The sequence below is a fragment of the Aotus nancymaae genome, unplaced genomic scaffold (genome assembly GCF_030222135.1).
Source record: "Aotus nancymaae isolate 86718 unplaced genomic scaffold, 86718_ANA_hifiasm-v0.15.2.pri h1tg000003l, whole genome shotgun sequence".
Lineage (NCBI taxonomy): Eukaryota > Metazoa > Chordata > Mammalia > Primates > Aotidae > Aotus > Aotus nancymaae.
Window position 1 is genome coordinate 77,443,935 of NW_026988414.1, and position 72,089 is coordinate 77,516,023.

At 39.4% G+C, this 72,089-nt stretch overlaps 1 protein-coding gene and 3 pseudogenes across 1 annotated transcript; 2 read left to right on the forward strand and 2 right to left on the reverse strand.

Moving 5' to 3' along the window:
• Positions 1 to 5,814: 5,814 nt before the first annotated feature.
• On the forward strand, positions 5,815 to 6,679 carry LOC135275171 (insulin-like growth factor-binding protein 4; annotated as a pseudogene).
• Positions 6,680 to 19,403: 12,724 nt separating this feature from the next.
• Positions 19,404 to 20,780, reverse strand: LOC105721356 (ribonuclease inhibitor-like). Its single transcript, XM_064376582.1, has one exon. The coding sequence runs from the start codon at positions 20,778 to 20,780 to the stop codon at positions 19,404 to 19,406; it is 1,377 nt and encodes a 458-aa protein (XP_064232652.1).
• A 29,042-nt stretch (positions 20,781 to 49,822) lies between these two features.
• LOC135275172 (ribosomal protein uL30-like) lies at positions 49,823 to 50,560 on the reverse strand (annotated as a pseudogene).
• Positions 50,561 to 59,342: 8,782 nt separating this feature from the next.
• LOC105722132 (UBX domain-containing protein 6-like) lies at positions 59,343 to 62,828 on the forward strand (annotated as a pseudogene).
• Positions 62,829 to 72,089: the final 9,261 nt, after the last annotated feature.

Sequence of the window (72,089 nt, forward strand, 5' to 3'; positions counted from 1 at the left end):
TTGAAATGTCCACTTCATTTTGTTAGGAAGACAAAGATACAGTGATGCCCAAGCTAGATAGGCCTTAACACAATATGGTGTCTTGTACTTGCAGAGCTGTAGCTATTTCAGAGAAAATGCAGCAGAGACCACAGAGTCTCTGTCAGCCTTCCTCAATTTTACTGAAACACATGTACTACCTGCATGCTCTAATGAGACACATAAAGATTTCATAGTCATTTGGAGATCCAAAATGCTCTCTCTGCCTCCATCAAGAGTGACTACTGTAAATAAAGGAGTCAAGGACAATTGCCAGGGAAAGAGTTAGATAAAAAAATAAAAAGGAAGAAAGAAGGGAGGAAGAAAGGACAAAAGGAATGAAGGAAGGGAGGGAAAGAGGGAGAAAGGGAGAAATGAAGGAAGGAGAAGGAAAAGGAAGTGAATGATGTCAAGTAGAAAACTTGGAGAAGAAAGTGGGTGGTTTGAAGTTTAGGATAAAAGGAATAAAAGATCTAGATGAATTTTTTAAAAAGCAAATTAAAGTTATGAAACACTGAATGAAAGAAAACTGAAATCAGCCTAAGGAGCAGAACAGTATTGCTCAACAAGGGATGGTGGTTTTTAAGATATCTGTCTTAGTCAATTCAGGCTGCTATAATGAAACATCATAGATTGGGTGGCTTAAACCACAAACATTTATTTTCTACAATTCTGAAGGCTGAGAAATCCAAGATTAAGCTATCAACACATCTAGTTTCTGCTGAGGGCTGTCTCCCTGATTTGCAGATGTCTGCCTTCTTGCTGTGTCCTCACATGGAAAAAAGAGAGAGAGAATTTGCTGGCATTCCTTCTTGTAAGGCCACTGACTCCATTCACGAGGTTCCCACCCTCATGACCTCATCTAACCTAATAACCTCCAAGGGTTCCATTTCCAAATACTGACAACCACATGTGTGAGCTTAGAAGAGGATCCTTCCCCAGGTGAGCCCTGAGATGAGCCTGGCCTACGACTTGATGGCAGCTTTTGAGAGACTGTGAGTCAGAGGTCTCCAGGTGAGCCCCTCTCAGATTCCTGAACCACAGAAACTGTCAGATAATCAAGTTTATTTGAAGCTACTAAATGCGGGAGTTAATTTGTTATGTGGAGTAGATAACTGCCACACACAGCTCCTGACAATTGGCATCTTGATGCATGCTCTGTGCTCCAGGTCCCAGTAACTGTGCCCACTCATTGTTACCACAGGTCACAGTGGACCTGGCTCTGGGGCATTATACTCTCTCTTGGTGTATTAGTCCGTTCTTGTGCTGCTAATAAAGACATATCTGAGACTGGGTAATTTATAAAGAAAAACAGATTTAATGGACTCACAGTTCCACATGGCTGGGGAGACCTCATAATCATGGAGGAAGGTGAAGGAAGAGCAAAGTCACATCTTATGAGGTGGCAGGCAAGACAGCATGTGCAGGGGAACTGCCATTTATAAAACCATCAGATCTCATGAGACTTATTCACTATCATGAGAACAGCATGAGAAAATTCTGCCCCCACTGAATCCCTCCCATGACACATGGTGATTATGGGACCTACAATTCAAAATGAGATTTGCGGGAGAGGACATAGCCAAACCATATTATTCTGCTCAAGGCCCCTCTCTCAAATCTTATGGACTCACATTTCAAATTACAATCGTGCCTTCACAAGAGTTCCCCAATGTCTTAACTCATTTCAACAAGCCCAAAAGTTCAAGTCCAAGGTCTCATCTGAGACAAGGCAAGTCTCTTCCACCTATGAGCATGTAAAATCAAAAGCAACTTAGTTACTTCCTATATACAATGGGGGTACAGGCGTTGGATAAATTCTTCCATTCCAAATGAGAGAAATTGGTCAAAACCAAGGGGCTGCAGGCTCCATGCAAGTCTAAAATCCAGCAGGGCGATCAAATCTTAAAGCTCCAAAATGATCCCCTTTGACTCCATGTCTCATATCCAGGTCACACAGATGCCAGAGGTGGGTTCCCATGGCCTTGGGCAGCTTTGCCCCTGTGACTTTGCAGGACACAGCTCTCCTCCAAGCTGCTTTCATGGGCTGTCATTGAGTGTCTCCCTTCTGCACTATCCTAGCAGAGGTCCTCCATGAAGGCTCCGCCCCTGCAGCACACCTCTGTCTGGACATCCAGGCATTTCCATACATCCTCTGAAATCTAGGCAGAGGTTTCCAAACATCAATTCTTGACTGCTCTGCACCTGCAGGCTCAACACACCATGAGGAAGGTGCCAAAGCTTGGGGCTTGCACCCTCTGAATCCATGACCTGAGCTGTACCTTGGCCTCATTTAGCCATGGTTGGAGCAGCTGGGATGCAGGGCACCAAGTCTGGAGGCTGCACACAGCAGGGGGACCCTGGACCCAGCCCGGTAAACCATTTCCCCTCCCAGGCCTCTGGGCCTGTGATAGTAACGGCTGCTGCAAATTTCTCTAACTTGCTCCGGAAACATTTTCTCCATCAAGTTGGTGATTAGCATTTGGCTCTTTGTTACTTACACAAATTTCTGCAGCTGACTTCAGTTTCTCCTCAGAAAATGGGTTTTTCTTTTCTACTGCATTGTCAGCTTGCAAAATTTTCAAACTTTTATGTTCTTCATCTTGAACACTTTGCCACTTTGAAATTTCTTCTGCCAGATACTTCAAATCATCTCTTCTAGAGAATCAAAAGACAAGCTACATACAGTCATATAATATTTTCTTTTGTACTTTTTATTCCTCCATTCTAAGTATTTAAAATAACTGTTGTTTTTATTTTCCTGTGATGTGTAGAATTTACATAAGTTGGGACCTTCAAAGTGCAGGGATGAACTTTGTGGTGGTAATGTGGATCACAGACTATAGAGAATGAGCTAGGCCCCTGGACACTGTAGCATCGGAAGTTGTTTTTCAGTCTCCTTCATCATATGGCATGCCACACTGCTGGGCACAGTATCAGCACACAGAAGAGAAGCTATAATATTGAGGCCCTCAGCTTTTTTTTTAACCTACAAATTTACCTCTTTGAGTTGTTTGAATCTGAACTTTTCCTCCCTTGAGATCATCATTTGTAAAAAAAAAAAAAAAAAGTGGTTTAAGATCTCGATTCCAGTTTTCTTGGGTTATATAATCTGAGCGTGATTGTAGAGTAGAATTGCACATGGTAGTTCTATTTTTAATTTTTTTGAGAAAGGGTTTCAGGTTTTTTGTAGCATTATTCACAGTGGCCAAGATATACAAATAAACTCAATGTCCACTGATGGATGAAAGAAGAAAATGTGGTAAATGTATAGCATGGAATATTTTACTGGCTAAATTTCATGTAATCAAATCTCTAAGTTTCTTTCTGATAAGAATCTCTTTTCTATTTTAGTTACCACCAACTTTTGAAGAATTGGAAAACAAGGCCTTGCTATGACAGTCCAATAGATTTGGACTGAAATTCTTTTACACAGAGCAAAACTGAGTGAGAAAGCTGTGTGGCGTGTAGGGGGAAAAGGCTAGAACAGAATTCTATAACTGATCAGTCGATCCTGTATAAGCAGGATTGATTCTTGGTGTTTTGGGTCATGAACAGAGGCAAGGGAGCTTTGATTTCTGTAACAGTGTATTGGCTTCAGAGGGCTAAGATAAGCTGCTCAGATAGGTACATTTAAATGAGATTTTTGGCTGAGTGCAGTCGCTCACACCTGTAATCCCAGTACTTTGGGAGACTGAGGTGAGAGGATTGCTTGAGGCCAGGAGTTCAAGGTTACAGTGAGCCATGATCATGCTACTGCACTGCAGCCTGAGTGACAGAGCAAGAGCCTGTCTCAAAAAGGAGACTTTTTAAAGACGACAGAAATATTTGTGGAGAAAATGTTTTTTATTTTTATTATTTTTATTTATTATTATTATTATTATTATTTTGAGATGGAGTTTCGCTCTTGTTACCCAGGCTGGAGTGCAATGGCACGATCTCGGCTCACCGCAACCTCCGCCTCCTGGGTTCAGGCAATTCTCCTGCCTCAGCCTCCTGAGTAGCTGGGATTACAGGCACGCACCACCATGCCCAGCTAATTTTTTGTATTTTTAGTAGAGATGGGGTTTCACCATGTTGACCAGGATGGTTTCGATCTCTTGACCTCGTCATCCACCTGCCTCGGCCTCCCAAAGTGCTGGGATTACAGGCGTGAGCCACCACGCCCGGTCCTTTTTAATGCATTTTTTTTTATTGCATTTTAGGTTTTGGGGTACATGTGAAGAACATGCAGGATTGTTGCATAGGTACATACATGGCAATGTGGTTTGCTGCCTCCATCCCCATCAACTATATCTGGCATTTCTCCCCATGTTATCCCTCCCCAACTCCCTACACCCCTGCTGTCCATCCCCTAGTCCCCCCCAACAGACCCCAGTGTGTGATGCTCCCCTCCCTGTGTCCATGTGTTCTCATTTCAACACTCGCCTATGAGTGAGAACATGCAGTGTTGATATTCTGTTCTTGTGTCAGTTTGCTGAGAATGATGGTTTCCAGGTTCATCCATGTCCCTACAAAGGACACAAACTCATCGTTTTTTATGGCTGCATAGTATTCCATGGTGTATATATGCCACATTTTCCCTGTCCAGTCTATCATCGATGGGCTTTTTTATTTTTATTTTTATTTTTATTGTATTTGGGCTCTGAGGTACATGTGCACATCCTGCATCCTGCAGGATTGTTGAATAGGTATATACATGCCATGGTGGTTTGCTGTCTCCATCCCCCACCTCTGCTGGAAAATGTGCTTTTTTAAACGAGGTTAATTGGTTTTGATAGAATATATCTCCATATACTTAAATAATCTGTAATGATATCAAGAATAAACTCAAAGTTCATTAAATACCGCAACTTTGATTATTTTCCGGTCAGAGAACGGTGCAGGTGATTTCCTTTCTCTGCTTTGAAGAGTATCAGGCTTAAGACGTTGGCCCTTCCGTTTATACTCAGAGCCTGAGTATAAACCAAGTACCCTGGGCCCACCAATGGAAGGGCCAGTGGAGGCCCACAGATAGCATTACTGACAACAAAACTGTAGTCCTTTCAAGTTTGGTTGTTACTGCTTGCGAAGTGGCTGGTTCTGGATTTCTTTTTCTCGTGTTCCCCTTTTCTCAACGTCGTACTCAGTCTGGGGTCCATGATCTGAAGCCAGGGAGAAGTGTGAAGTAGGGACTTGAACCTTCTCTTCTTTGTCCAAGAACAAAAAGGAATTTGGGATAAACGGCGTCCTGGGAAGGCTGTTTCCCAGGGAGGCGCCCTCTGTTAGAGTGGACGTGTTGCTTGCAGAAGACATCGCTCACTTCTTCCGGATGCTCACCTTTGAGAGTTGTTCATGGTCACAGTGGGGCTGAGGAACCCTGCAGACCAGGCTGCCGGGCAGGAGGTGAACCGCCCTGGGACTTGCTTCCTCCTCTGAGTGGATCTCTGTGGCCAACCCTCTCAGCCTTTCAGCTGGGCAGTCACTCTGTTGAAAGTTGTGTTTTACAAAGACCTCAGAACTCTGATTATTAATTACCAAGGAAAACATGTGCACACGGGCTCCTCGGCAGCCCTTCAGCCATTAGAATATGGGAGCAGCGGCTCAGCCCCCTGCCCCGTCGCCTCGCCGCCCGCCTGCTGACTTCCCCGCTCCGACTGCGTCCGCCCGCCCCGCCGGGCCGACCCATCTCCCCGAGCCCTCCGGGTCGGGTCCTCCAGGCGCTCCGGGCGCTGCCGCCGTGTGTCCTCCGCCGCCCGCTCGCGCGCCTGCGCTCCCCGCCCGCGCCCCGCGCCCGCGCCCAGTCTTCGCGCGATCATGCTGCCCCTCTGCCTCGTGGCCATCCTGCTGCTGGCGGCCGGGCCCGGGCTGAGCCTGGGCGACGAAGCCATTCACTGCCCGACCTGCACCAAGGAGAAGCTGGCGCGCTGCCACCCCTCCGTGGGCTGCACGGAGCTGGTGCGGGAACCTGGCTGCGGCTGTTGTGCTACTTGCGCCCTGGGCTTGGGGATGCCCTGCGGGGTGTATACCCGCCGCTGCGTCTCGGGCCTGCGCTGCTCCCCGCCCCGGGGGGTGGAGAAGCCCCTGCACACGCTGATGCTCGGGCAAGGCGTGTGTATGGAGCTGGCAGAGGTCGAGGCCATCCGGCAAAGCCAGCAGCACTCTGACAAGGATGAAGGTGACCACCCCAACAGCAGCTTCAACCCCTGCAGCGCCCATGACCGAAGGTGCCTGCAGAAGCACATGGCCAAAATTCGAGACCGGAGCACCAATGGGGGCAAGATGAAGGTCAATGGGGCACCCCAGGAGGAACCCCGGCCTCTGCCCTAGGGCACCTGCCAGAGCGAGCTGCACCGGGCCCTGGAGCGGCTGGCCGCTTCCCCCAGCCGCACCCACGAGGACCTCTACATCATCCCCATCCCCAACTGCGACCGCAATGGCAACTTCCACCCCAAGCAGTGTTACCCATCTCTGGATGGGCAGCGTGGCAAGTGCTGGTGTGTGGACCGGAAGACGGGGGTGAAGCTTCCGGAGGGCCCAGAGCCGATGGGGGAGCTGGACTGCCAGCAGCTGGCTGACAGCTTTCAAGAGTGAGGCCTGCCAGCAGGCTGAGGGCTCAGCATCCCCTGCTACTCCCATGCTCTGGAGGCTGCAGAGCTGACCTGGAGTGGAGTCTGAGTCTGAGTCCGGCCCTGCCCAGAAGTTTCCCTCGAATGCACATGTGCACGTGTGCGTGTGTTTGCGCGTGTGTGTGTGTGTGTGTGTGCTTATGAGCCCTTGGAGTAAGCCATAGCCTGGGGTGTTCTCTTTGGTCTTACACAGCCCAAGAGGACTGAAAGTGGCACTTAGCCCAAGAGGTCTGAGCCCTGGTGTGTTTCCAGATCGATCCTGGATTCACTCATTCATTCATTCATTCATTCTTTCTTTCTTTCTTTCTTTCTTTCATCCATCCATCCAGCTACCTAAAAACATTTACGTAACACGTACTAGGTACCAGCTCTAGTTTTCAGCCTTGGGAGCTTTTATTCTGACTTTCTCTGATTTTGGCATGTAGAGATACTTCTATAAGGTGAGCTCAAGCCTGTGGGAGAAGAAAAACCTCATTCCCAGAGTCAGAGGAGAAGAGGCATGTACCCTGACCATCGTCCCTCCTCTCAAGCTAGTCAGAGGGTGGGAGCCTGGGGAAGTGTGGGGCAGCAGATGGCTTAATGGTCACGAGACCCAGACCCACTCCCAAAACTCAGACTTGCCAGGCTCCCCCTCTCTTCTTCCCCAGGTCCTGCCTTTAGGTCTGGTTGTGGTGCCATCTGCTTGGTTGGCTGGCAGAGAGACCCTGCTGTGGGCGAGGGAAGGGGGTCAAAGGAAGACTTGAAGGACAGAGGGCTAGGGGGATGGGGTGCATTTCTTTGAGCAGCCAGGGTGGGAAGAAAGAATGCAAGAGTGGATTGAATGTGCCTAATGGAGAAGACCACGTGCTAGATGAGGGGGCTTCCTGGGTCCTGTTCCCTACCCCGTTGTGGTCACAGTCCTGAAGTCACCTGGATGACAGTATCCTTCCAGTGGCTCACTGCCTGTGGCTCTGCCTCCCTCTCCATATCTCCTTCCCCTGCAGCTCCCTCCCCACACCTCCCTACTCCCCTGGGCATCTTCTGACTTGACTGGATGGAAGGAGTCTTAGGAACCTACCAGTTGGCCATGATGTCTTTTCTTCTATTTCTTTCTTTTTTGTTTTTGTAACAAAACAGAATAAAACCAACAAATGTCCAAAAAAAAAAAAAAAAAGAATATGGGAGCAGCTCTGTGCATACCGGCCCCTCCCCATCGCTAATTCTGCTCCAGCCACACTGGCCTCCAGCTTGCTACTCATTACTCACGCTGTTACTCCAGGACTTCATGTGCACCTCTTTGCTGGGAGAGCTCGTCTGTCACTTCCCACCGTGGTACATGCCTCGCCTTGATCAGATCTCTGTTTAAACATCCCATTGCAGGAATACTTCTTGTGTCCATCTGAATCAAAATCTGTCAACCCTGCTCCAGCATTCTCTGCCCCATTTTCTTGCTTTTTGTTCTCGTTAACACTGATCACCATTTCACATTTTTCTTATTGTATTTATCATGTCTTTTTCTCAGTAAAATATAAATTCCACATACAACTATTACCGTCTGCTTTTCGTACTATAACCCTAGTATCTAGAAGAATGTCTGATACGTGGTAAGTACCCAGTTCATATTGTCATTTAAATGAATTCAAATTCATTTGCAATCACATTATTTTAAAATGCTCTCCTGAACTCTTTAGTTTTTCACTTTCTCATTTATTTTTGAGACAGAGTTTCGCTCAGTTGCCCAAGCTGGAGTGCAGTGGTGCAATCTTGACTCACGGCAATCTCCGCCTCCTGTGCTTCAGCAATTCTCCTGCTTCAGCCTCCCAAGTAGCTGAGACTACAGTTGCCCAACACAATGCCTGGCTGATTTTTGTATTTTAAGTAGAGATGAGAGTTTCACCATGTTGGCCAGGCTGGTCTTGAACTCCTGACTTCAAGCGATCTGCCGACCTCAGCCTCCCAAAGTGTTGGGTGTACAGGCTTGAAACATGGTGCCAGCCTCACTTTCTAGATTCTTGTCATTCTTTATATTTTAAATTGGAAACCATTTAAAATTTAATTTTTAATATGATATTCAGTAAGTGGTCAGCATTTTCTCCAGATAGCCAATTCTGTCAGCACAATGGGATTTATGTAAAGTGTTTTTGTACATTTATATTTCTTTATTTATTCCTTATGCTAAACCAGACCCTACAAATTCATTTTCTGACAGGTTCATATCGTCATCAGGTAATCTGCTATTATCCATTCATAGTTTTAAAAAAAAGATAAAAAGATATATATTACTTATTTCTAAACAATTGTTAATGTTTTGTTTAAGAATACATGTTAGAGTTAGGCAGCTCTGGATCTGATTTCTAACTCTACCCCTTCTTAGCTATGTAATCTCTACAAGTTACTTAGCATCTCTTGACTCAGATCACCATTTGTTAAAAAAAAAAAAAAGTGGTTTAAGTGTTAAGAAAAAAAGGATTCCAGTTTTCTTGGGTTGTGCAATCTGAGTGTGATTGCAGTTGAATTGTACATGGTAGTTCTGTTTTTAATTTTGTTGAGAAAGGGTTTCATGTTCATTGTAGCATTATTCACAGTGGCCAAGTTATGCATAGGAACTAAATGTCCATTGATGGATGAATGAAGAAAATGTGGTAAATGCATAGCATGGAATATTTTTTTCAGACTTAGAAAACAAGAAAATCCTGTTACATGCTACAACATAGATGAACCTGGAGGATATGATGCTAAGTGATAATAGCCAGCAAGATAATGACAAATATTGCATTATTCCACTCATACAAGGTATCTAACATAGTCAAACTCAGAGAAACACAGAGTAGAATGGTAGCTGCCCAGGGCTCCAGGGAACAGGAATTAGGCAGTTGCTGTTAGATGGATATAGAGTTTCAATTATACACAATGAATAACTTTCAGAGATTATCAGCAGTCACAGCATTGCATTTTTTGCAGTAGTAATCAAAATGGTATTTGACTTATTTTAGCATTATTAATTTAATTGAAATATTCGAGTGCCTAAACTGTTTGCCATAGTTCCTGTGCAAATCATCAATAAGAGGATGATATCATAGAATTCTTAACCTGATTTTATTAATAGTTACCTGTGAGAGGCTTGCAGGACAACAGCTTTATGATACCAAGTGTTGACGCAGTAGGTCTGAGTTTTGTAATACCTTGTTAGATAGGTCTTACAGCTGTTACTTCTATTACAATCTTAGAAAATGCACTACTTAATTGATATATACATATATAAGAGCAGGTCTGTTTCTCTGAAATTTGCATTGTATTTTGGTGAGAGATTTGAACTTCGAATGTACAGCCATAAAGTGAACTTTGACAAGATTTGACCATGGACAAGATGAATTATTGACAAGCTCTTACTCTGAGAAAGCCCCCAGTGTACACAGAATCCCATTTTATATCAAAGATATTTTATATTATGAGTCATTAAATTACATATAAATAATTTTGAGGTCTTACTAGTGATATCTGGAGATTATGGAAGCTTTCATGGTGTCAAAGCCAATTAAATAGTTTCTGAAAGAGCAGAATTACTGTCATTTAATCCCCTCCCTACCTGTTTTTGGCTATTTTATCTTTTTTCCCTATTATCCTTTTTATGACTTATCCCTGACCTGTAAAATAATTTTTTCTTCTGCTTCTTCAGACATTAGTATTTCCTACAGTGAAAACTTGGGTTTAATTACTCATCTTTTAGTATGATTTTCGCTGGGAGCCAGCGAATCTAAAAGATTCTAGCAGGGTTTTAATTATTTCCCGTATTGTTTAAATTTGTTTTTCATTGTATCGCATTTTATTTTGTTTTTGGAGATACCATGGAGATAATAATCACTTTCACCTTCATTATTTTAATTACTTTTTAGCTTCTTTTCTTTTCCTGGAAAGTAAAAGAACAGCATGTTATAAAAAAGCTCCCTCTAAACTAGCTTTTTGTATGCAACCTTTAAATAATTAAAACTTCAAAGTCTTTTTACAGAAGTTATCATTTCACAAGAAAGTATGATGTCTACATGTTCTTAAGCAAATGAAACTATACTGTCTGATTATTCTATTCTGGGCAGTATTTATTATTTAAAGTTACCGGAAAGTTGAAATTAAACCTATACTGAACTGATAAGCTGCAAACCCAGACTACATCAGTTTAGCCTTGCATGGAAGTTTCTTTCCCACAAGTACAGTTTACTCTGCTGCCCATGACTTTCAGAGAGGCTCATTTAAGAAACAGCCAACTATAAAACATGTCTTCATTTAAAAATAAAGCTTCTGCAAGGGTGTCACTGTTAGTTGATTAGAACTTGTAACATAAAGAACTTTAAGTAAAGCAAATTCCTCTTAGGACCCACATAATTGATATTAATTCAGCAAATGTTAATTGAATGTTTACTATTTGCCTGCCCATGTTCTAGGCACTTGTTATATGACACTGAAGACTCCATGTGAAGTTATTTTTCTTATGGTGCTTTCATTTATTTGAGTATGATTTCTTCTAGTAAACAATGATTACTATGATTCAGTCTTTGTCTCAGTTTCTATGGAGCTCAGATTGAAGTTTGGGTAGAGTATACCTCACTCAGGAAGATCCCCATAAAAATACACAAATAAAAAATAAATTTTCTCTACTTTAAAAAGTATCACTAAAAAACACAAGTATGAAACTGAAAGGTGAAATGATAAAAGCTTTTTCCCTGAGATCAGAAATTATACCAAGTTATCTGCTGCTACTGCTGTGTTTAACTTTATGTTTTGTCAGTGCAATAAGGCAAGAAGCATGTATAAATGATTAAAAGCAGGATTCTAAATAGATTAGAAAAGAAGAAACAAATTTTCATTATTGGCAGACATAGGCGGCTATGTGGGGAATCCAAAAAAATCTTTGGAAAAGCTGTCAAAAATAATTATAGTTAGCAAGTTTGCTGATTAAGTAATACTAACAAAAAAGAGAAAAAAGATTTACAAAAAATGTTAGAATTTAGAATATCATTTACAATATTAACACAACCATTACAGACTTCAGGATAAATGTAATCAAGATACGCAAAACTTCTATGCTGAAAGACATAAAAGAGAAATTACAGAAATGAGGTATATACCATATTCATGGATTTAAATACTCATTTATAATCTGTAAAATATTTTCAATTTTTGTATAAATTTCCTGTAATCGCAATGAAAATCTCAACAGGGTTTTGTGTGTGTGTGTGTGTGTGTGTGTGTGTGTGTGTGTGTTAGCGGCAAGCTGATTTGTACTACCAGATATCAAAATGTATTATAAAGCTACAAAGTTACGGTGATTAAGATGTTCTGGTGTTGGAATAAAGATAGGAAAAATAGGCCAATTGATTAGAATAGAGTGCTAGAAACAGGTTCAGATATATGTAGTTACCCAAATTAGAAAAAAAGATCCTTTCTTTTTAGCAAATGAGGCTAGATCAATTGGATAACCACATAGGGAAAAAAATGTGTCCTCTTCCTAATGCATACACTAAAGTCAATACCAATGGAGACTTAAGTGTGAAAGGTAAAGAAATAGTTTCTATAAGATTACATATGAGAATAATTTTTTGACCTCGGATTGAACCAATCTTTCTTAAATCAGATATAAAAGACTAATGCATAGCCAGGTATGGTGGTAGGTGCCTGTAATCCCAGCTATTTGGGAGGCTTAGGCAGGAGAATAACTTGAGCCCAGGAGGCAGAGGTTGCAGTGAGCCAAGATGGCACCCCTGCACTCTAGCCTGGCAAACAGAGTGAGACTCCATCTCAAAAAACAAACAGACAACAACAAAAACAAACAAACAAACAAACAAAAGACTAATACAAATTGAATTATATTAAAATTATAAATTTTGTTTATTAATATGTACTATTGAGATAAAACACAATTCACACAATGGGGAAAGAAGAATATATACAAACACATACACACCGTATGTGTATAACAGCTACACAGCAACGAGAAAAATAAAAATAGTCTATGTGAAACAAAACTTCTTTATCCCAAGGACTTGTACAAGCACCACACTTTAGAGGACGCAAAACAGTCTGTGGGAGGTTAAACATATGGTCCCCAATTTGTTCTTTCCATAGAAGTAGGGTCTATGGCCTTAAATATATTGTGGCAGTAACTGTGTTGACCCACTGAGTGTGGTGAAATAATGCTATGAGATTTCTGAGGCCAGGTCATGAGAGGCCATGGAAATCTTCCTCATTTGAAGAGGCTCCCTGTTGGTATGCTCCATACTAGAATCAAGTCTTCGTGCTGTGAGAGGCCAAACTACATGGCAAGCCCAAGCATAGGTGCTCCAATCAACTGCCAGGTGAGCCCAGACTTGGACTGATCTCAGCCCAGGACCTAGACATACAAGTGAGGAAGGAGTCTCCAGATGATTCCAGCCTTCAGCCCCGAATGCTCGGTGGCAGAAACACACTCTCATGGCTGAGCTCTGTCTAGTTCCTTGGACCACAAAACTGGTATAAGAAACTGACTGTTGCTTAACACCCTGGGGTGGCTTGTTATGCATCAGTAGTAACTAGAACATGGCCAAACATCAATAAGATAATCAACATTTGAAATCATGAGATATATAAACATTAAAACCAATTAGATGTAAATTTTTGTCTAAGTTATTTATTACTTGATAGCAAGTCATCCCAAAGTTAACAAATTAATATAACAATAATTCTTTATTATTCATGACTCTGTGACTTGACTGGGCCATGGTTCTTCTGTTTCAGGTGACATTGACTATTGCTAAGACAGCTGGAACTTCCAAAATGACCTCACCCATGTGGCCAGCAAGTGTGCTCATGGTTGGCTGGAAGCATAGCTGGGACTATGACCAGAAGTTCTGGTTCTCCTCCCTATGACCTCTCCATGTGGACTACTGGGCTCCTCTCAGTGTGGAAGCTGATTTCCAACAAAGAGCATTCCAAAATTAAGAGTTCACAGTGTTCACAAGTGGTTGTAAAGTCTTCTCCTGCATCACACTCGCTAAGCACCCACTGGCCAAATCTAATCACGTGGCCAAGACCTGAGTCAGTGGGGGTGGGGATACACATGGCAAAATACCAGGAGGCATGCTTCATTAGGGATCAATAGTATAACAAGTAAATACAACTTCATGCACTCACTATTAGAGCTAAACCAAAAACAGGAGAAACTACCAGATCTGAACAAGGATGTGGAACTCTAGAATTCTTATTTATACTATAAGGAGGGGAAATTTTTGCTATACAGTCACTTTGAATAATCATTTTACAGTATTCAGTAAAGGTAAATGAATGCATATTTTATGATCCTGCAACAAAACCCTACGCATCTGTGTACCAAAATAGATGTATAAAAATGTTCATAGCAGACTAATCAAAATATCAAAATTGGAAACGAACAAAATGCTCACCAAAACAGAACAGAGAAATAAAACTATGGTGTTTTCATAGAAGAAAAATACTATTCACCAGTAAAAATAAATGAACCGTTTCCACATACAAAATATGAATAAATCCCACAAGTAGCATGTTTACAAAAAGAGGCCTTAAAGAAAAAGAGTTTATTTATCTAAATGCATTTACCTAAATGTTTCAAAACAGGCAAAAATAATCTCTGGTGATTAAGGAATAATGGTTACTGTTTAGGAGGGGGATTGTGGATTATGACTCGGTGCAGGCATAAGAGAGAATGTTAAGGTGTTTTCCCGGTGTGTGTTTTTTTTAAAATTCATTGAGATTTACACTTTTGATTTATGCATATTTATGTATGTGTAAATCCTTCAACTAAGTTTACCTTAAAATACTGAGCTACTGGTTTCAAATACATAGATTACCAGATCCTTGCTTAAAAGTCATTTTGAAAGATTCCCATTTTTATTTGTATCAAAATATCAAAAGTTAGTGTTCAAGTGCCTTCTACTTTGTCATCTTCTAATCAGAAATTTTGAAATGCAGGTATGTATCATAAAAATAACTATTTTTAATATAAAAATGAATTGAGACTAGTACCTTAAACATACTTTAGAAGATATTGAAACCGTAGGATGAACACACAGACTGACGAGCAATTTGTGACCAGTTACAACTCGAAAACCATCTTTTCCAGATTGGAAGGAAGTAATTTTCAACTATGTGGAGTCTGATAAAGAATATAAAGCATGAAGTTCTATTTGTATAAATTAGGAGTGTTCAGAAACAGGGAAACCATTGTCTATGTGGCTAGAATAGTAAAATCTTTGAGGCTAATAACAGTATCTTATCTTTTGGGTACCCCATATAGTAATTTTGAGGCTTATCATAGGGTGCAAGAAAAGTGAAAACATGATTTTTTTTTGAGATGGAGTTTTGCTCTTGTTGCCCAGGCTGGAGTGCAATGGCACGATCTTGACTCACCAGAACCTCTGCCTCCCAGGTTCAAGCAATTCTGCTGCCTCAGCCTTCTGAGTAGCTGGGATTACAGGCATGTGCCACCACTCTTGGCTAATTTTGTATTTTTAGTAGAGACTGGATTTCTCCATGGTGATCAGGCTGGTCTCAAACTCCCGACCTCAGGTGATCCACCTGCCTTGGCCTGAAAGACTGATTTTAATGCTGCAGAAGAGCCAGGAAATGGAAATAAAAATAACGTAGCTCAAGAGGCTTAAAAAATACAGATGTAAAAAGAGTTAATTTGAAAGTCTGTATACCCATGTCATCATAATATGAATTATTATGGTTTAGGGAAGAAGAGAAAGATGAGAATCAGAATTTTGTTCTTTCTTGTTGAAAATCTAGACTTCCTCACTGCCAATCTGAATATTTTTCAAGTTGTGGTCCCTTTGTCATTTGATATGGTTTGGATGTTTGTCCCCTCCAAATTTCATGTTGAAATGGGACCTCCAATGTTGGAGATGAGCCTTTGGGAAGTGTTTGGTCATGGGGGCAGATCCCTCATGAATGGATTGGCAACAGTCTCACAGTAATGAGTGAATTCTTGCTCTATGAGTTCACACAAAGCCTGGCACTTCCTATTTCTCTGTCTCTCTCTCTGTCTCTCTGTCTCTTGCCTCCTCTTTTTTTTTTTTTTTTTTTTGAGACGGAGTTTCGCTCATTACCCAGGCTGGAGTGCAATGGCGCGATCTCAGCTCACTGCAACCTCCGCCTCCTGGGTTCAGGCAATTCTCCTGCCTCAGCCCCCTGAGTAGTTGGGATTACAGGCACGCACCACCGTGCCCAGCTAATTTTTTTGTATTTTTAGTAGAGACGGGGTTTCACCATGTTGACTGGGATGGTCTCGATCTCTTGACCTCGTGATCCACCCGCCTCAGCCTCCCAAAGTGCTGGGATTACAGGCGTGAGCCACCGCGCCCGGCTGTCTCCTCTTGCACTATGTGACATGCAGGCTCCCCTTCACCTTCAGCCATGATTGTAATTTCCCCAAGGCCCTCAGCAGATGAGCCAATGCTGGTGCTATGTTTATACAGCCGGCAGAACCATGAGCCAAATAAATTCCGTTTCTTTATAAATTACATAGTTTCATGTATTCCTTTACAGCAACACAAATGAACATGCCATCCGCATTAGTCTTCTCAGGCAGGAGTCTTAAGAACACAGTCATTTCATGCAGTTTTTTTCAGCTGACCACATTCATTTTTCAGATACAACTTGATAAATGCAAACCTGGTTTGGACTTCCTTTCAGCTGAGGCTTTTTATTGCACCCAACTTTGGAAGGCAGCATATCATGGAATAAAGAAGGAAATCCTTACTTTGGCCAGGTCTACAGAATGTGAAGTACAAGGTTGAAGTAGCTATGCCCCTAATTTTATAACATCTGTCCATAAGTACTGTCAAAAACAAATCAGTTTAGAATGCGGAAGGGACAACACTCACTAACAACACATAAAGATCAGAATAAAACTCTAGCTTGTTTTGGGCCTATTTTCTCAGATTTATACCAGAATTAACATTTTGTTCAGAATACCAAATTAGGCCAATTTCACTTGTGATGAACACACAATTGAAGAATCTGACTTGCTTTGCAATTTCACCATATTCCTTATCTTTAATTGTGAGTTATGAGTCTGCAAATAGTGTTTTGCAGCATAAAACATGCCCTTCTTTCAGTATAAGGTGGAGCTATTTGAATCAAAGCAAACACGATGTCAGTGCCATTTGACAATCACAGACAATGGGTCTGGGGATATTTAAGAACGATGTGGTAGTGGGAGAAGTTAAGATAAGGCTGGCGGTCCCAGGCAATAGATAGGCAAGGGAGTGTGTCATCCCAGTGCCAGTGATCATTCATAATTTCATGGAATCCTTATAAATATAATATATGCTTTGGCATACCACTTTATATGAAATGAGCATATTAAAAGATGTCCACAAGAAGAATATAAGCAGACAATAAATATTTGAAAGTCAATCATTTAATATTGAATAAAATGTCAAACAAATTTAACTTATTAAAATAGCTTTTACTGGTGAGTATTTGGAAATTATAGGTTCTGGCATTATGTTTATTAACTGTCTTGAGAACATTGAATTATTTGACTCAATTGTAATTCCAGGAACTTATTTCAAGACTTAATTATAAACATAGAGAATGCATAACAATGCACAGCATCGTTAATCAGAACGTTATTTTTAAAAGTTAAAACTGAAAAAAATAAACCAGTAAGGATTGACTAAATACATAGTAGAATATTATTAGCAATTAAACATGATGTTTTGGAAATATACACAAGGATATGGACAATTATCCATAAATTGTTCAAAAAAAGAGAAAACCGAAGTTTGATAAATAGATGTATATGTATGACTGAAGAGAAAACTGAAAGAAAATACGTAAAGATATTAATAATATTTACCACTTACTGATGGGATTGAAAGTGACTTACTAGATACTCTCTGAGATAACTTCTAGATCTAATACCCTATACCAAAAAGGAAAAAAAGAAACGACAAAAGGAAAAAAGGAAATGAAGAAATAAAGAAAAGCAAAAGACTGGAAAGACAACTTCCTTGTAGTAAATTTGAAAAGGAGTCCGTCTAAGGACAGAAATGTCTTCACAAAGATGATTATCTGCAAAGACTCCTTTTTTCTGTTTTGTAGGGAGTCGATGTCTTTGAAAAGATCAGGAATCTTTACAATCAACTACAGCTGTTGCTTTTCTTTCCCCTTATTTTAAGTAAGACGGGAAAATGAGACACCTAACTACAGAAAGCATTCAAGTGGAAAATAATTACATGATCTTATCTAAATCCAGCAGCCTTTTTAATATGACTACCCTACCACAGCTCCTGTATTTTGAGATTATTTGCCCTTATATATTTGTTCACATTTTATTTAATGCTTTGTCAACTTTTAATACCAAAATGAATGATGAAAGCATTAAACTAACACACTAACAGGAAAGCAGTTTACAAACGTCTTTTTAAATGGTAGGAGAACCATTATGAGGTTTACAGCAGGTTATATATCATCCACATGATTGAAAAAAAATTGCAAACAACATCATTCAGGAAGAAAATAGACTAGAAAGGAAACGTAAATTTAGAAATCATAAGAGAAAATGACAGAAGCAAGATCATATTGAAAGAGAGTAATCCTGAAAAGACTCGGCTAGAATTAAAACACAAACACGCATATGCACACAGAATTCAAGTATATGCTCTTTACAAGGAACGTGAAGCATAATAATACAGAATATAATCAATAACAATGATCAAGCAAATGTTAACTGAAAGAAATCAAGGGTGATGATACTAACAACAGTTAAAGGAAGCCAGGGAATCCAGCACCTACCGGTAAAAAGAATCACATGAGTTCATTTTAAAACACTTAAAGAAAAAAAGTTATTTCCAAGCGGTGTGTGCTGGTTCATGCCTGTAATCCCAGCACTTTGGGAGGCTCAGGCGGGTGGATCACCTGAGGTCAAGAGTTTGAGACCAGCCTGGCCAACATGATGAAACCCCGTCTCTACTAAAAATACAAAACATTTGCTGGGCGTGGCGGTGCACGCCTGTAATCCCAGCTACTCAGGAGGCTGAGGCAGGAGAATCCCTCGAACTCGGGAGGCAGAAGTTTCAGTAAGCCAAGATCACACCTCCAGCCTGGGCAATAAAGTGAGACTCTGTCTAGTCAAAAGAATCTGCTCTCTGAATGTAAAAGTAAGTGGATAATGGGAAAAGAGAGTTGAACAATGAAGATAAAAGTAAAATGAGATAATGCTGGAAGTGAAAGTTGAAACAAAAGAAATGGGGTTATAGAAGAAACAACTAATATGAGACTGTCCTACTGACCCTAGATATGCAGCCAGAGGAACTTAGTGAAGGTCAGCTGATCAACGCAAAGGAGGAAAGTGGTTATGATGAAAAGGACGAAGATATCCCAGAGTAAGTGACAATGACGAAACACCGCTTCACATTACAGGGCTTTCAGAAGTACTGCATGGCCAAAGATGTAAAGGATTAAATGTGAGCATCTGATGCAGACTCAGAAAGGAGCATGACAATGAACCAAGGCATAGAAAAGATGAGCACTCCATAGCAAAACTGATACGAGGAGGAGAGGAAGGCAATCACCATTCAGACTTTTATTTGGAAGTTTTTTTTTTTCTTTTTGCCAAGAAAGTGTTTAAATGATTATAAAGTGTCCAAAATACACTAGCAGAAATAAGCTGATCTGAGCGTTTCTCTTCAAATCTAGGATACGCAGGGTGAGAGTTCAGGGGTGCCTCGAGGCCAGGCTGTCCAGGGAGAGCGGGTCTCAGGAGCCCAGCGGGCAGGAAGCGGCTTAGGAGATGACCCTCAGGGATGACTTCTCCTTCTCTAGGGCCCGCAGCTGGTTCTCCATCTCCAAAGACCAGTAGATGTACAGGACCAGCTGCTCCAGGAGGCAGGCCGGCTGCCGCAGGCTCTCCATCAGCTGCAGGATGCCCGCGTCCCCCACGCAGTTGTTGCTGAGGTCCAGATCTCGCAGGCTGTGGTTGGCCAACAGGGTCGCGGCGAGGCTGCCACAGCTGCTGTCACTCACATCGCAGTCCCCCAGCCAGAGTGACCGCAGCACAGAGCCAGGCTGACCCAGGCCCTGGCAGAGCTCCTGCACGCCTGCATCCCCCAGTCTGTTTTCGCTTATCTGCAGCTCCAGGAGAAACTTATTCTGGGCCAGCACTGAGCTGAAGTGGGAGCAACAGGCAGCTGTGAGGCTGCAGGACTTCAGCCACAGCGACTCCAGCTGGCAGCCAGGCTCCAGCAGGCTCTCACACAGCAGCCGGGCACCCTCGTCCCCAAGCTTGTTGCCAGCCAGGCTGAGCTCCTTCAGGCTGTCCTTGGCCCTGAGGACACGGCACAGGTCCCCGCAGCTCTTGGCGGTGAGGCCACACTCCCAGATCCACAGGGTCCTGAGCCTGGAGCTGGGGTGCAGCAACCCCGGGCACATCTCTGCGATGCCCACATCACCCAGCTTGTTGCCCAGGGCCAGCTCCCGCAGGGAGGTCTTGGAGGCCAAGATGCTGCACAAGTCCCTGCAGCTGTCCGAGGTGGCACCGCAGTTCTCCAGCTTGAGCGTCTCCAGCTGGCAGGGGGAGTCCTTCAGGCCCTGGCACAGCACATGGATGCCAGCCTCATCGATGTCGTTGCTGACCGTGAGCTCCTTGAAGTCCTGCTCGGCCCTGAGCACCGTGGCCAGGGGCTCACAACTGGCAGGTGACAGTCTGCTGTACTCCAGCTGCAGCTTTTCCAGGTGGCACTGGGGGTCCAGGAATCCCTCGCAGAGTAGCTGCAGGCCCGCATCCCCCAAAGGATTGTCGCTGAGGTGCAGCTCTTGCAGGGTGGGCAGGGAGCGCAGTGTGCCAGACAGGACCCCGCAGCCGGCCGCCGTCAGGTAGCAGTTCTGGAAACTCAGCTTCAGGATCTTGCAGGAGGAGCTCTGCAGGGCCTGGAGCACGCGGTGCACGCCAGCATCGCCCAGCTCGTTGCTGCGCAGGTTGAGCTCCGTCAGTGCAGGGTTGGCCTGGAGTGCAGAGCTGATGTCCGTGCACTGGGCCTCTGTGAGGCCGCAGTCATTCAGCCTGACCGCCTGGCACCGCTGGAGCAGGGGGAGCAGCTCGGCCCACCTAGCGTCGCTCAGCTCCTCGCACTGGATGTCCAGGCACTGCATGTCCACACTCATGGTGGAGGTCGGGAGTGGCCTCGGGACGGCTGGCAGACGGTCGCGGGCCTGGAGACCGAGAGCTAGACGGCCAACTTCCTTCTCGAGCGTGCGGAACGGGTTGAATGAGTCGACAGCTCTAGCCGCCAGAGTCAGTGGCGCAGGCGTGCTTTAGCCGGCGGGTCGGAAGTTTTAAATAAAGCAATGGAACACTTTAATCCTGTGTTTCCAATTTTGATATTACAGTGTACTAAATAAACTTAGTTTTACTAACATGTGTTAGTAGCTGACGCTAACAGATTCTTTTCAATATATTGATAAAATTTTAAGGCCCTAGAATAGTCATAATTTTTCCATTGGTTATTAAGATTGGTTTGCATTTCAGCATGGATTATTCTTACAGTTTTGCACTGCTGTGCAGAATGGGAACAGCCTTTCAGGATTTCACACCACTTGTCAAATGAGAAATAGTGCATTATTATGTGACTATCTTCTGAAGTCATTAAATCAATATCATATATTCTTAATAAGTTATAGGTTTAAAATTTAGATATTATTTATAACATTTCAAGTTTAAACCTAATAACACTCTAAAATAAGAAACACTAGCAGACAATTTTAAAGTTAGGAATAATTATTATTTAACATGGACATGAATAAGGAAGAGATAATCATTTTAAATGTTACTGAGTATTGCCTGGGAAACAACTATTAGAATCTACTGAGAATCCACTTGAATCCATCGAAAACTTTAATATACTTATAATTTCTAAATAAGTACAGAAAGGCAGTACTTTTTATATGCTAGTAATAACCAAGAAAATATATTATTGGAGTAAAAGATTATATTTGTTACAGCAAAATTTCTGATCTAGGAAGCTAGGAAATTATTTGCAACGAAGATGACAAATAAGATATTGAATTTGTTTAAATATATAAAAAAGTACTGCTAAGATGAACAAAAATTATACAATTTAAAAAATGTGAACAAAAATGGCAAAAACTATTTGAAAGAACATTTCATCTCACCAGTTTTATTTTATTTTTGGCTAAAATACCAAACATATTTTTAATGATAGTTTATGTGAAGTGGCAATGGTGACATTAGATAGATTCAACCATACCTTGCTGAAAAAGATAAAAATGGCCACTTTCTTTAAGAATGTAGTTTGGGCTATATGTAAATATCACTGTGACATCCACAGCTATGGTGCTGGGTTTCAGAAATGTTGAGGGAATTTAATGAAAGACTCTGTAGGTTTAATGCAGATCCTTTGATTATTTAGGGAAGTTACATGACTACTCACAAATTTGGTGATTCACTGGAGAAATTTTGCAACTCAACATATGAGGGATGCAGGGACCAGCATATGAGAGTTCCAACTGCAAACACAAAAGTCATGTTCAAGATGTCTTCACTTTGGGAAGCTCACTTGAGCCTTGTGATCCACACTGGTCACATGATTACATGAGCAACTGACTAGGCATCAGGATCACATCATGAGCTTTCAGATTTACCTTAGATAAAGTTGACAACCTAATGCATCCTGAACACTGCCTTGGGCATATAGAATAATATCATTAGCCAGTTGCCATGTGCACGTGCCAGGACTTGGTTCTCAACACTTAGCCAGGGGTCATTACATTGGCTACAGAAAGAAGCAGAAATGGTAAAACAGACCTGCTGACTTATTTTATTCCTTGCAGTTTACCTCTGACCCTTAGTCAGGTTCACCTTACAAAGAAACTATCTATTATACTAATAAATCTACATGTAGTGCACCGTTTATTTATAGGGTAAAACAGGAATGATAATGCAAATGCACTCATCATTTGCAGAAGCTAGTGAGGAATGGGGACAGACTTAATGAAACCATCTGTTCAATGTTCTGCAACATATTTCTTTTTACTGGTATATAAACTTAATCATGTATTTTTCCTTATCTATGGCTATCTTACTTTATGAGAAAACTTTGCAGAAACACCTATTATAGTGACTAATTAAATCTCATTCTTCCTTAAGCCAATCAGTCTCCATTGATATTACAATGCAAGGAAGTTTTAACTCAATTTCTCAGTACAGTTGCTCAATATTAGTACTATAATTTGATGCATTTATATAAGGTAGCCAAATTTTACCAATAATACCAATTTTGTACCATATTACAGTATTATTATGCTATGCTTTAGTACTGTTAGAAAATAATTGGGTGAGCATTATAGCGTTATTAAAATCATATTAGTTGAATTGGACTTTACCCATATACTAGATATCATTATGAGCTGGGATCATTACCAGTGTCTATGATTCTGTTACTTCTGGATTTCAGGCTAACTGAACAAAGCCAATCTTGTGGCCTCCAGCAGTGTTTTTAGACAGATTCAGATTCCCATCTGGTGTTACATATGTAAAAAAGCTCTCCTTGATTCCACAAGAAATATATGTGTCATTTATTATATTCTCTATACAATACATCTTGTCTTGGTTTATTCTTGGAATAAGAGTATAAGGTATATTGCTGAGTCAAAATGAGGAAACTGAGGCCAGTGAGAAAAAATGAGAATCCAATTTATTCAGCTCTTGGGTGAGGCTCTGTGGTCCAAGAAGGGGCCAGAGAAGTCGCAATGGGCTTCTCAGGGCATGGGGTTTTATAAGAAGTGGAGGTAGTTGATTGGTTATTGGCGAAACAAAGAGCAGACAATTTCATTGGTAAGGAGATTTGATTGATTGTTAGGGAAACAAAGAGCAAACAGTTTCATTGGTCAGGGGGAGTTGAGATGCCCGATGGGGTGAGTAGCCATTGGTAGTCAGGCGGGGCTAAGGAAACAAAGAGCAGACAGGTTCATTGGTGGGGAAGTTTGATTGATTGTTAGGGAAACAAAGAGCAGACAGTTTCATTGGTAGGCTGACTGGCTGGGGAGGTCAATGTTAAACTGCCGTTGGACAAATCTCCGGCAGGCTTTTTAAATTTTGAAAGGGTTGAGCGAGGAATGCAGGAGTGGGCATGTGGAGCCTGCATGGAGAAGCCAGATAGGAGTGTGTGTGGGGAGCTAGCATAGAGAGGCCTGATAGGAGTGTGGGTGGGGAGCCAGCATGAAGAGAGATAAGTGTGTCCGTTTGGCTCTTCAGCGAGGCAGCCGGCCTTACAAAGAGCATTTAGGAAACATTGATATAAATTACATTTGCCTCAAGATAATTTTGGCAAGTTCAGGAGACCACAAGTATTTCAGAAGTGTACTTCTAGAGCTTCTGCTTAAACTAAAATGGTAGATCACTGCCTATGCCTGATTTGACCTTGATTTCAAGAAACATATTCGAAGGCTTTGTTGGGCTAGCTTGCATTGCTCTTTTCCGATATTGAGTTTTTTGTGTTTTATCATTTACTAACATGATAGGTTGGGTTCGTATGACCTGATTTACCAGGGCATCTGTCTTAGTCTGTTTTGTGTTGCTATAACTGAAATCTGAGGCTGAGTAATTTATAAAGTAAACAAATTTATTTTTTATGGTTCTGGAGTCTGGGAAGTTCAAGGTTGAGTGGCTGCATCTGGTGGCAGCTTTCCTGCTGATGGGAACTCTCTGCAGAGTCCCAAGGCAGGAATCACATAGTGAGGCAGCTGAGTGTGCTCACCTGCTAGCTCAGGTGTCTCTTCCACTTCTTATAAAGCCACCATTCCCTCTCCCATGACAGTCCATTAATCCATTAGTCTATTAACCTATGTTTGTTTGTTTAGAGATGGGGTCTTGCTTGTCACCCAGCTTGGAGTGCAGTGGTGAAATCGTAGCTCACTGCAGCCTTGAACTCCTGGTCTCAAGCAATCCTCCTGTTTCAGCCACCCCAGTAGCTGGGACTACAGGCATATACCACCATGTCTGTTTATTTTTATATATTTTTTGTAGAGATGGGGTCTAACTTTGTTGCCCAGGCTGGTCTCGAACTCCTAGCTTCAAGTGATCCTTCTGCCTTGCCTCTCAGAGTGCTGGAAGCCATTCAGCATGAGTCATCACACCTGGCCTAACCCACTAATCTATAAATGAATTAATTCACTCATGAAGGCAGTCACCTCCTAAAGGCCACTTCTGTCAATACTGCCACACTGGTGATGAAGTTTCACTATGAGTTTCTGAGGGGACAAATATTCACATCATAGCAGCATCAATAGATTCCATTCTTTACTGTTTGAACATAATTTCTTCCAACTTGTCTACTGTTACTATCACATCGTTTTCTTTTGAATGTCCTTTATACTGAAGGAAAACTTAGCTTGTCTTACAATGCCTACATGCATACCTATTTCACGAACACCCCTCTTTCATTTTGTCGGCCAGTGCTGTTTAATCCACCACACACGCTGTTGTTGAGTGCTAATTGCCTGGGAACAAATTGTGAGGTCCTCCATACTAAGGTCAAATGTGTAGTGATCACTCATAAATGTAATTTAGGTTGAGTGTGCTACGAAGCTTCCCATAACCCCCAATGTCTCGCTGTAGAGTTAATTTCAGTTGGGATGTGAGTTTCCCATGTGAGCCCAATGCTTATCTCACTGTGTTTCCCAGGCTGGTCTTGAACTCCCGCCTTGGCCTCCCAAAGTACTGGGGCATGTGCTTTATTTACTGACCAGTGATGAACATCTTTTTATGTGCTTCTTGGCCATTTGTATAGCATTGGAGAAATGCCTATTAAAGTCTTTTGCCTGGCCAGACATGGTGGCTCACACCTATTATCCCAGCACTTTGGGAGGCTGAGGCAGGTGGATCGCCTGAGGTCAGGAGTTCGAGACAAGGCTGACCAACATGATGAAACCCTGTTTCTACTAAAAATGCAAAATACTAGCTGGTCATGGTTGCCATCGTTGGTAACCCTAGCTACTTGGAAGGCTGAGGCAGGGGAATCGCTAGAACTTGGGAGGCGGAGGTTGCCATGAGCTGAGATTGCACCATTATACTCCACCCTGGGCAACAAGAATGAAATTCCATCTAAAAAAAAAAAGACCTTTCCACATCTTTAATTGAGTTGTCTTTTGGTGTTTGAATTGTAAACATCCTTTGTTTCATTTTATTAATTTATTTTTTTTTTGAGACAGATTCTCGCTCTGTCACCCAGGCTGGAGTGAAGTGGTGTGATCTTGGCTCACTGCAACCTCTGCCTCCCATGTTCAAGCAATTGGGTGAATGATTAGGTCAGGAGTTCAAGACCCACTGATCAATATGGTGAAACCAAGTCTCTACTAAAAATACAAAAATTAGCCAAGGGTGGTGGTGTGTGCCTATAGTCCCAGCTACTCAGGAGGCTGAGGCAGGAGAATTGCTTGAAATCAGAAAATGGAAGTTGCAGTAAGCCAGTTTTGTGCCACTGCCTGGCGTTATAGCGAGACTGTCTCAAGAAAAAAAAAAAAAAGATTATTAATAATGAAGAACTTCTGCTTTTTTTGCTATATGTTTTCTGTATGTCTTATAAATTTTTGTTCCTTGGTTTCTCCAATACTCTCTTCTTTGTGTTTGACTGATATTTTATAGTATTCTATTGTATTCCCTCTGCTCCTTTTCTGCATTTTTAAACTTATTTTCTTAGTAGTTACCATAGGATTACAGCTAACATTCTAAATTTATAACAATCTAGTTTGAATTGTTAGCAACTAGCTTCAATACCATACACGAATTATATTCTTTTAGAACTTTATCCCTTTCCTAATTTTGTAATTATCAAAAACTCATCTTTATGTATTGTCTTTCCATTAATATAAACAGGTAATAATTGTTTTCCTCAAGTTTTTAATCAGATGAGAAACAAAAACAGAAAAAAACGCAATAATATTAGCTTTTTTTTTTTTTTTTGAGACGGAGTTTCGCTCTCGGTACCCAGGCTGGAGTGCAATGGTGCGATCTCGGCTCACCGCAACCTCTGCCTCCTGGGTTCAGGCAATTCTCCTGCCTCAGCCTCCTGAGTAGCTGGGATTACAGGCACGCGCCACCATGCCCAGCTAATTTTTTGTATTTTTAGTAGAGACGGGGTTTCACCATGTTGACCAGGATGGTCTCGATCTCTTGACCTCGTGATCCACCTGACTCGGCCTCCTAAAGTGCTGGGATTACAGGCATGAGCCACCGCGCCCGGCCAATAATATTAGCTTTTATATTTACCTATGTATTATAGTTACCTTTACCAATGATCTTTATTTCTTTATGTACTTTGAGTTACTACCTAATTTCTTTTATTTCATTCTGAACGACTCTCTTTAGCATTTCTTATAGAGCAAGTGTGTCTTCTAGCAACAAACTCCTTTGGCTCTTGTTTATCTGGGAATGCCTTACTTTCTCCTTCATTTTTAAAGTTACCAAGCATAGAATTCTTGTTAGGCTGAGTTTTTTTGCTTGTTTATTTGAGCATATCACCCACTGCCTTGTTGCCTGTATAGTTTCTTTTTTTTTTTTTTTGAGATGGAGTCTTGCTCTGTCTCCAGGCTGGAGTGCAATGGCACAATCTTGGCTCACTGCAACCTCCACCTCCTGGGTTCAAGCGATTCTTCCGCCTCAGCCTCCCAAGTAGCTGGGACTACAGGCGCATGCCACCACACCTGGCTAATTTTTTTTGTATTTTTTAGTAGAGATGGGGTTTCATCATGGTGAGGATGGTCTCAATCTCTTGACCTCGTGATCCGCCCACCTCGGCCTCCCAAAGTGCTGGGATTACAGGCGTGAGCCACCGCGCCCGGCCACCTGTATGGTTTCTAATGAGAAATCAGCTGTTAATCTTACTGTAAATCTCTTTTACATAGCAAGTTAATTCTTTCCTTCTGCTTTCAAGATTCTTTTTTTCCTCCTTTTGGCTTGTGACAGTTTAATTATACCATGTCTTGGTGTAAATATCTGAGTTTATCCTGCTTAGATTTCATTTAGCTTCTTTTATGTGTAGATTCATGTCTTTCTTCAAATTTTGGGACTTTTCAGCCATTATTTTTCACACAGTTTGTCTGGATTTTTGTCTTTCTTCTCCTTCTAGAATGTCCATAGTCCATAAGTTGGTGTGCCTGATGGTGTCTTATATGTTTCTTAGACTCTGATTATCTCTCTTTGTTCTTTCATTTACTCAGACTGAATCATTTCAGTTGCCATGTTTTTGACTTCACTGATTCTTTGTTTTATCTGCTGAAATAGACCATTAAACTCAACTTGTGAATTTTAATTTCAGCTATTATATTGCAAAAGCTTTAGGATTTCTATTTGGTCCTTTTCAACTAATGTCCACCCCTTCGTTGGTATTCCCTAGTTGCTCATTCATAGTTCTACTCCCCCCACTTATAGTTCTTTTCTATGTTTTTTTTTTTAAACTCTTTAAGCATATTTAAGGTATTTAACTTAAAGTCTTTTTCCAATTAGCCCAATGCTGGGCATCCTCAGAGATGAATCATGTCCATCAATTTCTTTTTAAATTTTTCTGTGAATGGGTCATGATTTCCTTTTACTTTGTATGCTTTAGAATTATTTGCTGAAAACTAGACACTTTATAATTTATAACATTCAAATTCTGGATGCCATATTTTTTTTTCCTCCAGGTGTTTTTGTTACTCATTCAGAGCTCCTGTCATCTTTATTTGTGACTTGTAAGGCAATTTTTGCAAAGATTGTATTCAATCTTATGTGTGGTTACTGTAGTCTTTGTCCCATCTTCTACAAGTCCAGCCAAAGACTTGACAGAGATTTCTTAGTGCTTGAACCAATAAGAAAATTTTAAAAATATGTCTTGTCTCTTTAAATTTGTTCAGTAGAGGTCAGGGATTCTTATTCAGCCTAAGGCAGTGAAAATGATGGTCAGCCTCCATGCTGGTTATTCACTGAACAGGCAGATCAAAACATGCAACTCCAATTTTTAGAGAATAACGTTCTTACTTTCCATTCTGGCACCTACAAGCTTCAATATGAATATTGTCTGCCATCCTTACAGCTGTCTGAAATTGGGCTAGAGGTGTGGAATAGTAGCTTTTATGCAAAATTCCAAAATCCACTGAAATTTATCAATATATTTCGTCATCATACAGTTTCTTGGTTACTCAAAGTTCAAATAGACTCTAGAATTTTTAGAATCAAAATAGTTGATTCTGATAATTCTTTACCAGCTGAGTGGCTATTTTGGCAAAGTCTGATGCCTGGAGCTTCCAACTTTAATATCTTTCATGATGTCACTCAAATATATGCCAAGTGTTAATGCAAGGATAAACTTGCATCAAACCTCCATGTTCTGCACATGTATCCCAGAACTTAAGGCAAAATTTGAAAAGTAAATAAAATGAAAAAATAAAAAAAGAGAGAAGACTTTACTCTGGTTCTTTAAGTCTTCAAGGGTACAAAACAAGAAACTATGGCAGAGGCTCAGATGATGTCAGAGAGAAGACTAAGACTTTCCTAAATGGGATCCCTTATTAGATTTAGGGATACTTGGAAAAAAAAGAATAGCTAAGAGACAGAATCCCACTGGAAATGTGAACCACACGCTTGACAGTATAAAATCCTATAGCAAAAATTCTTCAAGGTGTGTTCTAATGATTTGGGGAGGGGAAGAGTTGCAAATGTCTCCTAGTAGGTAAGTCTGGTACTAGATAAGGGAACTCTGATATGGATGTAGTCCTATAGAAGACTTTAGTGTGGTTCTTGGCTGAGTGTGGTGGCTCACACCTGTAATTCCAGCACTTTTGGAGGCTGAGGTGGGCAGATCACCTGAGGTCATGACTTCAAGATCAGCCTGGCCAACATGGTGAAACCACGTCTCTGTGAAAAAAAAATTAGCTAGGTGTGGTGGTGGGGACCTGTAATTCCAGCTACTTGGAAGACTGAAGCAGAAGACTCACTTGAACCCTGGAGGTGGAAGATGCAGTGAGCTGAGATCACCCCATTGCACTCCAGCCTGGAAGGCAGTCTAGACTCCATCTCCAAACAACAACAACAACAACGGGACATGGATGAAGCTGGAATCCATCATTCTCAGCAAATTAACACAAAAAAAGAACACCAAACATCACATGTTCTCACTCATAAGTGGGAGTTGAACAATGAGAACACATAGACATAGAGAAGGGAATATCACACATCGGGGCCTGTTGGGGGGTGGGGGATGAGGGGAGGGAGAGCATTAAGACAGATACCTAATGCATGTGGGGCTTAAAACCTAGATGATGGGTTACTAGGGGCAGCAAACCACCATGGCACGTGTATACCTATGTAACAAACCTGCATGTTCTGCACATGTATCCCAGAATTTAAGGCAAAAATTAAAAAAAATAAATAAATAAAGTAAAAAAATAAAAAAAGAAAGAAGTCTTTACTCTGGTTCTTTAAGTCTTCAAGGGCATAAAACAAGGAGTGATGGCAGAAGCTCAGATGATGTAGGAGTAATAATCCACATGCATGGAGTATCAACTACGCTCCCAGACTATTTCAGGCACCAAATATTCAACATCTTAGATGCTCACCCCAGCCAAATGAAATTGGCCTCATTTCCCTTCTCCAGTCAGCAACATTCCAAGGTAGCCCCCCACATTCCTGCCTCCTGGTTTAGGGGTGCTCTGTATAATCCTTTCCTTTTGAGTGTAAATGGGACTAGTCAATATGAAATATGACTCCTGTGATTATACTATGTTATGTGGTACAAAAGATTTTACAGATTTAATTAAGGTTCTAATGAGTTGACTTCAACTTAAAATGTCAAATCAAAGGGAGATAATTCCGGGTGGGCCTGATTTAATCAGGCAAACCCATAAAAGAGACAAGATGAAAGAGACAAGAGTCAGCAGCAAACACTCTCTTGCTGGCTTTGAAGAAGCAAGTGATCACATTGTGAGAGGGGTGGCAAGGCCCTAAGTGTGGCCTCTAGGAGTCAAAGAGTTTTCCAGCCAACAGCTAGCAAGAAGACAGTCATAGTGACACCACACACACACACACACACACACACACACACATACACACACACACACTCCTTTCAGCAACCAATAGTAGCAGTGGCTCATGCCTGTAATCCCAGCACTTGGGAAGCCGAGGTGGGCAGATCACCTGAGCTCAAGAGTTAGAGAGCAGCCTGGCCAATGTGGCAAAACCCCATGTGAACTTAAATAGAAAAAAAAAATATATATAGCCAGATGTGTTGGTGCATGTCTGTAATCCCAGCTACTCAGGAAGCTAAGGAAGAAGACTTGCTTGAATTTGGGAGGCAGAGGTTGCAGTGAGCTGGGATCATGCCACTACACTTCAACCTGGATGACAGAGCAAGACTCCATCTCAAAAAAAAAAAAAAAAAAAAATCCTAGTCTCAGCCATCTCTTTGATTTCTACCTGATGAGATATTGAGCAGAGATTTCAGCTAACCTGTACCCAAACTCCTGAGACATGGAAAAATGTGAGACAGTAAATGTGTTGTTTTAAGCTCCTACATCTGTAGTAATTCATTACGCAAGGATACAATACTGGTCTACTTTTTTTGTTTTGGTCAAAAACCCACTCTATCATGTTAACAGGGCAGGATATTCAGGCTTATTTGTTGAAACTAGAAAGCAAGGAGGTGGCCTGGCTATAGAAACTCAGATACAAGGTTAAAGCAAGCTCAGTAATAAGGAATAACTGGAAGCTGAACTAATCATTTTATTGGAGCTTTTAAAATGTGGCATTTATGTCTTCCGTTGAGAAATGTCTATTAAGGTCTTTTGCCCATTAAAAAAAAAAAAAAACTTTTGTTTTAGGTGCAGATGCACATGTGCAAGTCTGTTATATACATAAACTTGTGTCATGGGGGTTTGTTGTACAGATTGTTTTGTCACTCAGGTATTAAGCCTGATACCTAATAGTTATTTTTCTGATCCTCTCCCTCCTTCCACTCTCCACTTTCCAACAGGCCCCAGTGTCTGTTGGTCCCCTCTTTCTGCCCAGGTGTTCTCATCATTTAGATTCCACTTGTAAGTGCTACATGTGGTATTTAGTTTTCTGTTCTTGTGTTAGTTTGCTAAGAATAATGGCCTCCAGCTCCATCCATGTTCCTGCAAAGAACATGATCTTGTTTTTTTTTTTTTTAATGGCTGCGTAGTTCTGCATGGTGTATGTGTACCACATTTTCTTTATCCAATCTGCCATTGATGTTGCCCATTTTAAAATCAAATTATTATTATCTTTTATGGTGTTGTTTAGTTTCCTTATATATTCTGAATACTAATCACTTGTCAGATGTATAGTTTGTAAATATTTTCTCCCATTCTGTAGGTTATCTTCACTTTGTTAATAGTTTCCTTTGCTCAGCAAAATCTTTTAGTTTGATGTAATCCCATCTGCCTATTTTTGCTTTTGTGGCCAGTGTTTTGAGGTCTTATTTAAACATCAGCAGATATATATCTTAAAAATGCTCAATATCACGAATAATCAGGGAAATATAAATTAGAACCACAATGAGATATCACCTCACTCTAGTTAGAATGCCTAGTATCAGAAATACAAACAGGCTAGGCACAGTGGCTCACACCTGTAATCCCAGCACTTTGGGAGGCCAAGGCAGGTGGATCATGAGGTCAGGAGATCAAGACCATCCTGGCAAACATGGTGAAACCCCATCTCTACTAAAAGTACAAAAATTAGCTGGGTGAGGTGGCACATGCCTGTAATCCCAGCTACTTGGGAGGCTGAGGCAGAAGAATCTCTTGAACTTGGGAGTCGGAGGTTGCAGTGAGCAGAGATCACACCACTGTACTCCAGCCTGGTGGCAGAGCAAGACGCTGACTCAAAAAAAAAAAAAAAAAAAAGACAAACCATAAAAAGTGTTGCTGGCTGAGCACAGTGGCTCATGCTTGTAATCCCAGCACTTTGGGAGTCCAAGGTGGGCAGATCACCTGAGGTCAGAAGTTCAAGATCAGCCTGGTCAACATGGTGAAACCCTGTCTCTTCTAAAAATACAAAATTAGCTGAGTGTGGTGGTGCATGCCTGTAATCCCAGCTACTTAGGAAGCTGAGGCAGGAGAATTGCTTGAACTTGAGAGATGGAGGTTGCAGTGAGCTAAGATCGCACCATTGTACTCCAGCCTGGGCAACAAGAATTGAAACTCCATCTCAAAAAAAAAAAAAGTGTTGCTAAGCACAGGGCGAAAAGGGAACACTTGCACAATATTGGTAGAATGATAAACTAACACAGGCATTATGAACAACAGTATGGCAGCTCCTCAAAAAATTAAAAATAGAGCTACCATATGATTCAGCAATTCCTCTACTGAGTATATATAAAAATGAAATAAAACCAGTATATTAAAGAGATATCTACACTCGCATGTTTATTGCAACACTATTTACAGTAGCTAAGATGGAGAATCAGCTTAAGTGTCCACCCACAGATAAACTGATGAAGAAAATGTGGTGTATATATGCAATGGAATACTATTCAGCCATACAAAAGAATTAAATCTTGCCATCTGTGACAATATGGATGACCTGGAGGGCATAATATTACGTGAAGTTAGGCAGAAACAGAAAGACAAATCCCATATGGTCTCACACATATGTAGAATCCTCCCAAAAGAAAAGGTTGATGTCATGGAAGCAGAGAGTATACAGTGGCTACTAGAGATTGGAGAGGGGAAAAAGATGGGGAGGAGAGATTGGCAAATGGGTCCAAAGTTACAATTTGATAGGATGAATAGTTCTGGTGTACTATTGCACCAGAGGGTAACTATGGTTAACAGTAAAATATTGTATATTAATAAAATAGCTGGAACAGAAACTTTGAATATTCTCATCACAAATAAATGACACATATTTGAGGTGATAGATATACTAAATACCCTGATTTCATCATCATACAACATAGATATGTATCAAAACACCAAGTCGTACTCCATAAATATGTAAACTTATAATGTGTCAAATAAAAAATATGAGAACAAATGTGCCCTTTTCAATCATCTCCAAATTTTAGATGAGGCTACTACAACTCTTTTTTTTCTGAAATAAAATTACCTGTAGTTTTATTTAAGTAAAAGTGGAAACAAAGTCACCAGGAGAAAAATGAAAAAAATTCTGTTATTGATACTGGTATTTTATAGTAAGTGGCAACAGTTTCCTGAAGAGCTGTAGGTACTGTTCTCACATGGATAGAAGCGTCTCTTTCCTAGCAATGGAAAATCTAAGTTAGACAGGAAGGTCAAGCACAGAAAGTAGAAAAAGCTTCGGGAATATACTTTAAGCAAAATGCTTTCCACCATAAGACAATAGTGTATTATCGCCCATACACTGTTGGTTTTAGTTTGCTCTTGTGGTCTGTAAGGGTTATGTTTTATTAAAATGTTTTTTCTTTCTCTGTGATTAAATGGTCTTATTGGACAGTATGACATTAGAGTAGAAAGGGAATGTTGTTTATTTTTGCCATAAGTAAGTTAGTGCTGGCATGCTTGGGCATGGACTGTCATCTTAAAGGAAGGCAAGGCAGGCCAGGTGTGGTGGCTCACACCTGTAATCCCAGCACTTTGGGAGCCGGAGGTGGGTGGATCATGAGGTCAAGAGATTTGAGATCATAATGGCCAACATGGTGAAACCTCATCTCTACTAAAAATACAAAAATTAGATGGGCGTGGTGGTGGGCGCCTGTAGTCTTAGCTACTAAGGAGGCTGAGGCAAGAGAATCACTTGAACTGGGGAGGCAGAGGTTGCAGTGAGTCAAGATTGTGCCACTGCAGTCCAGCCTGGGGACAGAGCAAAGCCTCAAAAAATAAAAAAAATAATAAAAAAAGAAGGCAAGGCATGCACCCAGTCAGGCGATCTTCATCCAAGAACTCTCTTAAAGTGATATTTCCTAAAGCCATTTCTTTTTCAGTTTCTGAGAGTTGATTGGACATCACATGAAAGTATGAAGGTATAAATCAGATACAAATACATTACTAATTTCTAAAAGAGGTTACTCTTTCTCATGACTGGAATACATTTTCACCTGTCTATGGTATAGTATGTCTCTCTGCATCAAAACATGATGGTCCTATTTTATGACGGGAATTCCTACTTTAAACCTTAACAATTCAAAACCTGGATAACGCAAGAGTAATTTTTACACACAAACAAATGCAAGTTGTTTAGTACTTCTTACCAGGCTTAAAAAACTACTGAAAATAAAGCATAAGAGAATATTGCTACGGTGTTTATTGTGCAGCTATGCAATCAGAGTTTTTCATTATCTTTGCCTACTGTACAGTGATCTTGGCCAGCATGCAGGTGCTGAAGGTGTGCTTCTTTAATGCTGCTTATTTATTTATTGTTATTATTATTTTGAGTTGGAGTCTTGCTCTGTCACCCAGGCTGGAGTGCAATGGCCCGAGCTCGGCTCACTGCATCCTCTGCCTCCCAGGTTGAAGTGATTCTCCTGCCTCAGCTTCCTGAGTAGCTGAGATTACAGGTGTGCACCACCATGCCTGGCTAATTTTGGTATTTTTAGTATAGACGGGTTTCACCATGTTGGACAGGCTGGTCTTGAACTCCTGACCTTATGATCGGCCTGCCTCAGCTTCCCAAAGTGCTGGGATTACAGGCATGAGCTACCACACCTGGCTAATGCTGCTTCTTTATTTTCAGAGCATTGTCTCTAACATTAACCAACACGTATATGGTCCTTTTTCTTTTTTTTTGAGACAGAGTCTCACTTTGTCTCCCAGGCTGGAGTGTAGCAGTGCAATCTCAGTTCACTGCAACCTCCATCTCCTGGGTTCAAGGAATTCCACTGCCTCAGCCTCCCAAGTAGCTGAGATTACAGGTGCACACCCCCATGCCCGGCTAATTTTTGTATTTTTAGTAGAGACGGGGTTACACCATATTGGCCAGGCTGGTCTCGAACTCCTGACCTCAGGTGATCCACCTGCCTCTCGTCCCAAAGTTCTGGGATTACAGGTGTGAGCCACCGCACCCAGTCATATGGTCCTTTTTAAAAAATTGTTTTATCTCACTTAGAATCATTGATATGGAAGTCTGGTTTTGTATTCTCACACTGCCACTACCACTTAATGAATATTTGGATAATATTATCATAGTACATAGAATTATTTAAACTTATATTTGTAATGAATATTAAAATAAAAGCACCATAATCCCTAAATTGCTCTCACGAAGTTTCAATGTCTTTAGAAACACCATGGATCCGATAATATTGACAAGGAGTAGAAAGTCTTTCTGTTTCTACCTAAGGTAGTTCCATCTGCATCAATGACACAGGCAAGGTAAAGTTTAAAATCACCTCTTTTTGTTTAAAAATTAAATTTTTGTAAGATATATTTTTCAGCACTTGCACATAAATTTGAATTTTATTTAAAAAATTGCACTACTTGTCCAGGTGTGGTGGCTCATGCCTGTAATCCCAGCACTTTGGGAGGCCGAGGCAGGCAGAACACCTGAGGTCTGGAGTTCAAGATCAGCCTGGCCGACATGGTGAAATCCCGTCTTTACTAAAAGTGCAAAAATTAGCCAGACCTGGTGGCAGGCACCTGTAATTCCAGCTACTCAGGATGCTAAGGTGGGAGAAGAGCATGAACCCGGGAGGTAGAGGTTGCAGTGAGCTGACATCTTGCCAATGCACTCCAGCCTAGGAGACGAGCCAGATTTCATTAAAAAAAAAAAAAAAAAAAAAAGCACTGCTTCTGATTGCATAATTTGTTTTCATAAAATACTATGGTATATACCCTGGACTATTTCTCAGTTATGCAGAGTATTGCTTGGTGATTATGTAATTAGAGAAAAAGAAGAGTCAATACATTTGAGACCTATTTCACCAGGCTACGAAATTATGCCAAATGAACCATTTCTGTTTCACAACAGAAGATTCCTCTTCATGTTCTACAAATTTATAGGCTCAAGGTCAATCTACATCTTCTTTGAACAGTTTTGAGTGAACATTGCAACACTTCACTTTTTAGATGCTCTTTTCTATTCAATAGTGTGATAATTCTTTTTCACATTGTTTTTCCCCATGGGTAAAATAGTGTAGATTATATTTCTACTGTATACATTATAGTCACTTGCCAGGGATGCCACCATGCTTAAGATCTGAGGTTCTCCCAACAATTTGGTAGCACATTTGTAGCCAACATAGCTTAGAGGTGAGAGCAAAGATGGTGGGGTTTGCCAGCCTAAGTTTGAATTTTGGCTGCTTACCAGCTGCGGAATTTGGCCAAGTTAATTAATTTTTTCTAAACCTCATCTTGCTTTGTGAAATTTAATGAATAACATTTACCTCCTAAGAGTACTATGACGGAATGTGATGAGATAATTTGTAAAATGTCGAGTTTTATGACCAGTACCTAACAGGTGCTTAACAAATGGTGGCTAGTTGTTACTGGAAGTATTCAGATGGCTTTTTCTCATTGATTCTGTGCAACTTTTAGTAGCTTAACTGCTACTGAAAAGCTTTATTTTTATACCTCTAAATCTTACTGGGTACTTTTCTATTTCTTACCTTGACTTGAATCCCAAACGAGCTGTTTTTATTTAGAAGAGGGAAGATCTCTTTGCTGGCAGAATTAAAATTGCGCTTTATTTTACCCTCACCGGTGTAGGCTGGACATTGAAACTCACAGCAATTCAGCTGGAATATCCAGGGTAATGGCACTCTGCCCGGTGACCCTGGCCACGCTCCCTGCCACGTGAGCTTTCCTGGCACCTTCAGGGGAGTCGCTTCCCAACTCGAAGTAATGGCAGCTTGCCTAAGACAAGACCTCAGAGGAAAAGAAGTAAGAAAGTTGTGTCAGCTATTTTTCTTTTTCAACATTTTTTTTCCGTAGGGAGAGTTAGGACTATTACTGTGCACGGTGGCTCACACCTGTAATCCCAGCACTTTGGGAGGCCAAGGCTGGTGGATCATGAGGTCAAGAGATCGAGACCATCCTGGTCAACATGGTGAAAGCCCGTCTCTACTAAAAATACAAAAAATTAGCTGGGCATGGTGGCGCGTGCCTGTAATCCCAGCTACTCAGGAGGCTGAGGCAGAAGAACTGCCTGAACCCAGGAGGCAGAGGTTTGCGGTGAGCCGAGATCGCACCATTGCACTCCAGCCTGGGTAACAAGAGCGAAACTCCGTCTCAAAAAAAAAAAAAAAAAAAAAGAAAGTATGTTTATTTCTATTTCCCTGAGTTATTATGAGAAAAAAAAAAAAAGAAATATGCCACAGTGATCGTGTGATGCTAATTTCTCCATTATTTCCCTTTTCGGACTCTAATATGTATTAAACAAAATAAAATAAAAGCACTAGAATGCTTCTTCTTTTTTTTTTTTTTTGAGACGGAGTTTCACTCTTGTTACCCAGGCTGGAGTGCAATGGCGCGATCTTGGCTCACCGCAACCTCTGCCTCCTGGGTTAAGGCAATTCTCCTGCCTCAGCCTCCTGAGTAGCTGGGACTACAGGCACGCGCCACCGTGCCCAGCTAATTATTTTTATTTTTAGTAGAGACGGGGTTTCACCATGGCCAGGATGGTCTCGATCTCTTGACCTCGTGTTCTGCCCGCCTCGGCCTCCCAAAATGCTGGGATTACAGGCGTGAGCCATCGCGCCCGGTGGGGTTTTTTTTTTTTTCTTCGCCAAGGAAGAAATGTAACAATGTGTAGGAAAACAGGAACTAGGTTAGGGCAAGGAAGCAATCTTAATGAATGAGAGGTCAGGCATCTTACTGTCTGGATGTGGTGATCTGGTAAGTTTCAGTTCTTCGATACTTTTTTTGAGAGATCTGAAGGCTGTTTCCTGAGAAGGGAGCTCAGAACGAACATAAAGTTCAAGCATTAAGACCAGAAGGGTCAATTTCTATTTATCTACAAAACTATCTATGGAACTAACTGGTCAGTTTCAGAGAGTTCCTTTCATGGCCAAATTTGTTAGAGGCCTCCCTGCAGCTGAGGCCACACTGCCCTTCCTCTGGGAGCACACAGGAGCCAGCCCCAGGGAGCAGAGCAGAACCACCCCCAGGCTGAACTGTGGTCGCCCGAGGTGGCTGCATGAAGCTGCCTTAGGGGCACTTGCCAGCCTCTCAATGATGAAGGCAAGCAAAGTGGGATGATGAACAAATATATCTTAAGATACACCATTGCAATAGTCACTGCTAATATGCTAGATATTGTTTGTTCATGTAACTGCCAAAGTAATGTTTTTTAAAAAAGTAAAATCTCTATCCAATCTGATAAAATGTTCATATTTATAAAATATATTGTAAAGTGTGTTCATATTTGTAAAATACTAAACACGCTCCCAAAAGCATTTTAATAGAAGTCATTTTGGTTTGGATAAATTTGATCTAAGTTCAATAAATGATCAAGGACAGATACAATGTAATTTTAGTAGTTTACATTGTCATCTTATTTATTTATTTTTGAAACGAGTGTCTCTCTGTCACCCAGGCTGGAGTGCAGTAGTGCCATCTGGGCTCACTGCAACCTCCACTTCCTGGGTTCAAGTGATTCTCCTGACTCAGCTACCCGAGTAGCTGGGATTACAGGCACGCGCCACCATGCCCAGCTAATTTTTGTGTGTGTATTTTTAGTAGAGACGGGGTTTCACCATGTTGACCAGGACGGTCTTGATCTCTTGACCTCCTGATCCACCCGCCTCGGCCTCCCAAAGTGCTGGGATTACAGGCGTGAGCCACGGTAGAATGCTGCTGCTGCTGCTTTTTTTTTTTTTTTTTTTTTTGAGATGGAGTTTCGCTCTTGTTACCCAGGCTGGAGTGCAGTGGCGTGATCTCGGCTCACCGCAACCTCCGCCTCCTGGGTTCAGGCAATTCTCCTGCCTCAGCCTCCTGAGTAGCTGGGATTACAGGCGTGAGCCATCGCGCCCAGAATGCTTCTTTACTAACGTTGTGCCTGCTACTACTTTGACGGTCATGGAACGCTTTTTCCCCAGCTTTTTGGATGTCACTAATATTGACTGAGCTGTAGACTAGCTTTCCTCCACATTTGGCTCAGCCCCAAGGCACAGATTCCTAGCACAGCGTTTACCCAATCCTTCCTAGATTCGGTGTTTTATGGCCTATCATCTCGCGACCTTCAAACTGCCAAGGGCATCTTGTCACTCAGAGCAGAACTCAAGTAAATGACTTATGACAGGAATTTTCTGTAATGGGGAAAAGATGTAAGTCAAAATGTTGCATTCTAACTGTGTTAGTATGAATTCTTGACTTATTTTCTTCCAAGCATTCATAGGCATGGGGTGAAAATAAAGGGTTTTCTTGGATTGAAAATTGAAACAAAGTGATAATCATTTTCAGATTGTCATTTCCTGTCATTTTACCAAGTGCAGTGAGAAGTAAATTCTTTCATATCTCTAGTAGTCATACAGCAGCTCTATGGGCCAGAGTGTCCTTTATGAAAATAGGTAATGTTAGGACATTTAAAATCCATTTTACCATGCGGGAAGCTTTGCACAATAGATTTCTTGTCATTTTCAAACAGGAAAGTGTTGTTCTTTCAGCCACCTTTTATATGTGTACTGTTTATTTCAGACACCTTCACTCACTGTCACTATTACTTTGGGCAATTCACAATGCAAATTTGAGAAATCATGATAGAGCAGATACAATTTTTGATGCATTTCCCATTTGCTATCTGTCAATAAGTATTCTTTTTTTATCACTATTTAAATAATTTCAGACATGGGAAAATTTCAAGCATAGTACAAGAAACACACACATACGCATATATACTTAGTAATATAATTATCAGTCTTTATTCTATATATAATTATCTACATAAACATAATAGATAATATATAGTTACATAATATAGAGTTGACTGTTTGTTTTTCCTAAACCACTTCGTAGTCAACTGACGACACCGTGCTCCTTTTATCATTGAATTATTTAGCATATATATCCTAAGAACAAAGGTATATCTTATATAATCAAAAACCACTTATAAAAATCAGGAATTTAACTGACAGTCTATTTCAAATTTCATCAGTTGTTCAATGTCCTTTGTAGCTATTTTGTTCCTGGTCCAGAGTTAAGCATTGCATGAAGGCCCCTCATCATTTAGTCTCCTTTAACTTAGACAGTTCCTCAGACATTTTTTTTTCTTTCTTGATCTTGACGTTTTTGACAAATGCAGGTCTTTTGATTCTTTTCGCAAGAATGCCATAGAAACTATGCTCTGTTCTTCTCAGTTATCGTTGAGAAATCTGTAATGTCACTTTGTAGTAACGTGGCTGATGTTAAGTTTGATCTTTTGATTAAGGTATGGTCAACAAGGTCTCTCCATTGCAAAGTTCCTGTTTTTCCTTTTGTAATTAATAGGTAAGTTATCAGGAGACACTTAAGACTATGTAAATATCTTTTCTTGTCCACATCCAACTTTGTTCACTACAGTTAGCACTTACGATTTTTCTAACTCTGTTATTACTTGTGCATTTGTTTGCTGGCATTACCTTCTGTTAATTTACTTAGTCATTTTCTTTTTATAACAGACCAGGAACATTTTTATTTGAATAATGGTAAAAATGATCACATAGTGAAGATGAAATTAGGCTGAAATCTTTTTTCTTTAAATTTATAAACAACAAAAATGTGTTGCTCACAATTCTTGTGGAGGCTGGAAAGTTCAATATTAAGGTGCTAGTAAGACCTACTTAGTTATTTTATTATGTCAGTATGGCATCATAAATTCTTAATTAAAGAGTTATCATCTATTACAATTATTATTTACTTATTTTAGATTTAATCAACCTGAGGCCTTCGAGCTGGTGTCTGTGCCCTGTTGATATAGGTCTATCATACTTTTGACTTCTCTACTACTTTATAACACAAGATGATCTTCCAGACTCATTCAGTACTTTTTCTGTGCTATTCTTTATATCAACTTCTTCTCCAAGGCATTATGGCTCCTCATTGTGGAGAACTGTCTCATTTCACAGGGAATCTTTTGCTAAGATACTAGTACTAGTGTGGACTAGTGTGTTCATTGCTTTCAACAAGCCATTGCTTCTAGGTATTCTCAACATACTATTCTCAACATACAGAACTCAGAAATACAACCAAATCATTTATTCTAGCTATCTATCTATCTAGTTGATTTGTCTATCATTATCTATCTATCATTCATTTACTTATTATGAAGTGTGCATTCAGACTTATGTCCTCAGTCCCAAGTCAACACCACAGATTACATTTTCACCTTTCCCCCTCTCCATCGGTAACCAACCTGACTCCCAATTTCCCCAATATACGCATTCACTCACTCAATCATCGAGTATACAGAAAGAAATTTCAGAATTGCCATACCAAAAAGATAAACTACCTTATAGAGGTCAACGTTGTGTAGAGTTCTTTTATTTTGAACTAAAATATGCATACAGTGAAACTTACAGATCTAAAACGTGGGATTAAGAGTTTTGACAAGTACATATACTTGTGTAACCCACATTCCTGTCTTTTTTTGTTAACTTTTATTTTAAGTTCAGGGGTACATCAGTAGGTTTGTATACAGGTAAACTCGTGTCACGGGGGTTGTTGTGCAGATTATTTCATCATCCCAGTCCGAAGCCTAGTACCCATTACTTATATGTCCCAATCCTCTCCCTCCCACCCACCACCCTCTGATAGACCACAGCGTCTGTTGCTCCCCTCTATGTGTCCGTGAGTTCTCATCATTTAGCTCTTGCTTATAAGTGAGAACATGTGGTATTTGGTTTTCTGTTCCTGTGTTAGCTTGCTAAGGATAATGGCCTCCAGCTCCATCCATGTTCCTACAAAGGACATAATCTCATTCTTTTTTATGGCTGCATAATATTTGTGTATATTTTCAACATTTTCTTTATTCATTCTACCACTGATAGGCATTTGGGTTGATTCCATGTCTTTGCTATTATGAATAGTGCTGCAGTGAACATACACATGATGTGTATTTATGGTAGAACAATTTATTTTCTTTTAAATATACAAAATAGTAGGATTGATCAGTCAAATGGTAGTTCTGTTGTTAGTTATGTGAGGAGTCACGACACTGCTTCCCACAATAGTTGAACTAATGTACACTCCCACCAGTAGCATATAAGTGTTCCCTTTCTCTGCAACCTCACCAGCATCTGTTACTCTTTGACTTTTTAATAATAGCCATTCAGACTGGTGTGAGATGGTATCTTGTGGTTTTGATTTGCAGTTTTCTAATAGTGATGAGGAGCTTTTTTCATATGCTTGTTGGCCACGTGTACGTCATCTTTTGAAAAGTGTCTGTTCATGTCTTTTGTCCACTTTTTAATGGGTTGTTTATTATCTTAACCAAGACACAGAAATTTTCTATCATTATAGGACATTTCTTGAACCTCTCCCCAGTTAATTCCTTCCCTCAAGAGGAAAACTCATTTTCTGTTTTTTTAACCACAGTTTTTTATAACCTAGAATTTCAGATAGGTAGCATCATATTTGTGTGTGGAGCTTTTTAAATCCATATTGTTGCATCTAGCAGTAGTATTTATTCTTTGGTAATATTCAATTCTAAAAATGTACTACAATTTTAAAATCTGATCTCTGGTGAATGTACATTTTAGTTGTTTCAGACATAATAAATAAAGCTGCTACAAATCTTCTTGTTCAAGCTTGTTTAACATATATATATATATATATATATTTTTTTTTTTGCTAAATATTTAGATGTGGAGTTGTTAGGCTACAGTGTAGGTTAAAGTTTATTTTATCAGACACTGCCACAAATGTTTTCAAAGTGGCCACACTATTTTCCTATAACAACTATTAATATATGAGATTGATATTTGCTCTAAATACAGCCTCTGTTGGATTTTTGTCCCCAATTTTCTCCATTCTGGTAGCATAGTGCTATATTGTGCCTTTATATATTTTTTCTTTTTTCTTTTTTTATTTTATTTTATTATTATTTTTTTAAATAACAGAGACAAGGTTTCACCTTGTTGGCTGGGCTGGTCTTGAACTCCTGACCTCAGGTGATCCACTTGTCTCAGCTTCCCAAAGTGCTGGGATTACAGACATGAGTTGATTAATAATGTTGACTATCTTTTCATGTGCATTTTGGCTATTTGTATGTCTTCCATTTTAAAGTGTTTATCAAGTCTTTTGCATATTTTAAAATTGGGTTGTTTATCTTTTTCACTGAGTTGTAGATATCTTTTGTGTATTTGGGATAACAGTTCTGTGTTAGATAAATGTTTTGCATACATTTTCTCCCATTTTCTTTGTGGCTTGCCTATTCGTTTTCTTAGGAGTGTGTCTTTTGATTAACAGAAGTTGTTTTTTTTTTAATTTGAATGTAATCCAACTTGTAATTCTTTTGCCATTATAATTAGGAATTTCTGTGTTGAGGCTAAGAAATATCTGTTTGGCTACAAGAAATTCTCTCACGGTTTTGCCTCCTCAAAATGTTAAAGTTTTCGTTATTACGTTTGGGTTTGTGATCCATCTTGAATTAATTTTTGTAGACACTGTGAGATAGAGGTTGAATTTTATTTTAGTTTTCCCTTGTAGTTATTCATTTTTTCCAAAGTATTTATTAAAAATATTTTCCTTTCCTCTTTGAATTATTTCAGTGCCTTTGTTGGAAATCAGTTAGACTCACAAGTGTGAATCTATTTCTGCACTGTATATTCTGCTTCATTGAACTATACTTATCTGTCTTTATTCCAATGTCACACTGTTCTGACTAGGGTAGCTTTATAATATGTCTTGAAATCAGATAATGTAGACCCTTTGTTCTTTTTTCCTTTTTTTGGTACACATTTCTTATTTACTTATTTTTAATTGACAAAATTGCATATAATTATCATGTACAACATGATGTTTTGAAATATATATACATTTTTGAATGGCTAAACTGAGTTAAGTAATATGTGCATTACTTCACATACTTTTTGTTATTTTGTGGTGAGGACACAAAATCTAGCAATTTTTAGTAATTTTAAAGAATGTAACAATATTATTAACTGTAGTCATGGTGTCGTACAGCAGATCTTTTGGCCTTATTCTTCCTAACTGAAATTTTGTATCCTTTAACCAATATCTCCTCAAACCTTCCCCAAACCCCCAGCCCTTGCTAATCTCCTTCTACTTTCTACATTTGAGTTCAACTTTTTAAGATTTCACGTAGAAGTGAGATCAAGCAGTTATTTGTCTTTTTCGTGTCTGGCTTATTTCACTTAACATAGTGTCCTTCAGTTTCATCCATGTCATCATAAATAACAGGATTTTCTTCTTGTTTAAGGCTGACTAACGTTATATGTTGTGTGTATATTCCACATTTCTTTATCCATGCATTCAATGATGGATACTTATGTTGTTTTCATGCTTTGGCTACTCTGAATAATGTGCAAGGGACATGTAGTGAATATATATTTTTGGCATACTTATTCTATTTTCTTTGGTTATATCATCAGTGTTGGGATTTCTGGATCATATGGTAGTTCTGTTTGTAACTTTTTGAGGAAACTCCATACTGTTTTCATAACAGCTGTATTAATTTACATTCCTACCAACAGCGTGCAAGGATAGCCTTTCCTCAGCATCCTCACCAACACTTGTTATCATTTTGGTAATAGCTATTCTGATAGGTGTGTAGTAGTATCCTATAATGGTTTTAGTTTGCATTTCTTTGATGATTAGTGGTGTTGAGCATATTTTCATAAACCCATTGGCCATTTGTATATCTTCTATCTGGAAATGTTCATTCAGGTCCTTTGGCCATTTTTTATTATTTATTTATTTATTTATTGAGCTGGAGTCTCTCTTGTTGCCCAGGCTGGAGTGCAATAGCACGATCTCTGTTCATTGCACCCTTCGCCTCCCAAGTTCAAGTGATTCTCCTGCCTCAGCCTCCCGAGTAGCTGGGATTACAGGCATGCACCATCACGCCTGGCTAATTTTGTATTTTTAGTAAAGATGGGGTTCTCCATGTTGGTCAGGCTGGTTTGGGAGTCCTGACCTCAGGTGATTCCCCCACCTCAGCCTCCCAAAGTGCTGGGATCACAGGCAGGAGCCACAGTGCCTGGCCCCTTTGCCTATTTTTTAACTGGGGTATTTCTTTTCTTGCTGAGTTGAGTTCCTTATATATTTTAGATAATAACCACTTATCAGATGTATGATTTGCAAATATTTCCCCCCATTTTGTAGGTTATCTGTCTACTCTGAAATTGTTTCCTTGAATATGAAAAATCTTTAGTTTGATGTAAATCCATTTGTCTATTTTTGCTTTTGCTGTGCTTTTGAGGTCATCTTCAAAAAATTGTTGCACAGACCGATGTTCTGGAGTTCTTCCTCTATGTTTTTTCTTTATCAAGATTATATTGGCTATTCTACATAATTTCCATTTCTATAAAAATTTTAAACCATCTTGGCAAATTCTAAAAGAAAACCTGCAGGGATCCTGAATGGAACTGTGTTGAATATATACAGGTTATTTAGGAGATAACTAACATCTTAATAATTTTGAGACTTCCAATCCATGAGCATATCTCTTCATTTATTGAGCTCTTCTTTAGAGTCTTCTCAGCAATATTGAGAGCAAGGTAATTTTCAGTGTAGAGTGCTTGCACATCTTTGTTAATTTTATTACTAATAATTACATTTTTTGATATCATTGTAAAAAATGATTTTTATGTTTCTATTTTTGCTGTGAATATTTTATTTATTAATTAATTAATTTTTGAGATGGAGTCTTGCTCTGTCACCAGGCTGGAGTGCAGTGATATGATATCAGCTCACTGTGACCTCCGACTCCCTGGTTCAAGCAATTCTCCTGCCTCAGCCTCCCGAGTAGTTGGGACTACAGGCACGTGCCACCACGTCCAGCTAGTTTTTGTATTTTTAGTAGAGTCAGGGTTTCACCATGTTGGCCAGGATGGTATTGATCTCCTGACCTCGTGATCCGCCTGCCTTGGCCTCCCAAAGTGCTGGGAATACAGGTGCTAGCCACCACGCCTGGCCTGCTGTGACTATTTAGAAATAGACTTGGTATGTTGTAAATTGACTTTGTAAGCTAAATTAACTTACCAGTCCTCATAGTTTTTTGGTTTTTTGGTAGAATTCCTTAGTAGTTTCTATTTAGAAAACCATCACATTACCTATAAATAAGAGAATTTTACTTCTTATTTTTCAAACTTTATTTCCTTCAGGTTTTTTTTTTCACTTTATGCACTGACTAGGACCTCCTTTTGTAGTAAAAACAGACATGCTAGCCTTATTCTCAAATTTAGCATTCAATGTTTCACCATAACTACAATATTAGCTGGGGTTTTTCTTAGACGTGCTTTAACATATTCAAGAATATTCATTCTATTTGTAGTTTAATCGAGAGTTTGTATCATGAACAAGTGTCAAATTTTGTCAACTAAATTTTCTAAGTCTATTAAAATCATGTGATTTCTTTCTTTGTAAATGTGTGTACCTAAAATTATACGAACATGGTAAATTACATTGATTAATGTTACAAGATTAAACCAAACCTTACATTTCTTGGATAAATACCTCAGGTCAGGCGATATCATTTTCTATATTGCCAGATCAAATTTTATCAGATATGTCTTTTGCAAACACTTTCTCCAAGTTTGTGGTGGGTCTTTTCATTCTTATAACACTTTTTTTTTTAGAGTGGGTATTTTTAATTTCAGTGAGGTCCAGCTTATCAATAATTTCTTTCATAGATTGTGCCTGTAGCATTGTATCTACAAAGTCATCACCAAATACAAGGCCCTCTAGATTTATTCTATTTTAGCTCCTAGGGATTTTATAATTTTGTGGTTTACATTTAGATATATGACCAATTTGAAATTAATTTTTATGAATGGCGTAAGGTCTAAGTCTACATTCCTTTTTTTTCTTTTGCATGTAGACGTAACACTTGTTGTAGATGTGTGGTTGTTTCAGCTCTGTTGGAATAATTGTGCACTAGGTAGAAAGATTATTCTTTCTCCAGTGAACTGCCTTGATCCTTATTCAAAGAACAGTTAACTCTATTTGCGGATATATTTCTGAGCTCTCTATTCTGTTTCCTTTACTTATGTGTCTAGTTTTTCTCTGATGACACACTCCCCCAATTACTGTGGCTTCTTAGTACGTCTTAAGGGAGGACCTATTCTCGTCTTACTGCACTAGCTAAGATTTTCAGTACGTTGTTGAAAGGAATGATGAGAGAGGCCACCCTTGTCTTGTTCCTGATCTTAGTGGTAAAGCTTCCAGTTTCTCATTATCAATAAGTATGATGGTTCATTGTAGATATTCTTTATTGAGAAGAAAAAGTTCCCATCTATACCCTGTTTGCTGTACTAGATTTTTTCAAATGTGTGCTTATTTTTAACACACTTCTTTTGTAAGCATTAATTTGATTTTATTGTTTTAACTTTCTTTAAATCATTGCCTTTTAGTTCAAGTGTTTACACTGATTATAGATATTGATATTGTTGGATTCTGGCCTACTAATATATGACATTTTCTAGATTTCCCATCAGTTTTTGTGTTCTTCTGTTCTTTCTATCTTCTTTGGAATTAATTAAATATTTGCTCAATATTCTTTTGTAATAACTTCACATTTTAAAAATAAAATATTTGTATTGTTTTTATAATGATATTTCTAGGGAATATATAATATGTAATATGCATTTAATAATGTCTATTTTGATTTAATTCTATGTTTCATTATTTAAAAATGTAAGAATCTGCTATAGTATAGTCTAAATCTGTATTTAAACACAAAAGAATGCTCTTTTTGCTTTAAATAATTGTGTCCTGAGGAAATTAATAGAAGAGCAAATGTAATCTCTTGTTTTTATTCATAAATTTATTTCTAATTCACTTCTTGCATCTGATACATCTGATACATTTTTATCTGATGTTATTTCTCTTTTGCCTAAATTATTTATCATTTTCTGTAGCACACAATTGCTGGCAACAAATTCTCTCAAACTTCTTATCTGAGAATGTCTATTTAACTCATACATATAACTTGCTATTTTTATATGTCCATTTTGCCACTCGGATTACCTAGCTATTCTCTTCTTGTTCTTAAATGTATTTACAATGGTGGCTTTAATGTTCTTGTTAATTATAACATCTTGGATAATTTCAATACCAATTTCTACAGACTGCTTTTCTCTTTACTATAGATCGCATTTTCCTCTATCTTTGTGTGTCTAGTAGTTTTTTTCTATGTTGGACATCATGGTTTATATGTGGTAGGAGGTCTGGACTGTGTCTTTTTCCCATAATGGTTATTTAGTTTTGTGTCTAGCAGGAGTTCAAGTATTTGTGAATGCTTTGCATCTTGTCATCCTTGGTTTTAATTTTTGTTAGAGTAAATAGATTTCCCTTTTAAATTTAGCCCTATGGCACGTCCTGTCCTTTGCTCTACAGAATGGTCTTCCTAAGGTCTGGCCTCCTGGTGATCCCAGCTGAAATGGTGATCATCAGTGAGGCTTCTTTACTCTGCCTTGGCTTAAAGTCCAGGTTCTCTTGGCACAGTATAAGCTTTGGTATTATCCTTTAGCTCTCCTCATTCTGACATGCAATTTCTAGGTCTCACCAAATCTAACCTTGTGCATTTGTAACCCAAACCTTGGTTGAGGACTTATGGTACATCCCCATGCATATTCTGTCTCTCCTCCTCCCTGAACAGCTCTGTTTTCTTTAATACTTTGCCTAGAAAACTCCAACTGCTTCTGAAACCAAAGAATCTGATCTTTGTCTCATCATCTCAGAAAGACTACTTGTACACTGGGCTCTACTTTCTGTTCAGCAGCAAGAAAAAGCCTTCAGGCAAAACCTGGGGAGACTATGAGGTGATCATGCAGTTTATCTGTTGTGTTATTATTATTTCATAATTCATGTGAGATGGGGGTCTCACTATGTTGACCAGGCTGGTCTCAAACTCCTGGCCTCAAGCACTTCTCCCATCTCAGCCTCCCAAAGTACTGAGATTACAGGCATGAGCCACCACGCCTTTTCTTTGACCCTCCTTTCCAGTTCTGAAAGATAAAGCAGGAAATAATCTTCTCTGAAGATACTTGATACAAATTCTCCAAATCCAAAAACACATGCTTCCACTTTGTTGATAAAAATTTATTGCAGTTTGGCACCTCGTTCTAGTTCAGCTGGTGGATGAGCTGATTGATGCGTTCACCCCGATAGCCAGGTGTGCCCATCTCCTTGAGGAAGCCCACTCTATTTTTGGTAGCATGATGGGCCACTGAGAGGTGGAAAGGGCACAAGAACCATGAGATCTGGAAATGCTTCCCCAGGAAGGCAATTTCATGAATGAGGTCTTCCAAGCAAATGACAGCAAACTTCCCCAGGTGCTCCTCAATCACAGTGTTGTCTGTCAGAGGGATGGTCTTATTCTTGACCCTGGCTTGTCCACGTTTCAAAATGAGTTCCCGGACAGACTTCAGATTTGGAAATCCCCAGGTCACATAAGGTTCCACTATGCGCAGCATTTTTAGGTTCTGGGGAGTGACTTTTACAGAGACACCACTAAAAATTTTCTTTAGGCGAAGTCTTGCAATGGTTCTCTGCACCAGTAAACTCACACCATCAATCCTTTCAATGCGTACGACAAAGGACAAAGAATGTTTATCTGGCAATTCCAAGGCGTGAGGCTTCACTTCTAGTCATCTGATACACACCTTGTCACGCGTCTGCTGCCAGGAATCATGTAGGAATGATTCCAATCGCTTAAACCTGGGCCCTTTTCCTTTCTTCTGCTCCTTCTTTGCGAAAAGTGCCTGCTTTGCCTGAGTGGCTTTGAGGGCTTGATAAGCCTTCCTCTTTTTCAGGAGATTTTCTGGAACCAAAGGGATTTTTCTTTGCTCTTGCTCCGCCATCTTTCCGGTGTAATAGCTACTCGGAAAATATTTTTATGGACCTATGAAACATCCTTTTTTTTTAACTTGCAGGTGAATAAAGTATATGCCATGATGCCATTGCATGTGTGCTCCTATATTTAGTTCTATACAAAGATTGACTCACCATCACAATAGAACAGGTGCTTTTTTGTGAAACCCTCAAAACAGGTAGTTATGTATCCTCATTCAGTCCCAAAAAAGAAATGCATCTAGGTCAAGGATGTGGCAGGAAGGTGCTGCCTCTTTCCACCCCTCCTTCTTTTCTCACTTTATTCGCCTCACCATTTCTCCTAGCTCTCTTCTTACCTACACACCTGTGAAAATATCAATTTCTCTAATGATAAGCCACAAGTCATTATAACCCCTCATAACTGACTGGGAAGAATGGGAATACAGTTCACACTGGAAAGGCAAGAGGGCTTCCTGATGCTTTCCTTTCCTATATTAGCTGAAGATGATCAAAATACCCATTTATTGCCCCTTTCAGCTAAATGAAAGATTATCATTATTATTCAGAAATTTCAGCCAGGAAGAGACTCCCTAACAAGAGAACGGGGAATGTAAATGTCAGAATGTCAAAGCGTGAGGATGATAAAAACTGTATGTTGAATTTAATTAACTGTTGACCATGACTAGACTTCATCAATCTAGACTTGTTTGCTGGATCAGCTGCCTTTTCATTCAGCTATTCTTGGTTTTATAACATTTGTGTTATGGGAAATTAGAGCAATTTCTACAATGCTTTTGATTCCCCCCCAATAAACAAAGTGCAGTTTTCTGAGGAGACAAGGCTTTCTTGTTGGCATCTACTGTTGGCCGCCTTTTCCCGGACCCTTAGCCTGCATCAAGAATCTCTTGGCCTTCTCATCACAACAGCCATTTGTTTCTGTCTCTCTGCTTGTTCCATTGTGTATTGTCCAATATCCTATATGTTCCTTTCAGAGTTTGGGGGCAGGGGCTGGTGGAGGGGATGCCAGCACACCATACTGAAGACCTTTGGAGAGTCAACTTAGATTAAATGAATATATTAAACTAAACCAGATTTAAGCGGTCTTGAATTGGAAATTATTTCTCTTTGTAATCAACACTTGAGTTGTAATTGATAAGAGACATCTTTAAGGAATGCTTTTTTTTTTTTTTAATTCTAACAGCAGAACTATGTGTTTCCTTCATGTATAGGACTCTCTTTGAAGCTTGCAACTGCTCTGAGACTGCAGAGGTCAGTGTGGAGGTACAAAGCACACAGACAAACCTTTGAGGCAGAGAAACTCAACTTTGTAAGAACCAATCTTGATTAAAAAAAAAATCTGAGTTTCTATTCTGGTTATTTTGTTTCTTCTTTGTTTCTGTCTTTGATTAGGCTGATTTTGACTGTTCAAGGGATCTGAGACAAGTTCTGGCTTTGGTAAAGGCACAGAGAGAGATAGTGTCCTGGTATTAACCTCTCCAATCAGAGTCCAAGATTCTATCAAATCCAGAACCAGAGATTTTGCAGAACTGGTGGAAATATTTATGTGTCTGTTTCTGTGGATGGGCATGTATTACTTTTATAGCCTTAGCCCTGACTTTGTAGTGCATTTTTTATGTTACACCACCCAGTTTATTCCCTAGTTCCTTTCCATCAAGAAATATTAGCTCATGAATTGTTTTTTCACTAAAGCCTTTATGCCACTTACCAATGTTCTGAAAAGGGAAACTGTCATTTACTTAATATATGTTATGTAGAAGCCACAAACTGTGCTACATGTAATTTCCTTTAATCTTCATAGCAAACCAACGAGTGAACTGTGATAGTCACCATTTAAAAATGAGAACATGATGATGTTAGAGGTTTAAGAATATTCCACAGTATCTCACAAATAATATTTGGCAGAGAGGGACTTTAAACAAGGTCTGGCTTCAAAGTGTACTCTCTTGCCACATACCCCATTCATGATAATTTTAATAATGCTTTAATGTTCTGCATATTATACCCTTTTTCTTTTTGTGAAAAGACAGCTCATTGCATATTAACCAGTTTGATATATTGTGTTCAATGTATTCATTGAACACCTTCTAGATGCAAGGCACTATGACAGAAGCATTATTCTGGTCCTTAGGAAGACACCAGAACGTGACTGGAGGTTAAGTCAAACATAGGGGGTAAAGTTGCATGATAATGCATTGTTAATTCCTTTTTTCCATGTAATTTAATTATCTTTAAAGTTTTAATCAAAGTAGTATTTGTACATATTAAAAACTAAATGTAAAACAAAGCAACAGTGTTTCTCCCACCTTTCCCATGTCCCATTCCTTGCATCCAATCACTTTCCGTTTTATAGCTGCTTTATTTTTATGTTTTAAGTAATATGGTTGACTGGGCTTGCTGGTTCATGCCTGTAATCCCAGCAATTTGGGAGGCAGAGGAGGGAGGTTTGCTTTAGGCCAGGAGTGCAAGACCAGCCTGGGAAACATAGTGAAACCCTGCCTTTACAAAAGACAGAGTTAGCTGGGCAGGATGATGTGTGCCTGTGGTCCCAGCTACTCCGGAGGCTGAAGCAGGAGGCATGCTTGAGCCCAGGTTGTTGAGGCTGCAGTGAGCAACAGAGCAAGACCCTGTCTCTAAAACAATAATGATAATAAACATTTAAAAAGAATAGTAGACTTAAATTACTATTTTTAATTACTCATTTATAGATTGTAAGTTTCCCTATATTCTTCATTCTCTTAGCCACCATCCCAAACACACGTATAATACACCTATGCATAGAGTCCATGACTGGAGTAAAAATGTCCTCAATGCCTTTTAGTCAATTGAATGGTGGTTTTACAAGGCCTGCCCATGCACAAATCAGTGCACGCTCCCCAATTCTGAGCCAATATAAACCCCAGACTCATCCTCACACATGGCTACCCATTTTAGGTCACCTGTGACACAGAGGACTAAGAACTTTGGGTCACCTCTTGTTCAGAGCTTTTCTGTCATTCAGTAAAAATCTTCTTTGCCTTGCTTACTCTTGGTGTCCGGTACCTTATTCCTCTTGGTCATGGGACAAGAACCTGGAATCTGCCAAAGAGTGAATATGAAAACAGCTGTAACACTCTCCTGCTGGTTGAGCTACAGGAGGGAAAAAACTGCTGAGTGTCACATGCCCCCATTCACCAAGCTCTGGGCAGTGGGACCAAATGAGCTGTGACGCACCCCCATTAGCAGACTGTGGGTGGCAAGAATGGGAGAGAGCTGTAACACTTCCTGGGGGCTCAGACCTTGAGACTCGCTGAGCAAAAGCTATAACAACTCTTGGGGCTCTCCGGTTGGTAGCACTTCTGTTTTCAGGTGCTGCTGCGTCCCCCTTGTTCAGATGCCAGAACTCAAGGTGGAAGCTGGTGTGGCATGCCCGTGCCCACTGTGGGCTGGGCATAGAGCAGCAGCAGGTATGGGATCCAGGACCATAGCAGGCACCAAGTTTGCCTGCTGGGTCACATGGGCAGAGTGAGCCGGGGCAGAGGCACCTCTGGCCATGGAGATTTCCGGCCGGGGAAGCGGCAGGGAAAGGACCCTCTGTCTTAATGACATGTGCATCATTATAGCATCATGTAGAATAGTTTTACTGTCCTGGAGTCCTCCATGCTTTGCCTATCCATTACTTTCTCTTCATTTTTCACTCCTAGATGAAGTTAGGTCTAAACTTCCTCCACTGTTCAGTCTGTTGTTCCTTGTTAATTGGGTTTTAGTGTTTCATGGTTTTGGTGATGTCTCATCTGGTGATATCTCTGCTCCCATTTGCTTTTTCTGCCAGTGGAAACAAATTAGAAGTCAGTGTCTGTTCAGGAAATACATTTCTTGGTGAGGGGCACATGAGGACTTTTTGGGGTGATGGAAATATTCTCTATCTTGTTTGGGATTGTAGATACACAGGTGTAAATGTTTGTAAAAACACATCAAACTTTAAATGGGTGCATTTTTAATGTAAATAACCCATCAGTAAAGTTAATTTAAAGAGAAAATTTGCTTGGAAGATGAAAGCAGCACCTTACTCCTACATAAAAAAGAGAGCTAAGTTTTGGTTCTGCTTTTTCCTACACTAATGATATCTTGAGGAAGCTTTATGAGGTAGAATGATAATTTCTTCATTAAGATTTAAAAACTAAGGCCCAGACAGATTAAGTATGGTCAAGGTGAATCAGAACCAGAGTGGTTAAGCGACTTACTGGCTGGATGTATAAAAGAAAGAAAGAAAAACAGAACTCAGGCCTCTTGCTTTGATAAATTCAGAATTCAAGCAGGGGAGGATGCTTATAGCCCAGGAAATTGTGACTAAAACACACATAACTTTGAATCTTAACAAATAACACAGCTATTCATATTAGAAAAGTGTTAAGAAGCTGAAAATAAATTCTATGACTCAAAAATTGTAAAGTTTTATTATCTGACCACAATGATAAAAATTCATAAAAATTAACATGAAGTTTTACACTAAATTATTTAAAAAATTCAAAAGAAACAAACAAAACCAAATATCTGTTGGGTCAAGAAAAGGAAATAAAAATTAAAGTTATAGACTATTTTGAAATGATGTGAGAAATGGCATCTTACAACAAGATATGAAATTTAGACAAGCCATCCTTAGGAAAATTCATACTATTAAATGCTTTGCTTTATATATGAAAAAAACATAAGACTGAAATATTCACTCAGAAAGTCTGGTAAGAAAACCTGAAATAAAACTAAGAATATTAAATGGAAGAATATAATAAATGGGAAAAAAGTAAGTTAGAAAAAAAAAACCCTAATAAAATATGTTAGGAAATGCAAGAATGCTTTGCTTTCCTTTTCATAAAGGAAGAGCTTCAGAAACAAAATAGGTAAACTGATAGAACACTCAAGGTAGACAAATGCAAATTCAATGGCAACTATACATAATTATCTAGATACAAATTAATTTCATAAATGTACATATTATTACTCTATAGTAAAACAATGAAGTTTTTTTTGAAATGGCCATTTTTAAGAAACCAATAAAAAAAAACTGGAGAAAGTTTCTGAAGATTTCTCTGTACTAAAATTTCCAAGGTCAGGATCTAGAAATGCAGTTCCCCAGATTTAATAAGCACATCATTCTCATGTATGTACTATATATATGTATATATATAAAATATATATAATTTAGTGTGGAGAATGATTAATTTTAAAAACTTAAGAATCAAATAAAATTATCTAAAACATGAATAAGTACGTGCCATATGAGATCTAAAATCTAAATGAAGATAACGCTTTCTAAAAAAGGTATGGATATATTTAACTTTTCATCAACATTATGTAAGAAACTATATAATTCCAACCACTCACAATATTTATTTTTACTTATTTGTGGTTTTTGTCAGGCACTGAATTAAGCAATATAATGGACTAGATAATATTAGTCCCATTTTACAGATCAAGAGACTCAGTTTCATATGGTTTAAATAACTTCCATCACGGTCACATCACTAATGAATTTCAGAACTTGAATAGAAATCTTTTGAGTAAAAGTCATACTCTACTCCACTTTACCATATTGCCTACTTATATAAGAGCTTTCTAAAAACTAATTAAGATGTCAGAAATGAAATATAATAATAAGTTAGAAAAGTTAGCCACTATAACCAAATAGTTTATATTAGGAATGGCATGTTAGTGTACAATACCCATTGTTAATTTCAAAATAAATATGTACCAGAAAATAGGACAAAGAGGAAACTCTTAATTAAATCTATCTCAAAAAAGCATATGCACAGATAACAGTGAGATATCATTAGAATATATATTTACAAATGTACCACATGACCTATCAACAGTGTTGTTGAAATTTTGGTCAATGCAATAAGTAAGACATGAAATAGAAAAAGGAGACATAAGTTATTGCTCAATAGACAACTTTGCATTACTTAAATTTGTGTAAATAATAAATGTAAGAGAATCAATTAGAAAAGAAATTAGAAATAAATGAGTATTCAATAAAGTAAATGAATGCTAACAGAGAAATAAAATGTTCTCATATATTATCAATGTTTGATGACACAGGGATGAGAAAATGCTTGAAATATGATACTAACTAAAAACTAGAGGAAAAAGAAAATTAAATAAAATTCAAATCACTGCTAGGAATCTTCCTAGAGAAAAACATACTAGGAAACTTAAAAGTGAATTTTAACAATAAGGAAATGTGCCATGATCTTTTGAGGGAGTACTGAACTGCGTAACAGGTGCACATTCTTCCCCAATTAATTTTTGGTTTTAATAAAATTATTGGCCATGGAATGAAAGAAATAAGGTTTGGTAAGGATGCCAAGTGAGGGCTTAATACAAGTTACAAAAGATCATTTAGAAACAAATGAGAATGAATGCAGAGAATAAAGAAGAATAAGAATGTGGGTAGTTTGACCATAGCGGATAGACAATGATATTTCCTTGTAAACATTGTGGTTCTGTTGCTAGCTTTGACAGATGGAAGAATTGAAGAAAGCATCACTTGCTTCTCTTTCTAGTGTGTTTGTCTATGTGTGCATACCTGTGTGTGTGTGTGTGTGTGTGTGTGTGTGTGTATGTGATAAAGAGAAACTATTAAACCAATGGGGTAATGGATTTTTTGATTAATGGTATTGGGAAGATCTTCTCATTATCTTGAGTATTTGGAGAAACTCTATATTGTATATTTGTTCATATCTTATATCACATACCAAAACAAAATATGCAAAGTAAAACACTAGATCATAATGTATTGAAAAGAATTGAGATTGCAGAGAAAATTATCAACAGCACATTTAATACTCTTAAGTCAAAAGGTCAAAATCGTTAGAGCTAAGAAAATAATTTGCAATGTAAATGCCAGATAAAGTATTAATTACTGTAATATCATGATAGGTTTTCATAAATGACAGAAAGTTCCTAAACAAAAGCACCAATAAAAATGAACTAAGGTCAATTCACAAATTACCTACAAATGGCAGATCAACACAAAATCTAATAATATGCAACTGATTTGTAATAAACAGAATGCAAACTATATGCATGAAATGTTTTAATATAGGAAATAAGAAACAAAATATAACGAAGTTATGGTCACTGGAGTATGGAGTTAACATCATTGATAATTTGATAAAAGCTTTCTAGAGAAACACATTGGCAGTGTGTGTTAAAATATTTTAATGTTGGCCAGGCACAGTGGCTCACGCCTATAATCCCAGCACTTTGGGAGGCCAAGGTGGTTGTATCACCAGGTCAGGAGATGAAGACCATCCTTGCTAACATAGTGAAACCTCATCTCTATTAAAAATGCAAAAAGTTAGCTTGGCATGGTGGCACGTGCCTGTAGTCTTAAGGACTCAGGAGGTTGAGGCAGGAGAATAGCTTGAACCCGGGAGGTGGAGGTTGCAGTGAGCCGAGATCATGCCACTGCACTCCAGCCTGGGTGACAGAGCAAAACTCCATCTCAAAAAAAAAAAAATAAAGTTTGTTATTTGGGGTAGTTTCCACTGTTTGCAATTACAAACAATGTTTCTCATAAACATTTCTTAAGTTTGGCACCCTTATTTTCTTGAAAATTTCTAGAAGTAGATTTGCATTCAAAATGTCAACATTTTTTTAAAGCATATGATGGTTAATACAAAATTCTCCCTACCACCAAATTGTGTTACTTTTCTTGCAGCATGAGAGTTCTGTTTTGGCCAGGCACAATGGCTCACTTCTGCAATCTCAGCACTTTGGGAGGCTGCGGTGTGTAGATCACCTGAGGTCAAGAGTTCGGGACCAGCCTGACCAACATGATGAAACCCGGTCTCTACTGAAAATACAAAAAATTAGCCTGGTGTGGTGGCACGTGCCTGTAGTCTTAGGGACTCGGGAGGTTGAGGCAGGAGAATCACTTGAACCCAGGAGGCGGAAGTTGCAGTGAGCCGAGATCGCACCACTGCACTCCAGCCTGGGTGACAGAGCAAGCCTCCATCTTAAAAAAAAAATTTAATATCTTTAGTTTTCAGCCCAATAATGTCATGTCCCAGAATTCAAGGTAATAATGGGAGATTTGGTCTAAAATCCAAGTTCGAGAATGGCAATGTCAATGAAAGATATAATAGTATTAACATTTTGAAGTATACAAGTTTTTTCAAAGGCATGAACAATTAACTGGCAGTATTTCCAAAAGATGATATATTATACAACATTAAGAACCACTTGATAAATTAGGAAAATGCTCATGATATAATATAGAAAGCACTCAGATAAAACTTTTGTGCATTATACATATGGCAATTTTCTGTACACAACAGAAATATATGGACTTTATACAGTTATGACATATGTATAGATAATTGGCATGTTATCAAATAGTTTCTACTATTTTCTCTTTGCTTATTACATGCATAATTATCTACTCTATCAGTTGTGAATATTATCAGTTTGATGGTTAAACAATATATCATAAACTGCCTACATGCTTATATAGGTATGAATAAATAGAGAAAAATCACAGAATTACTATTCCAAATGTAATAGTTGCTATCTCTGGATACTAATATGTTGACTTTAATTATTTAATCAGTTTAATGATTTTTTTATTTTCTCCAAGCTTAATCCAATTTAGTTACATTTCATTTTAAATGATATCCAAATTAAGGGAGTATAAGTGTGTATAGTTAGCTTTGATAACATTCACAAAATGTGAAAAATCAGATTTCATCTGCAATACATTTGGTAAACAAAACAAATCAAGACAAAACAAAGAAACAAGAAAACAAAGACATAATGTTAAGAGGGAGAAAATCTGGAAATACGACCTCAGAAAGGTAATAAATTCAGGCAGTGAGACTTTCACTTCTAGTTGCAACGTTGTTTATCTGATTTTGTTGAATTATTTCACAAGACCTTGGTGGATTAAACAGAATCAGTGAGTTGCCTGGGTCATGGCAGGTCAGTAGTGAGTCAGGAGTGCATCTCCAGGAGTCTGCTATTAAAACTGGACTGGTGAAGGGAAAGGAGAGTTTGCTTCTAAAAACGGGGTGTGGGGCAAATAAAAAGATGCTGCAGCTATCAGCTGCTTTGCAGTATCCTAGCTGGGTATTGATTAGGCTGATTAGGAGGATTCAGAAGAGTTTGAAGAAAACATTTTACTGCAGATGAACAAATACATTGTCAGTTTTGTCTAAATGGACGTCAATTGTGATGTAGGCAATATGCTATAAAGTTCTAAGAAAGGTCTGTGTTTCTTGAAAGTCAAATAATAAAATAAGTCTGGTGAGTAATTATTTATTCTTTGAATTTTGTGTTTAAGTCAGCTCTTGGAAACCACCTTTAAGAGTTCCTGCTATGCTCTTTATCCTGAGAGAATGTGAAAGAAGCCAGTAGCAGCAACATTGATGCATGAAACCTGGGGAGGGGACAATGCATGGGTTGTGTGTGAGGCACACAGCATGATCCACAAATAATTAATGAAAAGGTATATATTCTGGCCGGGCTCAGTGGCTTATACCTGTAATCCCTGAACTTTGGGAGGTCGAGGCGGGCGGGTCACCTGAGGCCAGGAGTTTTTTTGTTTTTTTTTGAGACGGAGTTTCGCTCTTGTTACCCAAGCTGGAGTGCAATGGCACTATCTCGGCTCACTGCAACCTCCGCCTCCTGGGTTCAAGCAATTCTCCTGCCTCAGTCTCCTGAGTAGCTGGGATTACAGGCATGCGCCACCATGCCCAGCTAGAGGCCAGGAGTTTGAGACCAGCCTGGCCAATATGGAGAAACCCTGTCTGTACTAGAAATACAAAAATTAGCCGGGCATGGTGATAGGCACCTGTAATCCCAGGTACTTGGGAGGCTGAGACGGGAGAATCACTTGAACCTGGCAGGTGGAGGTTGCAGTGAGCTGAGACTGTACCACTGCACTCCAGACTGGGCAACAGAGACAGACTCTGTCTCAAAATAAAAAAATAAATACATGAAAATAAAAAAAATAAAAAAGGTATATATTCTATATTTGTATAGATTAGGTAAATTCTGCTCAATTCTCTTCATGAAAAGGGCATGAATTCCCTTTGGTTTAGTTTACCTCTAAGGCTCAAATATTTTAGCAATTAAATATTACAATTTGAAATACAGTATAATTTGCTTTCTGCAACTTAAAAGTTTTCTTTTACGTCACAACAATCTTTTGCAAATGTAAGCGGGAACTTCCCATAAACTTTACTTTCTTTTTTTTTTTTTAATTAATAATTTTTTTTGTTAAACACAAATACATGCAAAATTATAAAGAAAAACATTACATAATAATCAAATAAATAAAAGATTATAAAGAAAATATAAGCACACACCATTGTTATCACTGGAATCCCTAGCAAGATCTGGTCATAACTTGTAGATTTCTTCCTGAATAGAAACTCAATATCACATTTTATTCTTATTTGTGGCCTAGAGATGCCACAGTTTTTGAGGGAAATGCAATTTTATATTTTAAAGACGATGGATTTTGAATGTATACTTTCTCTGCAAAGTACAAAGAACAGAATAGTATGAGACATTAACCAACAATATTTCAGATAAATTATGTGTGTCATTTATAATATAGATTTGAAAGAATTAATGTTTGAAATTTTCAAGTTAATTTCACCCAGTTCTTGTTTGTTATTCTGATAATCTAGAAAGATTGTGCTTTCTAGATGCACTTTCCATTAACACCAGAGTACTACCAGCTCATTAAAGAAAGAAATAACGAGTCTTATCAGTACCTTGGTTCATAGTTACGGGCCAAGTAAGAGACTTAGTTTTGGATCCTCATTCCCTTCTTTTCTTTTTTACTTTTTTTTTTTTTTTAAGGAAAAAAGAAAAAAAAAATGAAGGAGAGGAAGAAAAAGGAAGAAGCAGAAGCAGTCCCGGCCCCAGGGCCCCACGTCACAGGACACCATCCGAAACCAGGTGAGAAAGCAATTTCAAGCCGAAGCCACCGTCAGCAGGAGTCCTGAGTCCCCAGGGACCGACGTGGTATGTCAGCCCAGAGAGGAAGGCTCTGCCCACCTGGCCGTGCCTGGCATCTACTTCACCTGTCCACTCACCGGGCAACCCTGAGGAAGGATCAGCGGGATGCCTGCATCAAGGAGGCCATTCTCTCACGCTTTTCCACTGACCCAGTGGCAGCCTCCATCATGAAGATCCACACGTTCAACAAAGACCGGGACCGGGTGAAGCTGGGCGTGGACACCATCGCTAAGTACCTGGACAACATCCACCTGCACCCCGAGGAGAAGTACCGGAAGATCACGCTGCAGAACAAAGTGTTCCGGGAGCGCATTGCCTGGAAGGGACCCACAAATTTTTTGAGGCCATTGGGTTCCAGAAGGTGATGCTTCCCATCCCAGATCAGGAGGACCCCGAGGAGTTCTGCGTGCTGAGCGAGGCCACTCTGGCCCAGCCCCAGAGCCTGGAGAGGCACAAGGAGCAGCTGCTGGCCGCAGAGCCCGTGCGTGCTAAGCTGGACCAGCAGCGCCGGGTCTTCCAGCCCTCCCCCCTGGCCTCGCAGTTCGACTTGCCTGGGGGCTTCTTCAACTTCACGGCCGAGGAGATCAAACGGGAGCAGAGGCTCAGGTCTGACGCGGTGGAGCGGCTGAGCGTGCTGCGGACCGAGGCCATACGGGAGAAGGAGGAGCAGCGGGGGCTGCGGAAGTACACCTACACGCCGTTGCGCGTGCGCCTCCCCGATGGCTGCCTCCTGCAGGGGACCCTCTACGCCCGAGCGCGTGCGCCTCCCCGATGGCTGCCTCCTGCGGGGGACCCTCTACGCCCGAGTGTGTGTGCCTCCCCGATGGCTGCCTCCTGCGGGGGACCCTCTACGCCCGAGCGCGTGCGCCTCCCCGATGGCTGCCTCCTGCGGGGGACCCTCTACGCCCGAGCGCGTGTGCCTCCCCGATGGCTGCCTCCTGTGGAGGACCCTCTACGCCGCTGCGCGTGCGCCTCCCCGATGGCTGCCTCCTGCAGGGCACCTTCTACGCCCGAGAGCGGCTGGGGGCAGTGTACGGGTTCGTCCGGGAGGCCCTGCAGCACGACTGGCTGCCTTTTGAGCTGCTGGCCTTGGGAGGGCAGAAGCTGTCAGAGGATGAGAACCCGGCCTTGAACGAGTGCGGGCTGGTGCCCTCTGCCCTCCTGACCTTCTCGTGGGACGTGGTCGTGCTGGAGGACATCAAGGCCGCCAGGGCCGAGCCGTACTCCATCCTGAAACCTGAGCTCCTGTCGGCTATCGAGAAGCTCTCGTGAAATAAAAGCAGGGTTGGCCTCCGCCCTGTGGGTCTGTCTCATGCTCTCCCTGTCCCTGTCCCTACCTCCCCAGGGCTTCCAAGCCACCTCTGGAAATACTTGCTCTTCCCCATGGGCAAAGGAAAGGTGTCGGCGGCTGTGGAGCCATGGAACCGGGCCCCGTGGCAGAGACCCCAGCTCCCAAGGGAGAGGCCTGGGGACACCACCAAATCGAAGCCCTCCCTAGCTGCGGTAACTGTGTCATGAAGCCCCTGGGCAGACATAAACGAGCATCTCCCTAGACAGGAGAGCAGGCCCATGGCACAGGTCCTGTTCCCGTGTGCCGTGGGTGGCAGCAGCTGCACCTGACGCTGGGGCTGGTCTGTGGATGTGGGTGACGACAGCAGGAGGGGACACTGGCCTTCCAGCACAGACCTGCAGTTACTAAATTATGAACCCAAATAAACAGGGTGTTTGAAAAAAAAAAAAAAAAAACTTTACTTTCTATGTGGTGCACAGTATTAGTGTATTGTTGTAGTCTATTTGAAATTTATAGCTTGTGGTGAGTTGTATTCACATGTGTTCTTTCTATATTCCTCTTCTTTTATTCTTGTGTGTCTGCACACACCTATGTATGCATATTTTCATAGTTCTCTATTAATATTTTTTGTATCCTTCTATGGAAATACAATATCTCAAAATATTAATAACTCATTCTGAAGAATTTGCAAGGAAAGGATGCTAGAATCCTTTTAAATAAAAATACAATGCTGCTTAACGTATCAGGGCAAATATTTCAAAACATTCTTGGGGAAATGGTGAATTAGTGCCTGAATACCATAACATATTAAGTACAAACCAATAAAGTTTGTCTAAAAAAGGTTATCTCCACCAAATTTAAATGTAATTCTCAGATAAGATAACAACCCCAGTAGATACCAAGACTGTGGTGGGTTAAGGTAATTGCCTGGGGAATCACTGAGTTGAATGATTTTGTAACAGGGGTTGGAGGACCCTGGAAAGAATGCATATTAGTAGAGTTAGATGGCTTCAAAACTAGTTTAAAATGAATCTGTCTAGACAGGAGTCGATGTTAGTGTCTGGGAAGAGTATTTATAGACACCTCTTTGGTATCTACACAGCATTTTCCAATATGGAATATTTATTATTGTCCAAAAAGAGGAAAATAAGTTAGCACTGAGTTCACACTTTTAGAATTTCCAAATTAGGATGGGTACAAGCAGACATTTTCAAATTAGTTTCAAGGAATTATATTTTAATATGTTTTTAAAAGAAATTAAATACTTTGGTGAAAAGGAAATATAAGGTAAAGCAAGAGTTAAATTTTAAGGTGGAAAAAAATTAAGGTGCTTTTACAATGAAGTGCCTCTGTGAATGTATAAAACTTAGATGAACTGTAAAGATCAAAAACTTGGTGATAAAATGATGACATCAGAGAAAATGAAAAATTGTATCAAAGTAGAAATGTCTGGAAACTGTTGAACTCATTCAGGCAGGAGGAAAGATAATGAAAGTGGATAATGGACCGTAATTAAGTGTTCAGACCTCCTGCAAACCCGTGTGAAAGCCAAGTTACTTTTGTTCAAGATAGAAACCCAAAGCTTTGGCAAGAAGTACCAAGAACCTTTTTCAAAGAATAAACATGCTGAAAGATCTCTTTAAAATACACACACACACACACACACACACACACACACACACACACACACTTCTCACCCATTTAAGGAGACCATTTATTATGCTACTTACAACCAAAGTGAAATCTGGTACCATTATCCTTGCTTGTGATTTAATGGCGTAGAATGTTGTTGACACAGAGAAATCTTTGATGGAAACATCAAAAGAAATTGCTTTGTAATTCTGCAGCGATTATTCCTGACTGCTTAGACAAATCTTCAACGAGATAGCCATGTGTTTGCAGAGCAAGTAACTTCTCTGTGCTGTGATTTGGGTGATGCAAAGAGTAACTGCCCCAAAATATTGCAGATAAGTCAGCCATGGTGCCTATGGTAACCAGTGATAATTGCTCTTCCTGTGAGGATGCATTTCATGGGAATGTCACAGTAATTTGTAGCTCTCTTCTGTGACTGGGGAGATGAGACTAAGCAGGTGAAATTTAATTAATTTTCTAGGGGTATCATTTGGTGTCATGAGAAAACGGATATATTTATCTTCATATATCTAGTACTTGACACAGAACAAGGCATGGAGTAGGTATTTAGAATCTGCCTCTTCAATTTGAATTTATACTGCTATTGATTCTCTACACTGTTTACAATTTTAGTTAAGTTTGAAGAAAGCATAATTTGTCTCTCAGGATAAACCTTATATGCACTTTAATTTTTTGAAAAAACTTCCAAGGATTTTTTTCCAACTTTTTTACTGTGTTAAAAATACACATAACACCTGCAATCCCAGCAGTTTGGGAGGCTGAGGTGGGCAGATCACGAGGTCAAGAGATTGAGACCATCCTGGCTAACATGGTGAAACCCCATTCCTATTAAAAATACAAAAATTAGCTGGGCGTGGTGGCAGGCGCCTGTAGTCCCAGCTACTTGGGAGGCTGAGGTAGGAGAATCACTTGAACCCAGGAGGCGGAGGTTGCAGTGAGCTGAGATTGCGCCACTGCACTCCATCCTGGTGATAGAGTGAGACTCCATCTCAAAAACAAAACAAAACAAACACATAAGATTTACCATCTTAACCATTTTTAAGTGCACAGTTCAGGGCCATTAAATATATTAATAATATTGTGCAATCAACACCACCATCCATATTCGTAGCTCTTTTTACCTTGTAAAACTGAAACTCTATAATCATTAAATAATAATGCTCCATGTCCCTTCCCCTCAGTCCCCAGAAACCACCATTCTACTTTCTGTCTTTATGATTTTGACTACTCTGAGTGCCTCATGTAAGTAAAATCCTTACAATATTTGTCTTTTTGTGATTAGCATATTTCACTTAGCACAATGTCCTCTGGATTCATCCATATTGTAGCTTCTGTCAGAACTTCCTTCCTTTCTGAGTCTGAATAAGACTCCGATATCTGTATAGACCAGGTTTTGTTTATCCTTTCATTTGTCAGTGTGCTGCTTCCACGTTTTAGTTATTGTGAATAATGCTGCTATAAACATGGATGTATAAATATCTATCTGATACCCCATTTTCAATCCTTCTGTCAGAAACAGAATTGTTGAATTATTTGATAATTCTGTTTTTAATTATTTGAGGAACTCTCATACTGTGTTTCATCATGGTTGTATCCTTTTACAGTCCCAGCAACTGCGCAAGAGTTCCAATTTCTCCACATCCTCCCCAACACTTGCTATCTTCTGGGTGTGTGTGTGTGTTTTAGATAGCAGTCATCCTAATGCGTGCAAAGTGGTGTCTCGCCATGGTTTTGATTTGCATTTTCTTAATGATTAGTGATGATTGGTGTTGTTGAGCATCTTTTCATGTGTATATTGGCCATTTGTAGATCTTCAGTGGAGAAATGTTTACTCAAGCCCTTGCCTATTTTTGAATCAAGCTTGTTGTTGTTGAGTTTTAGGAGTTCTCTATGTATTCTACATAGTAATACCTTCTCAAATACATGATTTGTAAATATTTTCTCCCAATTTGTAGAGTGCATTTTTACTCTGTTGATAGTGTTTTTCAGTGCACACAATTTTTACATTTTTATGCAGTCTTATTTGTCTATTTCTTCTTTTGTCACCTGCGCCTTTGGTGTTATATCAAGAAATCATTGCTGAAGCCACTGCCATGCAGCTTTTGCCTCATGCTTTCTACTAAGAGTTTTACAATCCTTGGTCTTACATTTAGGCCATTGATCCACTTTGAGTTAATTTTTATATATGGTGTTAGGTATGGGTCCAACGTCATTCTTTTGCACCTGGATGTCCAGTTTTTGCAGTACCATTTGTTGAAAATACTGCCCTTTCCCCATTGAATAGCCTTGTGACCCTTACCCAAATCACTTTACCATATATGAGGTGGTTTATTTTTGTGCTTTCTATTGTATTCCTTTGGTCTATAAGGTTTGTTTTTGTGCCAGTACTACATTATTTTGGTTACTGTAGCTTTGAAGTAAATGTTGACATCAGAAAATGTGGGTCCTCCAGTTTTGTTCTTTTTCAGGATTGTTTTGAGTAGTCAAGGTCCCTTGAGATTCCATATCAATTTAAGGACGCTTGATAGAAATTGCATTGAGTCTGTAGATTGCTTTGGGTAGTGTTGACTTCTTAAACAATATTAAGTAACCTAGTCCATTTCCACGGAAACACATTTATTTATCTTACTCAATTTCTTTCAGCAATGTTTTTTAGTTTTTGTTGTACACATCTTTCACCTGCTTGCTTAAATTAATTCCTCAGTATTTTATTCTTTTTGAAGATATTTTAAAGAAATTGTTTTTGTAATTGAATTTTCAGACTGTTCATTTTTAGGGTACAAAAATGCAATTTTTTTGTTTTTTTTGAGATGGAGTCTTGTTCTGTCACCAGGCTGCAGTGCAGTGGCACGAGTTTGGTTCACTGCAGTCTCTGCCTCCCAAGTTCAAGCAGTTCTTCTGCCTCAGCCTCTGGAGTAGCTGCGACTACAAGCACGTGCCACCACACCTAGCTAATTTTTATATTTTCAGTAGAGATGGGGTTTCACCATGTTGGCCAGGATGGTCTTGATCTCCTGACCTTGTGATCCACCCTCCTCAGCCTCCCAAAGCGCTGGGATCACAGGCATGAGACACTGTGCCCAGTCAAAAAATGCAATTTTTTCTTTCTGTAGAATTAGTGATAATGTCCCCACTTTCCTTTCTGAATTTAGTGATTTGTCTTCCTTTTTTTTTAGTTCATCTAGCCAAAGGTTTGTTAATTTCATTTATTTTTTCAAAAATCTTTTGTTTCATTGATATTTTTCTATTCTCTGTTTTATTAATCTCTGCTCTGATATTCATTATTTCCTTCCTTCTGGTAGCTTTGGGTTTAGTTTGTTCTTTTGCTAGTTCTTTAAGTTTTAAAGTTGGATTGTTGATTTGAGATCTTTCTTGTTTTTTAATGCAAGCATTTAGAGCTATAAATTTCACCTTAACACGGCTTTCACTGTGTCCCACGAATTTTGGTATGCTTTGTTTTTATTTTTGTCTCTAAACATTTTCTAATTTCCCTATGATTTCTTCTTTGATTGACTGGTTGTTGAAGACTGCATTGTTTAATTTTCACAAGTTCATGAATTTTCCAGTTTTATCAGTTTTATTTTATTTTATTTTTTGAGACAGAGTCTCGCTCTGTCTCCCAGGCTGGAATACAGTGGCGAAATCTCAGCTCACTGCCACCTCCACCTACTGGATTCCAGCAATTCTCCTGCCTCAGCCTCTCAAGTAGCTGAGATTACAGGTGTGCATCACCATGCCTGGCTAATTTTGGTATTTTTAGTAGAGATGGGGTTTTGCCATGTTGGCCAGGCTGATCTTGAACTCCTGACCTCAAGTGATACGCCCTCCTCAGCCTCCCAAAGTGCTAGTATTACAGGCATGAGCCACTGTGCTTGGCTCAGTTTTATTCCTGTTATTGATTTCTACTTAATCCTGTTGTGGTCAAGAAAGACATTTTGTATGGTATTTACCTGTTTCAATGTATTGAGACTTAATTTGTAGCCTACTTTATGATCTGTCCTGGAAGATGTTCCATGTGCACTTGAGAAAAACGTGCATGCTGTTTTCACTGGGTAGCGTGATGTGTACATGTCTGCCATGTCTAGTTGTTTGTGTGTGTGTGTTGTTTAACGAATATGCTTTGTAGAAAAATTTATCCTTGTGTAGACTCCAAAGTTAGATCAAATCATTTTTAGATGTGTGATCTTGAGTGGATTACTTGACTCCTCCATGTCTTGGTTTCCTAGTTGTACAAAAAAGATACGATAATAATATTTACTTCACAGGGTTGTTGTAAACCTTAAATATGTTACTGGATGTAAAACAGATACACGACTGACATGTAATTAATGCTCAGTAAAGGATAGGTCTAATTACTTTATTACTGAGAAATTGATGTCAGGATATAGAAAAGACTTAAGAAGTGCACACATGCCAATGTATTACCTTTATATCCTTGCAATTTATCACTTCCCACAGATTTGTGTTGGTACCCTGTCTGCAAATGACCTTATTCTCATGGCCATAGTGATCCACTGTTACCCACTGACTTACTCATGGCAATAGCTAATACCTTTATTCCCTGCTGTAAAAAAGTCTTTCAATCCAGAATATTTTCAGATTTCTTCTCATCTTCTTTAACACTTAGTGAGACATACTTTATGATCTATGCCTTCTTTTCATTTAGCTAGCTACTTCTATGATCTTCCCCGAGAAAGAAGACCACATTCATATAGAGAAACTTATAATAGTCCCCACTGTACACAATTTGTATCTAAAATCGATACATGTAAAGTTTGACCTAAATCTGTGGGGCTAGAAATGTTCAGTTATCTGGTTAATAACACAATTTACATTTGGATCACTTTAGTAATGAATCTATACAACTAGGATTGAAAATGATACTCTACCACAACTAGCACCATGACCTCTAGACCGATGTTTTGTTTTGTTTGGATCTACACCAACTACCTGTAGTTGACACTTAGTAATTTGCACACTTTATTTGGTGTTGGTAAACATGTGTGACTCTAACTCTGCCCTGGCCGATGAGTTTAAGCAAGTCCAATTACAGCTTCTGCAGATGACACCTGATTGATCCAGAAGACCCTAGAACTCACATCTGGACTGCAGCATGGAAACCGGGTACCCGAGAACACACACCCATCGCTACCCTTCCCAGCTTTGTTATCCAACTCCTCTTCCAGTTGTGCATAAATTCCTTACAAAGCCTCCCTTTCTTATGCTCACACTGGTTAGCTTTGGGTTTTGCTATTCACACTATAGCTTTGTGGAGTTTATTTTTTAAATATACTTGTATGCTCCAGTTTAAGAAACAGATCAAAGCTGTGGGAGGAAAGGGAAGTAGAAAGTTAAAGTGAGGAAATTGTTTAATTTTATAGAGGTTCATTCATAGATTTCTAAGTGTTAGCCATAACTTTTTATACATCTTCCTCTATTTTTGAAATGATGCAATTTTCATGGACATATGAACTATTATATAAAATACAGTAAATATCTAGACTATCATATAAATATTGTTGGATAAAATTTTATTGGATAAAACGAAGAAAACCATGAACTCCAATTCAGCATTGGAAAAATAACATTGCAAGGCAAAATAAGATTGCAAAGCATTTTAAATGTGTTTAGGTTTAAAATTAAAAGTTAGTTTACCTTAACATATGCTTTTCCATGGAAAAAAATACCATATTCTGAGGACCTCTGAAACATAAAATGAGGTAAAGAAATGCACATTCATTATTCATAAAGTATTACCTGTTTTTTTATCACTTTAAATTACTTTTTTGCTGTAAAACTTTCAGTTCACCATAGAATAAGTGTTTTTTGATATTCAGGAAGATTTTTTCCCTTGAACATAAAGTGTAAATTCTCACAATGCCATATGGTGGAGCTGGTGGACAAAGTTTGACTCTTAAAGGTTTTATTATTTTGCTGGTTGCTATGCGTGAGATGTTATTTTTTATAATGCTTATTACTATGTTAAGTCTGATAAATTTCCTGTGAAATTTACTATTTGCTTTAGTATTTCGATTTAAAATTCTTGTACCCAGTCTTATTAGCTTCTTAGTTCTTAAAGAGTTGCAAAAATAAATAATAGCCATAATGATTTTTCAATGAGAGATAATATTTTTCAAAGGTGAATTATGGGACGTACTGTCCACATTGCAACCTCAGTTGCTATACAGATACAGTCAAGTGTCCCTTGATGATGGGAGTAACTTCTGAGAAATGAATTGTTAAGTGATCTTGTTATCGTGGGAACATCATAAAGTGTACTCACACACAGACTTGGATGGTATAGCTTACTGCATGCCTAGGCTATACGGTACAGCCTATTGCTCCTAGGTTACAAGCCTGTACAGCACATTACTGTATACTGTATATAAATTACTGAATACTGTAGGAAGCTGTAGCACAATGGTAAGTATTTGTGTATCTAAACATATCTGATCATAGTAAAGGTACAGTAAAAAGATGCATAAAAGATTAAAAATGGTACACCTGTACAGGGCACTTACAATGAATAGAGCTTGCAGGACTGGGAATTGCTCTGGGTGAGTCAGGTCGTGAGTGGTAAGAGAATGTGAAGGCCTAGAACATTACTGGACACTACTGTAGATTTTAGAAACACTGTACCCTGAAACTATGCTAAACTTACAATATTTTTCTTTCTTGAATAATAAATTAATCACAGCTTACTGTAACTTTTTACTTTATGAACTTTGAATTTTTTTGTTTTTTCTTTTTTGCTAACAGCTTAAAACACAAATGTACAGTTCTAAAGATATTTTCTTTCTTTATACCCTTATTTTATAAGCTTTTTTCTATTTTAAAAATGTTTTCTTTTAAAATTTTTACCTTTAAAAAGTTTCATTAGAAAGTAAGAATCAAACACACACATTTGCCTAAACCTTCACAGGGTTAGGATCATCGGTATCACCATCTTCCACCTCCATGTCTTGACCCACTGGGAGGTCTTCTTGGGTAAACACACATATCTCCTATAACAACAATGCCTTATTCTGGAAACCTCCCGAAGAACCCAAAACTGCTTTACAGTGAACTCTTTTTTAAATAAGTAGAAGGAGTACACTCTAAAATAATGATTAAAAGTACGCGTAGTAAATAGATAAGCCAATCACAAAACCATTTACTATCGCTATCATGTATTACGTTCTGCACGTAATTGTGCTCTATTTTATGTTACTGGTGTCCCAGCAGCTTTGTTCACGCCACATTATCATGCACACGTGGGTGATGTGTGTTGCAGTACAGCGCTATGACTTCTCCATTTGTCACTAGGTGATAGAAATGTTTTATCTTCATTATGATCTTAGGGGACCTGCATTGTTGACTGAAATACTGCTATGAGGTCCATGACTGTATTTGTAAAAGAGAGGCATTTTTAGGTCATAGTAGCATATCATATGCTTTAAGTGAATATATCTACTCAGGGTTTAGACACTCAGAGAATATTACTCACATATATATTTCAAAAATAGTATTACTCTAAAATCAACGTTTATCATTTGTAATCAAGAAATATTTGTTCAGTTGGTGTATGGAACAAAGCTCATGCTTTGCTC

Excerpts from the sequence above, each read along its gene's own strand:
- LOC105721356 (XM_064376582.1), bottom strand. The coding sequence starts at position 20,780 with ATGAGTGTGGACATGCAGTGCCTGGACATCCAGTGCGAGGAGCTGAGC.